Source organism: Neolamprologus multifasciatus, chromosome 10, assembly GCF_963576455.1.
Source record: "Neolamprologus multifasciatus chromosome 10, fNeoMul1.2, whole genome shotgun sequence".
NCBI classification, from domain to species: domain Eukaryota; kingdom Metazoa; phylum Chordata; class Actinopteri; order Cichliformes; family Cichlidae; genus Neolamprologus; species Neolamprologus multifasciatus.
Genome location: NC_140448.1, coordinates 24,271,682 through 24,342,496, shown reverse-complemented (window position 1 = coordinate 24,342,496; position 70,815 = coordinate 24,271,682). Strand labels below are relative to the sequence as shown.

The following is a 70,815-nucleotide window of genomic DNA, read 5'->3' as shown; positions in this document are numbered from 1 at the left end:
ATCCACCACCTTTCTCACGATCATCTTCACCCCATGAGGGAAGATTTTGCTTTGAGCTCCAGAGTGAGGCCGATTGATGGTTTTCTTCCATAACTGTTGGCATGCTGCACCAACAGTTGTCATCTTGTCACCAAGTTTGTTGCTGATGGTCTCGGTTGAAGGTTGAAATGGAAGAAATTGATTGATTGCTTGAACAATCTTCGACATGTGCTGAAAGTAGCTGTTATAAATGCACTCTGAGCTCATTTAGCTACATAAAGAGGCTGCAGCTAATTTAAAGAAGGTTGTAGATTTCAGCTTAACCTTTATGACACTAGCGTTATAAGATTAGCTGACCAATACGACCAGTTAAATAGGCCAACTGAGTCACGAGTCTTTAAAGCGGATGCTGCGACAAAATGACACCCTGATATGTAAGGTCGCAGCAGATGGAGATAAGCAGAACTGATAACACACTGAGCAGTTCAGCTTTTTGTAGTTGCAATGGTTTTGCATTCAGATAGATATATGCCATCATGTAGTTGTCAGAAAGCCTCTATCTGGTGTATTTACAAAATGAATCTCCCGCAGGAGAAGACACATTTTTCAGGAAACCTTTCTGCAGAGAAACCTGCTGGCTTATTTAACTTGTTTCCTATAAGGCACATTAGTGCACCATCATCTGACAGCAAAAGGGTCAGCTGGGGTGTTTGTGCTCCTTGTGCCTGTGTGAGTAACTCCAGGTACTCTGGTTTCCTGCATTTTAAATTAAACGGTAATTCTAAATTTGATAATTTGAGTATAAATGCTTGTCTGTCAGAGAGACAAGCTTGTCTTGGCTGTACCCACATCCCCCTGTATGTTTTATGACTGTAGGGTAATTCCTAATGATCTTAATTGCCTTGATGTCTTAGACTGATGTCATGGAAGCATAGACATGGTACTGATGCCACAATTCCAGTCTCAGGTGCACGGACTTGCACCTGGTGGCGCCACCACTGACATATTTTGGCTTCATTTATTACAAAGTTTAGTCATTCCACAAGCAACACTCAGACAACTATTAACTGTTGTACAGACAAGTTAAACATCTACAACTCCACTGCATTAGCTGCTGCAACTAAAGAACAACTAACACTAATGTTTCTGTGTTAGTCTGTTTTGATTTCTCCAGCCGTACATCTGGTTTCCTCGTTTTTGTTTTGTGTTTTGCTTTGTATTGTCTCTTATATCAATCTGGATATTCCAGAAGTGTTCAGGTTAGCAGTGTGAAAAAATGTCTCACCAGACTTCTGTACTACGTTAGCTGAATAACACACAAATATCCTACCAAGCTGCTAGCAGTGGAGTAATGTAGCTGTCAGAATGTGACTGGGAATTTCTGATTATAATTCCTGCAGGAGAAATTCGGTTATGAGGGAATTTGAATTCAAAGCTCTTACTGTAAAACAACTTTAGACATCCCACTAAAATGAATGTGACGTACCTCCGGTTTTCTCAAAATGTTATTGTGTTTACTTTCAAAATAAATTGAAGTTGTTTAGATTTCAGTACTGTGTCCTTCTGGTTTTTGTTACAGACTTTGGAATCATCCAAGACAATACAAACACTCTGATCTGTGATGCCAAGAGACCATCAGTTTTTTCCCCCGATGACCGATACTGTGGCTTGTACTGAAACTCGAGGCTGACATCCTGCTATGAATAATGTGCTAATTAGATTTAGCCTCTGGTTGTTGCCGTAATCAAATCTATCCGGTGCTGCGGGCCGAGAGGCTGAAACTTAATCTCAAGTCCAAAATATGCACTCGGACTGTTTCTTCAGTCTGTTCCCTCTCGGCTTCTGGCATGCTGCACTTAATGCCCACTGCAAGTGTGTATGTGCAAGAATACTATACACGCGTATCTGTTATTGTGAGCGTATGGGGACTATTTGGGGAGGTTGGTTTATTAGTACAGAGTTTTATTCATGTGTACTGTGGAAAAATACTACTGTGTTGTACTTTGTTAGCCATGAATATGTTAATCAGTTCCCAATAAACTAATTTATATTGAACGTGAAAGAGTTTATCAGAGAACTTTGGAACTATACTAATGCTTAAAGGTGGACTCAAATTTTAATGTCATGGTTTAATAGACACAAAATATAAAGGTTACAACTATCAGCAACTATTTGTCTGTATCTCTGTCCAGCCCTCCTCCAAAGTTTCTTAAACTTTCTTCTATGGTCTTACGCTCAGCTCACATGCATGCGTTCCATTTCTCTAACCAGTTTCCATTTTTCTTTTACATTAGAACAAGTTGCTGTTATCACTCATTTATAAGTAGTTTCTCAGTCTTAAGCGAACACGCATTTCCTCTTCATTAAGGTAGTTTTAATCATCCTCGATAAAAATCTGCAGTCTCTTATTGGGGACTTTGAATTGTCCCCGTCCCCAACAGGCAGCAATAGAGAGTGACAGTTTACTTTGTACTTTCCTCTTCCTAGTCATTTGATAAAAGACAGACTTCTTTGTCAGACAGAGGTTTATGTTCTGCAGTGTTTCCTTTTACAGACTAGAGCAGTTCAGTGTGCAAGGCACAGTAATGCATCCAATAGTAATACATCCAGTATATATATAGTTTTTTTTTATTATAGCATAATTATTATTATCTTGGGTGAAGAGTGGAGTATACCAAAAGCAACGAAGAAGAAGAAGCAATGACTATAACTGAGTAGAGCTGGTTAGAGAGAGTATATCAGAGCAGAAAAACTAAGAAGTTAGTGGAGTAAAGAATAAATCACAGCCCTCTGCAAAGGCCTTCCCAGGCCTTCCACCTGTTCCTCGTGCACAGAGCTGCTTCCTGATCCGGATGTGGGAACGTGAGAATATGGATGACTCTGCAAGGAAAACAAGTTCAGTTTTTTTAATGTGTGGAGTCTCTCTTATTATTCTCCGGATGGGTTTTGTGGTGGAATGCAGCAGAGCTGAAATTATGAAAAGACTTGCTATGCCTCTAATATCCCAGAACAAAGAGTGTGCTCGCTTTTTGTGTTTTTGTTGGCTTGTATTTTCTTGTGTGTTTTGCTGTCAAATGCAGTTTTGGGCTTCCTGTTTCGAGGACATAAAGTAGACCTCATAAATTACCAGTTTCTGAAGAACAAATAAGTCTATAACAAAAATATATCAAACAATGCAGAGAAAAGGCAAAAATGATTATAATAAAAGGTTCTACATAAACTTTCTATGAACTATTCAATTTTTTGGGATGTAACTTTTGATATTGGTATGCGATGAGGGGCTGTTAGGAATGTCATCATCAGCTGCAATTAAATGTAAAAATACTGTAAGATATTATATGTCCAAAGCTGCACAGCTATCCATCAAAACATCCATCCTTATCAGGGTCACGCAGGGACTATAGCCCCTCCTGGACAATTTGCAGGACCATTTGGATTCACACCTATGGGCAATTTAGAATCACCAATTAACCCCACTAACTGCATGTCTTTGGTATGTGGGAGGAAACTGGAGTAGCCGGAGAGAACCCACACAAACAAAGGGGAGAACATGCAAACTCCACACAGCTGCTAACTGTGTTTTCCAGTTACAGCTATATAAGTTATATTTTTGAAGAAAGGTTTATGTGTAAAGAAAGATATTGCAGGGCTTTCAGACAAAGAGGGGTAGATAATGAGGGACAGAGAGCAGAGGGGTTGCTGTTTCTATTTTTTTTACTGGAACTGGGGAGGGTGAAGGGTTGAAGGTGGTGGTGGTGATGGTGGGAGGACCAGATTATGCAGAAAACCACTTCCAGAGGAAGTGTGTTTTAATGCTGACAGGGTTCCTGTGGAGGCTGTTATGCTAATCTGACCCCCTTGTTAAACACTGCAGAACGTCTCCTATGGAAGAGGGGAAATGCACTATGAAAACCTACAGCTGCGGCCCACAGAGAGAGAGGGGGGGGAGAGAGGACAGAGCACTGGAAGCACACAGGAAGCAAACACGGCGTGTTTTTATCCCTTCAGTGCCAATGCTTCTACACTCTTACCCACTCTGACCCATCCGAGGGGGGGTTACATCTTGTTTTCAGAGTGAATTGCATCCGCCCTCATAACACCCACACCGCTCATAGACACACACACACACACACACACACAAACATGCACACTTAACCACCACACCAGATTTTACAGCTGGATGAAGAGTATCAATGGGTGCAGTGAGTGAGCAGCCAGACAATGGACACCGCGTCCAGGCCAGCACGCCAGCCCAGGATTTCCTGGCTTAAACCACAAAAAAAATCAGACTTTTCCGGCTGCAGAAAAAAAAAAGAATGAAACTCTTGTATGTACCAGAAAAACGAGCATGTTGGGTAATCCCCACAATCCAGGGAAGTGGTGTTCCTATCTGCTTGGGGGGTTTAAATGGGCAGTTAGCGGGGCAGATATCGTAGTTTGTTTTTGACTGTCACTGTGAGTTACTGGATCGGTTTGCCTGCCCCAGCGCCGGTCAGATAGGGCCGTCTGACACAACAGGGCTTAAACAATCCAAACAGAGCTGAAATGAGCGGTGACTTCAAACTCAAGCGCCACCCCGACATCAAACGCTTTGAGTCTGACCCGATCCTCGCTTTCACTGTCGCATGAGCCTGCATGGAAGCTGTCAGGCCTCGTTAATGGAGGGACACCCACCGCCAGTCTGTCTGCCGTCCCAGCCGTCTGACTGTCTGGTACCAGTTTTCTGTGCACGCATCTTGTCCCTGAAGTTTCTGGAGGGCAAATGTCAGCATGAGGGAGGCTGGAGCGGGGATGAGGGGAAGGGACCAAGCGTAGATTATCAATTTGTCCCAGAACAGATTAGAGCACATTAGCCAGCAATGTCATCTTAAAATCTTAAAACCGTACTAGCGCATCTGTATGACTGGGTTTGGCATTTGAAGAATTTACTATGAGGTCATTTGCATTTGCACTTCATTGCACTAGTAAGATTACAAGCCGTTTTTGAGCATTTGATCAAGACTTAAGCTGCGCAGACACTTTGCCGATTAAGCCCGATTTTAGCCGTAGATGGGTCACCCCCCACTAACTTTAGAATCCGGTCAGTCTGTAAGATTAGTTGATGTTTGACTTGCATTTTAAGGATGACACGATTGTAAAAATGCGCTGATTGCCTTCCTCTTCAGGTGCTTCCAACTACATATTTTCCTCTGACAAAACTTATACTCACTGCTGCAATCACCTTTGTTTTCCTGTAAAGTCCTGTGAGCTCCTGATGAGCATGACATTGGGATTCCCTCATCCTTCCTGCCCTCTCATTCTCTCTCTCCCCAGCCCCTTATCCTTTACTTCCTTCTTGTCTTTGCAGGGGAAGATAAGCCTCTTATTGAGGGGGTTTAGGGAATTTGAGTGGCCCACAAACTGTTTACAACATACTGCTTTAAAAATAAGTTTGTGTCTGAGAAGGAAACAACAAATCTGCCAAAAGCCTGGAGGATTTTCTCTTTTCTTGTGTCTAAACTATAAAGAAATCCAAAGTTCTTTCCTCCAAAACCTGATACTGTTTTTTTTTTCACTTTTTTTAAAATAATGTTGCAGATAAAGGAAGGAGTGAGTAACCAAAGAACTGCTGAACCACATGACAGCTGACCGGTACTGGTAAAAGCTGAAAAGACCAGAGCAGCTTCTTCCTCCTAGAGTATAAATCCAAGCTTACAGGTGGCTCAGTCTCACCCCGGGGAGGTGAAAACTCTCCTCTGAGAATAAGGAGGCAGACAGGGGAGGTTTTTGTGCTGAAGGGAAACGAGAGAAGCCGCCGATTATCAGCACCAAAGGCAAAAAGATCCCTTCATTCCTAAAACCCTCAAACAAGGCTCTGAAGTCTACCATGCTCTTTTATCCTGATTTGAAACACAAAAGCGTCTCATGAATGTGACTCCGAGGGAGAGCTGGAGATGTGGAGAGGTATATTGTGGAAAAAAAAAAAAATCCTAATCTCACTCTTAATTTCTCAAAGTACAGTTGAGGGTTTTCCTTTTTCCCCCCCTACCCTCATAGAGACTTTTTGTTGAGTGATAACGGGAACTTCAGTGTTAAAGATAAATGCAGGAATTCATTTTGACTCGCTTGTTGTTCTGGGATGTGAAAACTCTTTCAGATGTAGTTTAATCGTCGAGTCCGCAGGTGATCAAACAAGTCTGACAATAAAAATAAGTCAAATCTGGCAGGAGGACGGAGAAAAATCAGACTCTAACCAACTTGAGTGAAAGCTGAGGTATCGAGTGGATGAAAAACAAAGTGGGACCAGTCAGTTCCCTGTGTTGTCAGCATATCTCTGGTCTGTGCAGGGCTCGCAAAATCGCTAGCCCGACGTCCCGGGGCTAGCCATTTTTCCAGTCGGGCTACCAAAATATATCTCTGCCCTGCCCGTCGGGCTATCATAGGAAGGAAAAATATATGTCAATGCTTTTGCATTCTTTCTGAAATGTAGCTGTGTAATTATGTCATTGGCATCGGTGAGCCACTGTCAATATGTGACATATTGAAATCGCGTTTGAATTTGCGCTTGTTTTTTGCTTTCACTTTGCAATCGCACGAACTGTGTATAGAGAGCGACAGTACTGATTGGTGAGTGACGATAATTTGCGCACCAATTCCTCTGACATCGTCTTATCAGTCGTTAGCTTACTATGCAAACATGACAAGTGAAATCTCCCGCAGCAAGCTTAAACATGTGAGAGGTTGATCGCGCAGAGAATTGCTGAGCGTTATGTGAGTGCCTGTGTAAAAGCAGCAGGATATATATTTTAGTTCTGCTGAGCCAAATAAGACAGGTCAGGGTGAAGAAGTGACAACCAAAGAAAAGCTTACCACAAAACGGAAAAGTTATGACAAATCAGACTATAAGGCAAAAAGAAAGTGCAGCTTTATGGTTTTATGGACAAAAGAATTTCTGTGGCTGCAATATGACGAGCTAAATAACCAGGGCTGCACAGAAGTCGTCCGCAGGTGCGCATTCGCTGTCAAAATAAAAAGAGCGCACAAGATAAGAAGTTGCAACGCGTGTTTGCGTACATAAGATTTTCTGGAGGAGGACAGACATTTGTTTAGAACTCTTAAAGATGTCGAAGAAGCAAGCTCCTTTAAGCAATTACTTTGGTGTTCCTTCACCTCCAAAGAAATGTCAGAAGGAGTCCAAACCACAAAAGAAGCGCGTATTCTCGGAAAAGTGGTTGCAGGAGGTGAGCTGGCTTTAAACAAATGATGAACGCACAGAGATGTGGTGCAGAATGTGCCGTGAAAATCCCACTCTAGCGGACAAAAATACTGCCTTTTATATGGACGCAAACGCGCGCTGCAACTTCTTATCTGGTGCGCGTCTTTTATTTTGACAGCGAATGCGCACATGCGGACCACTTATGTGCACCCATGTAAATAACATACTGTTCTGCCGGGTGTGTTGTTGGTTTTCCCTCGATTTCTGAGTCGACAAGCGCCTTTGTTACTGGGACCAGTCATTTTAAGAAAGGCCCCCCATTAGAACCCATGAGAAATGCAAGAAATGCATTATTGCTCAGTCTGCAATATCTTTCCCAGAACAAACACCAATTGCAAATAACATACTAAAAAGAAAACCTGAAAATCAGTTTAAAACAGCGTACTATGTTGCAAAGAGTGAACTACCACTGGCACAATTTAGCAGTCTTTGCAAACTTCAAAAAGCAAATGGCCTCGATCTTGGTTCCACTTGCCTCTTACCCGTGACTTCAGTGGAAATTTCAAATTCAGGATCTGACACAGACTGATTCATGTCCTACACAGTTCTTACAAGTTCATAGAAATTTCTGTTCAATTAGAACCAAGTATTTGAGTTGATGATTGTAATTTTTAGACAATGTTGTAATTTGTTTTTCAACAATTTTTTGATAAATGTTTTGTTTCCATTATACTTTAATGTATAATATTGTAACGGAAACAAAACAGGAAACAAAACATCAATCAAAAAATTGCTCTCTTTTTTATCCGGGCTACTTAAATTTATTTTGGGCTACCAAAAACTGAGGAGTCCCTGCCCGAAGGGCTACCAGGGATTTTTAAATTTTGCGAGCCCTGCTGTGTCGGTGTTAGCTCCTTTTTGTGAAGCCCCAGTGTTTTGGGTTAACTTCCTCGTGTTTTTGGAGTCTGGGTTTTCTTAGGAGTTTGTTATATTTTGGATATTTTGGAAGGCCGAGCTGGAGATTTTCAGATTTTCATTGGGAGTGAGTAGGGTGGACAGGTTTAGAATTAAATACATTAGAGTAACTGCTCATTGGGAGCAGTTAGAGAGACAAGCTGAGATGGTTTGGATGTGCAGAGGAGGGATAGTAGATATATTGGACAAATGATGTTGAAGATCGAGCTAGATAAAGATAAAATACAAAGGGTCCAAGGGTTAACTGTAGTGCTCACATGCTCACAGGGGACACTTTTACATAAACTATAAAAGATGGAGTCCACCTCAAAAATGAACCCAGTGTGCTAAACCTGTTTTCTTTCTATTACTAAGCCAGATTAATGGGTTAACAAGGTAAACTAAGCATAAAGTCACAGTTTTCAGTATCATGAAAGTGGCTCTTTTTTCACATCCTACTTCACCATGGCAACATATGTTGAAGACATAACCTGATCGGGACCACTGGGTTTCCATCCATTCATCCATCTTTTTAACCACTTAAATTAAAGGTCATGGGGAGTGTTGGATAGAAGGCATCCCAGCTGTCTTGAGGCGAATGGTGGGGTACAGCCTGGACATGCCACTTTTCAATCACTGGACCAAACATCCTGTAGCATATCATTACAGCTCAACTTCAAAAATTCAAAAACACTCCCGCGACTTTAAAATGACTGTTTACCTTTATCATTCTTTCCAAACTGTGTTTTTGAGTTCCTGAAAAGACTCTGCAGGTTTACTTGCACTAAGAATCCATTCATCTCTAATATGGGATATTCGATATCTGTGGTATCATAGGTATCCATTTATGTAAGGGGAAAAAAGCAAAACATCTGCATTTAAAGAACAAAGGTCACTCTATGGAGGGGAATGTTCACATTATGCACTAAGAAAAACAGATTTGAAAGAGGAGTAAAGGAGACCATCTACATCCACTGTGTTGAAGAGAAGAGGCGGCTTATGACACCACCTATCAGCCACCTACAATGCAGTCTTGTGATCAGTTCCCAGGTGCTTCAACCCCCCACTCATACCTTGCCTCAAGTGGTGATGGTAATGACCCATGCCCTTTTTCACACTTGGCTCATGTGATGACGCACATGATCAATACTGGGTCAACAACCCTCAGGACCACATCCAAGGGGACGACCCCCACTAGGGGTTAAATACCTGGGATTCTCCACCCTTTGTTTTTAGAACTGAAGACGCCCCTTGGATGAGACGGGAAACGTTTTCACAAACTTGAGTTGAGAACCTGCAGAAATCTCTGCATCTGTAAAGTTTTTCACAAAGGAGAACCTGCTTTGTTTGTTTTTTAGACATTATGTATTCACCAGATGACTTTAAAATCATTTTACATGACTACACATGAAGGACTGTGCAGTCCTTTTCATATATTTAAAAGTTCCAAATCTCCAAATTACATTTTCATGTGTTAGCTATAAACTGTGAAGTCCTGCTTTCACTTAAAAAAACATTTATTTAGATAGGAGGTTTTTTTTCTCTTATTTGAACAGTTTAAATACTTCTTCTACAAGACAAAACAACCTGTTTATGTTACTTTCCACAATCTAAGTCTTGTTGAACTGAGGATTTGATTCATAGGTGGCTTCTCCAGGTATTTCGCCAGCATTTAATCCCTCTTCCAGGAAAATATCTCCACCCACAGGTGAGGCAAAGATGCCTTGTGCAGTGAGCGGATGTCCGCAGACCATCAACCTGAAAGCGGGGAGGGAAGTGAACCATGGGTCTTTAAACACGCAGAGGTCAGACAAAACAAAGGTGTTGTATTCAGGTGAGGCTTCATTTCACCACAGCATGTTTAGGGCTTGACTAAACTCTGAGCTGCTGCCTCCTGAAAGAAAGCCATTGTACTGTGTGACTCGAGAAACCTGCCTGCCTCTCCTTGTGATTGTTTTCACTTTCATCTAGTACTAATCAGTAGGATGATAAAACATGCTGATTTTGAAAAGTTACAAACTGTATTTAACTGTAATATAAATTACCCTTCTTTAATACAAAACAGTCTGTATTTTAAGTTTGATCTACAAACTAAAGTGAAGTAAAGAAAAAAAAAAATTACTGTAAAATCCAGTTACAGTAAATTTACTATAAGTACAATTATATATATATATATATATATATATATATATACTGTAAAAAGATTTTAAAGTAAATTACTGGAATCCGCAAGTTGCTTAGGGTACAGAAATAATATCGGTATGCTGCAGGAAAGCATCCTTTGTTTTTTGTTGAACACTTTTTAATGGTGTTCTCTTTTTCACTCTTCATGCACTCACTCACAGGAATGGACATATATTTTCACGTATTTATCCTCAGAGCCTCACTGGTCATATTAACTGCCGTTCAGCCTCGCCTGGGATCTGCTTCACATTGAGAAGATCAAAGCCTGCAGTTGGGGGGAGAGCTGTAAGGCAGTAATATGTTTCCACAGGGGAGTCCTCTCTCTGGGAAAGTGCAATAGGTTAGAATATCAATGAGACGTGCCCGAGAGCGTAACCGCTCACCTGTTGTCTGACTGCGGCTTTGGCACTGTTTCTCTGCGGTCAGGAGGCCGCCTCAGTTTCCTCTTGACTTTGTCTGCCCCGTGTTTCCCGGCAAACAGTTTTGACACTGAATAAATCATGAAAACAGGGACTGAACTGACTGGAGTGGAGCAAAGTGTATCTTAGGGAAGGCAGATCATGTTATTAATGTCTACAAGAAGAAAGAGAAGCAGATAATTAAAAACAGTCCCCAACTATACACAGTCAGTTAGTACATAAAGTGGTGTCAATTATTTAATTAATTAACAATGTATTGGAAAATTTAAATTATTAAAACACACATTGTGTGAATAAAAGCAACTACAGTTAAACACTGATGTTTTTAAACTGCTTTTAAATTGACATTGACAAATAATGTTTTTTACAAATAAAAAACATTTTGGCTGTTGCTACATTTTGTAGCAAAAAGTGATAATAAAAAAAGATATCCACTGATGCTCGCTAACTTGGTTATTCAGATACATTAAGTAACTATACAGCTATATTGCACTGACACACATATTTGCTAATTACTGCTAACAAAGTCACTAAAGGTTAGTTAGAATTTTACTCGCTAAAACTAAAATACAAGCTTCCTAGACTAGAATCCTTTTTTATTTCGTATTTGTCAGATATTCCCAATGAGGGAACAAAAGCACAAATGTAGTGGTTCAGTGATTTTAGTTAGACGAGGTCAGACGAAGCAGACAGCTGCCAACCACAGCTGCTTTTGTCAGCATACTTAAGTCTTAACAAAATTCAAATCGGTGAGTTATTGTATGATGTACGGTTGCTATGGCATTTTTCTCCTTTACCACAAGTTCCAAAACATGTTTTAATACATTGGCATTTTAACACCATCAACCATGACACAAGTGGCTGTTAGAGGAGCTGCACTGTTTAGTCATTTTATTCAAATAAAATGTACCTATTTAACCTTTAAATCAAATATAGGTGATTTAAGCTGAGAGATGTCTATTAAACGCTTATTTTAGTAACAGTATCATTTTTGGGACCTGAACATCCTTTGAAAAGTTATAGTCTGCAGGCTAAAACTTTCAAACACACATTTTTACTTCAGATTTCAGAATTTACATATTCGGCATGTACATATTCAGCAGATAACTTCAATTCTGGCTATAAAAGGCTCTAAATCTAAGTCAGAAACCTCAACATCTGGTACAATGTAGCATGGCATGTCAGTGTTAATCATCAACCATCCTGTGGTGGACAGAAGTTAGTAAAACTCGTCTCTCCCTCCTAGAAACAGTCCTGACAAATCTGAGACAGGAAACAGAAAACGGAAACATTCAGTTGATCCAGCTGTTTTCTCCCTAGCTCCCCTTCCTCCTCCTCTATCTACATCTGTCTTACACCCTTCTCCCTCTCTCTACCCCACATATCAAGTATCCGGGGGAGAAGAAGTGGGCGAAGAGGAGGAGGAGGAGCAGGGGGTCGGGGTTCAAACAGGTGTCTGCTGACAGCCCCAGCAGCCTGTTGGATGCAGGTTTTACCTCGTGCTCCCAGCTGCTCTCTCATGCACACGCAAACTACCACCACCATTTGTCCATCTGTCACAAGAATTAGATCTAATCCACAGGAATTTTCTGATGCCATAGAGGGAGAGAGGGTTGGTGTGTGTGTGTGTGTGTTTGCATATATGTGTCTTCTTGTGGAGATATGAATCTGTTTACTGAGTCACCATATTGGAACAAAAAGAATGTTCCCATAATACCAATCACTGATTATTTACATAATGTCCTCTGAAAGGAGGAAAAGCTACTTTCTCTGTTTGTGTGCGAGTGTGTGTGGTTGAGAGAGAGAAAGTGTGTGTACTGTCAGGGGGGTTGTAACGCGACCACCCAGCCACCTGCAGTAGATGGCTGAGAAATCTCAAGAAAAAGAGGCCTGACTGTAAATAGAGATTTCTCACGTGATGTCATGCACACATTGAGAGTTGCCTCCCATATTTGACGGGATTCAACCAACGGGAAAATGTGTATTTTCCAGCTGGCCAGCGAGCGGTTGCCGAAAGTTTCTGGCTATCACTGAGTGAAATAAAGTCACAAAGAGGGTGCTGCACTACAAACCTTTCTTGTGATTGCTTTGGTTGCTGGAAGATTGCCACAGTCACCTGTAGTTTGACTGGAAGACGCCAACTTGTCTGCAAACACTTGCCAACCACCAGCCGAGCTGTAGTAAAACCTGAAAAAAAATGTGCCAGAAACCAGAAACAAGGAATATTTACCTTAAAAAAAAAGCCAACACATTTCAAAAAGGGGTAGCTTTTACTTTGAAGGCAAACTCCTTTGTGTCACGCACAGTTTCACTATGCTTAGAGAGCAGCTGGGGAATATTTGTTGACAAGTTGGCCTGTCCATGCAAACTACAGGAGACTGCAGCAGTCTGAAAGCAACCAAAACTCTTGCAAGGAACAATCAAAGTGGTCATGACTCAACCACAATGTAACCATCTGCAGGAAGAGGCCTTTAGCAAATTGATTTGCCCAGCAACTTCTATCAACCTCCAGCAACCACTTACCAGCTGGTTGGGGAATACACCATGATGTGGACAAGTTATTGTCACATGGCAAGCAGTCACATGTCTGCAAAACCTCAGCCAGCTTGAGTAATTTGGATGAACTGCCACTTTAAATAAAGCAGAAGGAGAGATGACACTGTATAATTTCCGTGAAGCCTAGACCAAGTCAGACTTTTAATGCATTTGAAAGCCTGATGCTTAGCCTTGTCCACCCTAGCTGTAAAACTCAGAAACCAGTCTTACTTGCTATCATCTATCGTCCACCTGGGCCTTACACAGAGTTTCTCTCTGATTTCTCAGACTTTTTATCTGATTTAGTGCTCAGCTCAGATAAAATAATTATTGTGGGTGATTTTAACATCCATGTAGATGCTAAAAATGACAGCCTCAACATGGCGTTTAATCTGGTATTAGACTCAATTGGCTTCTCTCAAAATGTAAAAGAACCCACCCATCACTTTAATCACACTCTAGGTCTTGTTTTAACATATGGCATAGAAACTGAACATTCAACAGTGTTTCCTGAAAACCCTCTCCTGTCTGATCATTTCCTGATAACATTTACAATAATTGACTACACCCCCATGTCATACTGTGTATGGTTGTGTGTGTGAGACAAATAAAATTTGAATTTGAATTTGAATACACATCAGTGGGGAGTAGACTTCATCAAAGTAGATGTATTTCTGAAAGCGCTGTAACTATGTTTAAGAATATAATCCACCCACTATTGTCATCTTCAATGCCCTGTACCAACACAGAGCAGAGCAGCTACCTGAACGCTACTCCAACAGAGGTTGATTATCTTGTTAATAATTTTACCTCCTCACTACGTACGACTCTGGATACTGTAGCTCCTGTGAAAAATAAGGCCTCAAATCAGAAGTACCTGACTCCGTGGTATAATTCTCAAACACGTAGCCTAAAGCAGATGACTCGTAAGCTGGAGAGGAAATGGCGTGTCACAAATTTAGAAGATCATCATTTAGCCTGGAGAAATAGTTTGCTGCTTTATAAGAAAGCCGTCCGCAAAGCCAGAACATCTTACTATTCGTCACTGATTGAAGAAAATAAGAACAACCCCAGGTTTCTCTTCAGCACTGTAGCCAGGCTGACAAAAAGTCAGAGTACTGTTGAGCCAACCATCCCTTTAACATTAACCAGCAATGACTTCATGAACTTCTTCACCTTCCTTAACCTTAACCTTCCTTTCATATCAAAAATTCTTGAAAGAGTAGTTGTCAAACAGCTAACAGATCATCTGCAGAGGAATGGCTTATTTGAAGAGTTTCAGTCAGGTTTCAGAGCTCATCACAGCACAGAAACAGCTTTAGTGAAAGTTACAAATGATCTTCTTATGGCCTCTGACAGTGGACTCATCTCTGTGCTTGTTCTGCTAGACCTCAGTGCAGCGTTCGATACCGTCGACCATAATATCCTATTAGACCAATTAGAACATGCTGTAGGTATCACAGGTATTGCACTGCAGTGGTTTGTATCATATCTATCTAATAGACTCCAATTTGTACATGTAAATGGAGAGTCCTCTTCACACACTAAGGTCAGTTATGGTGTTCCACAGGGTTCAGTGCTAGGACCAATTCTGTTTACATTATACATGCTTCCCCTAGGCAGTATCATTAGGAGACATAGCATACATTTTCACTGCTATGCAGATGACACACAGCTCTATCTGTCCATGAAGCCAGATTACACACACCAATTAGTTAAACTGCAGGAATGTCTTAAAGACATAAAGACCTGGATGGCTGATAACTTTCTGCTTCTTAATTCAGATAAAACTGAGGTCATTGTACTCGGCCCTTTAAATCTTAGAAATATGGTATCTAACCAGATTCTTACTCTGGATGGCATTACCTTGGCCTCCAGTAACACTGTGAGGAACCTTGGAGTCATTTTTGACCAGGACATGTCCTTCAACGAACATATTAAACAAATATGTAAGACTGCGTTCTTCCATTTGCGCAACATCTCTAAAATTAGAAATATCCTGTCTCAGAGTAACGCTGAAAAACTAGTTCATGCATTTATTACTTCCAGGCTGGACTACTGCAATTCATTATTATCAGGATGTCCTAAAAACTCCCTGAAAAGCCTTCAGTTAATCCAAAATGCTGCAGCAAGAGTACTGACAGGGACTAGAAAGAGAGAGCATATTTCTCCTGTTTTGGCTTCCCTTCATTGGCTTCCTGTTAAATCCAGAATTGAATTCAAAATCCTGCTCTTCACGTACAAGGTCTTAAATAATCAGGCCCCATCTTATCCTAATGACCTTGTAGTACCATATCACCCTATTAGAGCACTTCGCTCTCGCTCTGCAGGCCTACTTGTTGTTCCTAGAGTATTTAAAAGTAGAATGGGAGGGAGAGCCTTCAGTTTTCAGGCCCCTCTTCTATGGAACCAGCTTCCAGTTTGGATTTGGGAGACAGATACTATCTCTATGTAGCCCTCATTTACTCAATACCATTAAATAAATGGTCTTTGGGTTCTTTTTCTAGTGTACTCTCGTATGATATTCTTAAATTAACTTCTCTTTTGTTTCTGGGATCAATGAAGCTTATTCCTTAACAGTAGCACTACACGCGAAAATTAACACTAGTGTCTATAGTGCAGTAAATCATGTCATACACCATGTAAAGTAGAGCATTGCAACCCTCCTTTACTTTACCAAACAATGAAAACAAAACAATAAAATGGCAGATTTCAGTATTCAGGCAAACTAAAAAACACACACAGCAATTTACCCACTGTACACAGAATCGCCACATATACAGTGTAAACCACCAGTGATAAAACAATTATAGTCCCAAACTAAACCTAAAGCCGGCAGAGATAAACCCTACGTTGCAGGCCTGTATTGCTCCAGTATAAATCCAAAACGATCTCCCAAAGGAAGTTCTTCACTCAACAAGCAAAATATAAATAAATAAACTCAGTACCTTGTGAAACGTGCAATTCCCACCAGATTAATCCAGGCAACAAGTTGTCTTCAGCTCCTTAAGAAACACTCAAACACAGAAAAAGATGAGGAAGGTCCGTGATCTCCACGTGCTCCACAAGCTACCTGTTTTAGCTTCCCACGTTGCCAGAGGTACTCTGAGTGAGGCAGGCACTCAGAGTGACTATCTGGGGTGTGTCCGTCGTTATCCAGTTCGGTAACGATCCTCTGCAGCTTGTTACGTTCCACAACTTTAGCGAAACGGCAGTCTACAGTAGTCCTTATTAGCGAATGGCTGGGTTAGCCTCACTTTAACTCAATGCATGCACGGCCGTAGTAAACAAAACACACAGTCCAGCAGCTTCACGCCGAAACTTTACGTGTCATGTCACTAACTTACCGACACTGTGACTTATCTTTCCGAAAAGTCAAAACACACTTACTACTAGTACATAAAAACAAGCTAACTTCTCCAGATGCTCCGTGTAGCTCTCTTTTTTCTCTTTTTCCTTCTCCACCCTGTGTTACCTTCACAGACCATATCCCCGTAGGAAATTACAGTTGTCACAAACAATTCACAATAAAAGAAAGATAACTTATTTTAAACAATGCAAACATGTTTTTAATCATTTTACATGAACTTTTACCTTTGTAATATACAAGAAAATTTAAATAAATGAACTCTTTGATATTTATATTCTCAGACTTCACTTATCTTTTACTATTTATGCATCTTTTTAACCCAGGTTACATCTACTTTTAAGATTAGATTAAAACTTTCCTTTTTGGTAAAGCATATAGTTAGGGCTGGACCAGGTGACCCTGAATCCTCCCTTAGTTATGCTGCAATAGGTGTAGGCTGCCGTGGAATTCCCATGATGCATTGAGTCTTTCCTTTCCAGTCACCTTTCTCACTCACTATGTGTTAATAGACCTCTCTGCATTGAATCATATCTGTTATTAACCTCTGTCTCTCTTCCACAGCATGTCTTTATCCTGTTTTCCTTCTCTCACCCCAACTGGTCGCAGCAGATGGCCGCCCCTCCCTGAGCCTGGTTCTGCCGGAGGTTTCTTCCTGTTAAAAGGGAGTTTTTCCTTCCCACTGTCGCCAAAGTGCTTGCTCATAGGGGGTCATATGATTGATGGGTTTTTCACTGTAGCTAATATTGTACAATATACTGTACAATATAAAGCGCCTTGAGGCGACTGTTGTTGTGATTTGGAACTATATAAATAGCCTCCACAGACCATCTGCCACTGGTATACAAACAAACTGTTATTTAAGCAACACGTACAGAATATGGGGCATTTGAAGCTTTATCGGCACAGAAATTGGCAGCTTCATTTTTGGCTTACCAAAGAAAAAAACTCACACTGGGATCACAGCGAGGATAGAAGAACCTTCCAAAGAATCCACAACTCCAGAGAATAATCAGACAGCTTATCGAAAAGGCTACAAGCAGATGACGCGAGATGGCAGCTGGAGTCCCAGCAGTTGCATCAGCAGTGGTGCCAAAGTGATCAATTAATATTAATTTTTTAAATGAAAACAATAACTGAATAAACAAACAACCCTTTCTAAGCAGCCAAGACGCTCATGTTGCCCTTTTCTTTTCAAAATTTGCCTTTCCTGGTTCATTTTGGCCCATTCATGAAACATGTAGTCCAAGTATGTGCACTTTACAGCTGCACTGTCACAGTTATTAAGTCCTGCAGTATCAGCCTGAGTATGAGAAGGATCTGCTTACTGCATGAGCTGAATATGAAAAAAGGAAATCGTGATGAACAGCTGTTTTTATTTTGCTCTCCTTCGGGGGGACACAGTATTAGGTTTTAATGCACAATCGTGGCTTTAAACAGAATTAACAGCAACTGTGTTGTTGGGATAACTATAAAAAATATTCATGTGTGTGTGCAGGACCTCTTTTTGGCTCTTTTTTTTGGCGAATGAATTAGCCACACTTTTTGGTGTCTTATTGTTCAATGACATCGTGTTTACGCTTAAATATTTTATTTATAAAATATCAAACGTATTATTTCACACCTTTTACTTTTTCACTGTTACTTCTCGTCGTCGCTTCTATCAGTCACACTCAGACTCAACTGTGACGCCCTGACAACAGAGCAGATGATCTATAATCTATAATCTGTGCACGAGCAGCTGTCCTGAGGTATCAGGTGTTGAAATGTTACATAATCTGTTTTTTTTTCACATTAGGGGGACTCTGTACATCGTGGGTACTGGTCACCTCCTTAAATGAAACTGCCATGAGAAACAAAGTCCACCTAGCACAACCTAGCACAACCTATGTTAGTGGACAACATCATTGCTGACATTTATGCTTGTGCTGGTGCACTATGTGCTAATTACTGTGTGCTTATGTCCCAGTTTTTATATTCGTTGCCAGCTGGTAGAAAAAATAAAACACTGGGACTCTTTCTCTTCTGGGTCGTCGCTCTTTGTTGTGTTTGTGTCATTTTTCAGGGCCAAACATGTTTGTCTCTCAAACTTTTCTTCTTTGGATAGTTCTAACAATCTACCCCCGCCCAGGAATTTGCTGACATTTGTGAGTCCTTATATTGACGTTGTGGCGGACCACCAGGTGGCTCCACTCACACACAAGTTTAAGGGAAGTGTTGGGTTGGAGATTCTGGCACTTTTTGTATGTGGAGTTCTGGTGAATCCGTTAATAATGTTGGAGTGAGACACTGAGACCTCTCCTGTCGTCTTTACATACCTCCACAATGTTATGATTATTATTCCCTATATTATGACAGTGACTTTTTTATTTTATATTAAACTGCTGTGAAAAACAGCCAGAAATGCACAGGAACAAGAAAGTTTTCCAATCACAGCAGCTGTGAGCTGCGTCAGCATGATGTGTAGGTGCATTTGCATGTCAGGTTATGTCAAGTATGTTGCTGGAACAGAAGCATAACTCCAACTAAATGATACTGAGAAATTCAGTGAAAGCTGGTTTAAATCTGGAAAACCACACTGTGTTTGTAAAGGATTCATAAACAGTCACACATAGAGAGTTGGTAAAAGAGACAAAACACCAACACAGAGACACAAATATACACCTAGATACATGGATGAAGTGTTGAAATTACTACCAAGCAGACAAAACTTCACACACTACACCTGTGTCCCACAGCTTCTTCTTCAAGGCCAAGACCTAGATGTGGGTGCTTCCTGTCTGTCAGTAATAGATTGTCTCACTGACTGATGGCTGATGGGAAATATGCCTGGTGCATGCTGGGGAATGAGCTGCTGAAAGCCTGAGCCACCCACCTCCTTTGATTGGCTGTTTTCTTTCTGCAGTGTGCACGAACGACAGTGCAGCAATACAGGGGCAAAAAAAGAGTCCCACGTGACTGTGCACAAATATAACTTTTGCATATTGTAGAACAATATGCAAAAGTGTGTCTGGAGTGGCGGAAAGAGTTGCGCACTCTTAAATACTGTCAACTTTTAAACTTGTTATAGATAACCACTGGGTGATTGGTTGATGGTTAAGTTTAAATATCCATTTAAAGTTTGATCATTATTCTTTCTTATGAACATTTGATTTGAAAAATCGTCTCAAGGAAAAATCTGGCTCTTCATTTTCTAATGTCTGACTATGTTTACCAGCCACTGCATGGGAGGCCATCCTAACAGCTTCTTTAATGTAAGAGAAAGTTAGTAATAAACTAGAGGTGCATCTACACAAACAGTGTCTCAATGTCAAGCATATGTAACCTATTACTTTTTTACTATGGCTTCTAATCCCATATAAACTTATAACAGTCCCATTGGTCAAGAAGCTGAAAAACACCCATGGTGCTTGAGTTTGATGACAGCAACCAGAGCCAGTTGTTGCAAGACTGTTCAGTTTAACTCCAGGGTACCAAAAGTGTCTGAAACTAAACTATTTAAACCCACTTTAAGACAAAAACCTCAACCTTTATTTTATCTTTTGCAAAATGCGAACAATCGGTCAGACTTGTTATGAGAGAATAGTAACGATGTTTAGGTTTTGCCATGAAACGCCAACATTGTGCTAAAATCTGCTGATTGTTTGGCTGAGGATTCATGACTGAATCCAACAGGATCCCCAGAAAGAATACCTGAAGGAACATTTATGGATCATAAGAATTTTTATGTTTTTATATTTCATTAAGATGGTTTCAGGCATGGGGGCTGACTCAATGAAGTCCTATTAACATCCCATAAATGAGCGCTTATAATTTTTTCCATGTAAAACATCCTAAGCTATCTCCTACGCACTCACAAACTACAATAGCTGGATGTTAACTTTGCCTGGCTGCTGTGTGGTGCTGATCACCGTGCAGTGTTCTGAAAAAGATTAGTGAAAGTGAGAATTTAAATAACACTTCAAAATTTAGCTCATGGGTGGTAAAGCTCTCTGAAGCGCTGAGCAGATCTGCTAAAATTATGAGGGGAGTTGTCATTACAAGCTACTCCTTTTACATTCATTGTTAAATAATTGAGTGTCATTTTAGTGCATTAGCAAATTAGATATGTTAAAGAGGACTGGTACTTATATAGCACATCTCCACTCAATTTGAGCACTCAAAGCAGTTTTCATCCACAAGCCTCATTCACACATTGACACACACTTTCCAAGTCCTTTACCTAACACTCACACACACTCACTCACACACACAGATGCATCGTGATTCAGTATTTTGCCCAAAGATACTTCCCGAGCTGCAGAGATCGGGATCCAGGATCAAACCAGTGATCATATATTGGGTAGATGACCCGCTCTGCCTCCTGAGCCACAGCCATCTGGTTGAGATAATTCAATCAATTTTCTTAATGGATATAAAGACTAGGCTGAAAGCCTCACGCTTGAATTGATTAGAATGTTAAATACCAAGTGGAGCAACAACTGCAGAGATAATTATTTTATAGCCTCGGCAGTAATAGAGGAAAAGTACAATCTACCACCTTATCTAATAAGAATTCATCACCCTAATGCAATCCCGTTATGTGCAGTGCAGCTCCTGCACCTGTGCCTCAAAAAGAGGATTTTTTTTTCTTTTTTGTTCGTTGTTCAAACATTGAGATGCATTCGGCCTGTGGATGGCTCCATTTAAAAAATCTTCCGAAAGCTGTTACAGAGTGCAAGCCCGCAGTCTGCCTCATTCTGCTCTTTGACACTTTTTGGTCTCTTTGTGCTTCTTTTTGATCATTTTCTCTATTCTGCTCTTAGAAGTTTAGTGTTTAAAATGTGAAAAATGATTACAGCAACATAATATGCTCACAAAAACTCGCAAACAAGCTATGCAACAAGACACGTAAAGCCATGAAATACAACATTTCTGTCATAGAACAAACGGACTTTAATGAAGGGAACAATAATTTTAAAAAAAAGCTAATCTTTTTAGTTATGGTGCTTGGACCTTCCTAAAAAGCTCTACAGTGATGCTAAACATGCAGAGCAGCTCCTGCTTCACAGTGTCAGAGGGAGGGAAAAGGGGTCTGTTTTAAATATCTAGAGTTACATCAGGATTCTGGAGGTTTATACTCTTCCTTCCTGAGTGTGTAGTTCTGCGTGATTAAATAAAACAGAGTCAGACACTGATGTTTTCTTTTATATCTGAGATGTAAATCAGAAACCCCCATCCTGCAAACAGAGGAGGCAAAGATCCGATGGCACAAAACCTTCAGCAACTTTGCCAGATTGATTTTTCTTTTGATCCTTTGAGGACACGGCTTACACAGTACAGGAAATGGAACAAGACACCAGATTGGGGAAAAAAAGCCACGTACTGTACTTTCTCCCTCCATTTTAACCCAGAAACATGAGCTGCTTCTCACTGCATTATTTAAAAGACTGATAAAATTATCAGTAATCAAAAAGTTATTGCTTAAATGCAGTAATAACTAACAAATACAAAAAAGTCCACATAGATAAACATTAGCCTTTTCTGATTGGACACCTCTCTCAGTGACGCACAACCATATTTGCAGAAGAATAGATCTATTTAGTGATGTCACATTCATTTGTTTGGAGATAAATCATCGTTTGGATTAAAAGACTAGCCCACTTTTGCCAAGCAAGCTTTTGCCATTCTGGATATTGCAAAAATTTGATCTCTTATGTAAAATGAAAATTATACAGGAAACAGGAAAGAAACAGTAAAGTTTTGTTTTTAGACAATTAAATCCACCAAAGTCTACTTGAAATCTCATTTATGTCCTGATAATCAAATTACATTAGTCAGGTGTAATCAGAGTCTGTATATAAAAAATGGATGGACATCAATGCAGAAGTGACTTAAAACGTCAGCAGGGGTCACCGCTAATTTTACCAATTCTCCTGAGTAAAATGTTTTTGCGCTGTTAGACCAGCCGAGAGTTAAATGGGATCAAAAGGACCACTATGCAATCTTTAATTTAACTTACCTGCTAATAAACACAGAGTTGAGGGGAGCCATTGATGCTGCAGGTTACCAACAAGCTCAGCCAACTCATATCTTGAGTCTAAGTATATACCTTTACAGGTAAATGTTTTTGGTATAATAAATAAAGGAAACACAGAATTCCAATTAAACATTAATAGGATTTCCACAATGACTTTTCTCTACCACACTACTGATAGAGTTACCCTGACCATGAAAAATCAGGCTGCGTCTGGCTCTATATTATTGCAACCAGGCAAATTATGAAAATATTGTATTTTTTTTTTTTGTTTGTTGGATTGGAGATGATATGAAATGTCAAATGTGAGTTGGTCTTGATAACCACCCAAAGGTACACACACTTGCACCACTAATATACCAAAAACTACTACTAGTGTCATATTTTATATTCCCTCTGTCATCACATTCTGAAGCAGCATCAGAATAGTCATTTTGGGTCATGTAAAAACAAACCAAAGGGCGCTGTGTCCGCCCCTATCAGACTTACTTTGACATGCTGTACGGTGGTCTAATTGCATTCACCGCACTGTTCTTCTTTGACGCTTCCATAACTGGAGCAACATGCAGGGAATTTCTGTTCTTTTATTCTCATCGCTAAACAGAAGACAGTTTTATGATACAATGAGCACTCTATTTGAAGCGTGCTGATGCTGAACTCCTAATCCAATGCATCTGTTTCTCTCTAAAGCAGAAGCAACATCTGGATGCAACATATGCTGCACTTAAAATGCAAATCAGTAGAAACCCGCATTGTGTTTACATACAGACAATGATGACATTTAGAGCTCCAAGGCAGCTAAAGTGTCTCTCAAACACAATCTGGCAACCAGAGCATTTTTAGGGCAAGTAGACAAATTTAACTGACAATAAAACACAATTTATTCAGCATTGTCTGTTGGCGGATGCTGTAAAAAAAAAAAAAGATACAGATGCCATATATAAACCAGACTGGGAGCATTTTAAACTGACATTCCTCTTTTAATTGAATTACAATGCTGGTGAAACCCATTCAGCCTGCAGCGGACCAAGACAAATCATCTTGTCTGGCAGCTCTTAGACATTATCCCGATGTCACCCTGTGTGCTCCACATACTGTATGCGAGACACTCATACGTACTGTACAAACAGCTGCAGTGCTGCACTATGAATGCCTTTCTGAGCATCACATTTATGCTGGTAAAAGTGATACAAATGCACAAAAGGGGAGAAGGTGATGCTTCTTGTTTCTGCATTGTTCAGACACTGAGCAGCAGAATTGCATGTAATAAATTATTTGATATTTATTACATTAATAAGCGATTAATAGAAGATTAGTAAGACTTGTGATACTCATCAACTTAGGCCATGCGCAACTTTGTTTGTTTGTTATAGTTGTATAGTTTCCTTAGGCTTTCTGTAACTTCCAGAGTGCAAACCTTTATATTTCAAATGTCTGTCTGAAAGGGCTTTGGAGACATGCAGTGCATGATTTTTGTCTTTGTAGAAGCATTAATTTACATTTATTTTACTGCAGGAAAATGTTTAAATTCGTGCCAATCTGACCTCCTTTGCATCAGGACCAGGTGAAAAATAAAACAGCATGCAGGTGTTTGTTCAAAATGTGTCAGTGAAGTGTCCTTTCTTTGGGATATATTCATGGCAGGTCTCACATGACATAGCTGTACAAACCTGTCCTTTTTTTGACTGGGTTGAAGTGTGAAAAATCTGGATTTAAACCCAAATAAAATAATTATTTTGGGTTGTTTGGTTATAGTTTTATAGATTCTGTCAAACAATATGCAAATCTACAGGCTGCATATTCAGAATTTGTTAGTTTGTGCTTCTGCAGAAACAGGAGATTGCATAAAACTCCTGCGGTGATGTCAAATTAGAATTGAAAAGAAATAAAACAAGTTGCAGTTGCAAGGAAAACATTCATGTTTGTTTTTAATTTCAAGTATTTTTCTGGAACCACTAGCATTTTTCCTTCTTTTTTATGCAAAAGTGTCTCATCTCATTCTGACCCAGCACTAGCAAAGAGCTAGTGCGCCACCAGGTGGATGAAGTCTTGCATATAATCTTGTAGGAAGCTCACAAAGGTTGGGACACAATTTTCTCAAGTTATAAACGCTTGATCAGTTTTGAAGCACAGATTCTGTTTGACCTTTGGTTTTTTACCTTAAATGTTTCAGTTTTATTCTCTTTGTTTTTATTATAATCCTTAAAATAAATCCACCGATGTGTGAAAGCTAAACTTCTCCTTCCAAAGACAAATCTACTGTCTCAACAACCACACAAGTGTGAGAGAGGTCAAACTGCTCAAAACGCTCTGGATCACAGTTTCTGTGCAGACCAGTCAAGCTCTTTCACATCAAACTGGGAAATAATCCGCAATAAAAGTTCAGCGGGTGTCCCATTGTAAGTTATGGAAAGCTATGCATTGAGAAAGATAGATGATCTTCATCCAGTCTGTTCCACTGGATGGAACAGACTGGTGTTTTCCGCCTTTTTTTCCGCCTGGGTGGACCTTCATCACACCCCAAATGAAACCATGGGGACTTTATCCATGCTAAAGAGGAGAATGAAGCACATGATCAACCCCTGGAACAAACCTCGTATGTTTTCCTCAAGGCCCTGCATGTTTGGGTCCTGTCGTATCTTAAAGGCATCATATTATATTACCCACTAAAGTACTTTTCTCTCAGACTGGTTCAGTAGAAACCCAAAAAGATCTTTAACACCATCTCTATGTATAATTATGGCAGGTTTAGGTGACCCTGAACTAGTCCTTAATTTATAGGCTCAGGCTACTAGGGGACAGCTATGATGGACTGATGATTTCTTCACCTCTTTCCACTCCCCTTGTGTTCACATGTTACTGCTGTATGTCATTAACTGTAATGTATTCTGTTTTTCGGTTGGTTTTATCCTCTTTTAAGCTTGTGGTCTTTTTTCTGTTCTAGTGGCCCAGCTGAAAACTAAAGGGGGAAGGAGCATTTGCAGTCAGGGCTCGGAGGCTTGGGAAGAGCCCGTCTGTGGAAATCAGGTCAGTCGACTTGTTCGCTTCTACTCAACCTTGTTTCTGCCACTGAAAACAAACAAAACAACAATTTGTGCCAACCTAGAGTCAAAATTTAGGATTCCTATTTCAAAACTGTAACTTTTGGAAAAAATGACTTAAAAGTTGACTTAAAAAGAATATACTTTCAAATTTTGAGTCATACAAGTGTGGTGCTTTGTCAACATATATCACATTTGATCTGGGATCTGAAGGTCAAAGCCTTATCTTTAAAACTGCACCTAAACTTTCACTTTTGCAGTTCAAATGTGCCTTTCTTTCAAGATGACCCCAAAATGTGTGATATCTTTAAAGAAAGAATTGTCATGAGCTGCCTAGTTAAAGATATACTGTAGCCTATTACATAATAACTTATTCATGTCAGTATTTACAAATCAATACCCATTATCCATTACCTACTCCTACATATGTTTATATAATCAAAATAAACATAAGTCATGCTACCCTAAAGTAAATACTGGCCACAGAGTGAGCTGCCTTGGCAAAGGTTCGCGATCTCGGAGTGCTTCCTGTTACTACTGCTTTATTCTCTTGCCCTTGTAAAGCACTTTGTACTGTGGAATTTGAAAAGTGCTTTATAAGATAAAGACTTTCTTTTGACATTCATCTGTTAAACAGATTCATATAAACTGATTGAGTGTGTGGGTGCACATAACCACTACAGACCTTTTTCCCTTTAATGTTGCCGCTCTACTTCATAGATATAAACTACTAAACTGAGCCTGAATTAAACTCCTTCCTTCTTTTAGAGTGGATAACAGGGTGCGAGCCACACTGATGCTGCCGGTCTGTGAAGTCTCCAGACACTCGTCTCCCTTGTGATTTTGTTTTTCCCCTACCTCACCTCACACCTACATGCACATTTCTCCACTGAGCCGTGCCCTCACACATCACTGATTTTGCTTTTTAGAAGCAGATGCATTTAATCATTTTATTTCTTGACATTAATCTCCTTTGTGTTCCTCCTTCTTGAAAAGACTCATGAAACTGTGAGCTCTTTTAAAACATGTCTCTACTTTATACACACCTTTGCAGCATTTTTTTGTACCCTCAGCGATACACAACTTATCGAAAGCAAATCTTAATCACAAAAACACAGAACACTCAAACGATGAGGGTAAAAACAAAAAGCCCACTTTTGTTGTTTTCTTTTTTGCTTTTTAAATACAGGATGTACTGTACAGTATGCACAAGCCCTCTTGGTATAAATTACATCCAAACAAAATCTTTTTTTCCCTTTAGCCAAAAAGTTGAAGACATTCATTATTAAAATATTGAACCAATTCTTTATGAGGAAAAGCAGACTAATAAAACGTTATTGTCATTCTTATGTTGACATCACTTCCTAATTTGACATCACTCTTTTCTTCTCCGTGGTAAATACTGTGACCTCTGCTACTGACAGTAGTTACAGAGCTCAGAAAGCATCTATCAGTCTCTACAGAGTTTGGACACTTGGGATAATTAATAACCTCACACTCTTAAAGAAAAGGAGACTTTAACTCAACAGTACAAAAAAAGAAAATTATACTTTGTTTCAAAAGTCAGTAATGATGTTCAAACTTTGCATGATAACATTTGTATGCTTAAAGTCTAGAAAGATAATGTTTTATAAAACAATAATAATAATCAAATACTTTGAATACAATGGTTGTTGTTGTTGACACATTTGGATACCATTTGAAGTACTAAAATTATCTAATTGAGGCTCACCTACTCTTGTGTTTTTACAGTAAAAACTGCAGCTACCAAGACAAGGGGAATAAAAAAGAAAAACTGTGGACCACTTGAACAATAATATCAGCGTTGTCCAGGACATTAGAAACATCAGCTTTAGTCTGTTAAATCCTTGACATAAAGCCTCAGTTTGACTCAGTTACTGTGTCTTGAGACATGAAAAAGGCGCGTGTCTCAATAAATGCATTTACAGGAGCTACAAACCAAACCGAAGAGGTGACATGAGAAGTATGAAGCTGCTTTACTTTGTAGAGTTCACTGCTTGCATGTGGCTCAGGTATGAGGTGTTAATACTGGTTAGTTTAGGGATAAACATGGGATGACTGCTGCCCACCCTTAAGACAAAAATTTCAAAGCAGACTTTCCCCTGTTAGTGTTTGGTGTTTGTACACTAAGCCCGGATGTTGGACTACACTTCCTTTATCACGCACTGAAGGGTTAAATAACTTTCCATGAGTGAAATGCTTATTTTTTTTCCATTAAAAGAGAAATAAATAAAAACAAACAAAAAGAGAAAAAAAACCTTTTCGGTCAGAAACTCAAAATGTTGTTCCAGTATCCAAAGCTACATTACTCTGTTCCAGGGAAACACCTACTCAGAAGAGACTGACAGGAGCTGAAGGTTCATAGAGGTTGATTTTTTGTTAATACGTTAAAGGGGCTGGTTGTTGTGTGTCATTCCAAGTCCTGACTGAAACTTCTTTAGTCCATCCCAGTCCAGCCTCAAGTGTACTGGTACTCCTCTGTGTACGCCGTGTCCTCTGGAGCATACTGGTTATTTCCGCCTACGTAGTTGTCGTCACTGCCAAACTGCTCCTCCTCGGGCGGGTACTGGTCATCGGGGGCAGCATACTGGTTATCGCTGCTGTACGATTGATCTGCCGGGTGTTTGTTCTCTGTGATCTTCAGGCTCGATTTCTTCACTCTTTGAAATAAAAGAAAATTATTTTTAGGACATTTCTCTTTTTCCAGAGGATGTGTTGTCTACATGTTTTAGCTGTGCACCGTCAACTTGGGTCTCAAAAATGCACTTGTTCATGTGGGTGTTGGTGCTTTAGCTTAGTCGCTGCCACAGAGAAGACAGGATCCACAATATGTAAAGACCTTCTTTGTGGTCAAGTAAAGAATGGAGACTGTCCACTGTCTTCCATCTGTGGTTTGATGGTTTTGTATTTATTCTTATTTTTCAGTTTACTTTTAATTTCTGTTCCGGCTTTACTCTTTTCAGTTTTGTTACTATTGTTTCAAAGGGTCAGATGGCCAACCTCAACAGCTGGATCAGGCCGCTATGGCATCCACCCTCGACTGTCGCCTGACACACACTGCACCCTACCCCTACAGCGCCCCCTGTGGGTGGTGGGGCTTCAAAAGGACGGGCCAGGCCACCAGATGCTGCTCCCTCCCCTGGCTAAAGGGTGGAGGGGCTGGTAACCCTATCCCAGGCAGGGTTACACTGGTAAATTTGAAAGGAGCCAGCTGAGATGGATTGGGCATCTAACAAGGATGCCTCCTGGGTGAGGCTCTGGGGTAGACCAAGGCCAGCCGAGAGCTGGAGGAGGTGGCTGGGGAGAGGAAGGTCTGGGCTCTTCTGCTTAGGCTTCGTACCCCACAAACCAGATTAGAAGAAGAAAATGAATGGATGCTATTATTAGGCAAGAGGCAGGGTACACCCTGAAAGGGTGTCAGTCTATTTCAGGGTTAACACAGAGACATATCAGATCTGGTAAGTTCGAACCAGAAACATTCTTGTTGTGAGGCTGCAGCGCCAAGTTAGTTTTCTATATTAATATTAGTCTCACCGGTGCCCTGATTCTATATCTGAAATTCCAACGCAAAATACCACAATATATATCATTTTGTATAATATGTTTCTATACGCCTGGTTTCGGGCTCAGTTTCAGTGTCTGTAACTTTAACTCAAACTGGAACAGCTGCTTGCCTTCAGGTCTGTGTGTAACCCTGAGATGCAGCCAATGGGAGCTACTCAGCTCTTTTAGTATATACTGCCACACTTAACTGCTATGGCTCCAGCTCCATGGTGTGTTAACTTTCTCTTTGAGCAATAACTTTAATTTTACATACAGCCCAGTTCTCAGCAGTCTTTGTTTTTAAGTGAGTGTAGGGTTTGTCTGATGTCACAGCAGAACAAAGTGGACTAGTTAGTGTTATGGTTCCCTGTAGTTTCTGGGCTGTGCTAAAAAAATAAATAAATTTTAAAAATCAATCAATCAGCATTTCATTGTCATCTTGTTTTCTGACAACAGGAACAGAAAATGTGTATGTGATAAAAGATTTATTGTGAATTCGGCTATATCAAAATGCAGAATGAGTGAGAGTAGAGAGTAGGAGAGAAGCAAACATGTACGCAGCCGACAGAAAAGTAGCTACACATCTATGTTATGTTCTGTTTGCTCGTTTGAGGACTCTGTGGACTCTTTCTGGTAACCATATGGTGCCAAAAAGTTCTGTTTTCAAAACAAAACAAACCCCAATGTTGTACTTACTGATTCTTATGCTTGGCTCCGCTGATATGTGACTGATACTGCTCCACAGAGTTCAGTTCAATGTTGCAGATGGTGCATGGATAGCCATTTATTGTGGAAGCTGTAGATCAATGAAAAGTAGGGAATAATTTCAAACAATGTGCTCTTATTGCATATTGAAAGTTAAGTTGTTGTTTTTTTTAAAAAAAAAACAAAACAGAACTGCACAAACTCATGCTTCTGCAGTCGGACCTGGTGCTGTGGATGGCCCGTACGTCTCCATCAGTTTAAGCTTTGTCATCTGTTTTCTATGCTTCTTGCCTACATAGTGCTGCTGGGCCATGAGCGGGTTGTTGAACGAGGCCTGACATATGGAGCAGAAACGGTCTGGATTGTTGTTGTTTCCTGTCACTGGAGTGCCGCTTGAATCATCTGCAGGTTTCTTCTTTAGTTGAGGAGTTGGCGCTATTTGGGAGTTTACTGCAGAAGAAGACATAGAATTTAAAAAAGACTTCATAAAAGGGTAACATAAAGGATACACACAGGAAATAAAACCAAAAGCTAAATACCTAGAGCTTGAGGTCCAACTGCTTTCAACCTCAGGTTCTTGGCGTGAACTTTGCCCTGATAGTGAGACTCAGCCACTACTGGAGCAGAGAAGGTCATGTTACATACATGACACACCTTAAACCGGTCTGTGTCTCCATTGTTACAGTCCTGCACAGGAACATAAATCAATCAAATTTTACTGCAAAAAAAAGTCTCAACCTTCAGTAGATTGTCAGCAAGTTTAATTTCCACAACTTGTATGACTTAATAATTGATCTCTGAATAAAAGATCCACCTATCTACCCATCAACCCTTATACAGATTCAGGTTGTAGAGGCAGCAATTTAGGCAGAGATACTCAGATTCTGTACCCCAATCTCTATAGAGTGTCCTGTCCTGGGCCTCCTACCGGTGGGACATGGCTGTAACTATTCCCCCAGTTCATGAGAACATCCTAGTCTAGTCCTAGTTTAGGCATCCTGATGGTGAATGAAGCAATCGTGAAATAATTCTCAGTGTGTTCCACGACTGCTGGGGAGCATTTCAGGATAAACTATTTAGACTGTGTTAAATTCATCTGAATAATTTCATCACGATTTTTGAAAACCTGACAGCCCCGGCTAGCTGATGTGAGCAAGTTTTATATAAACTGAAGAGCTGGCAGATATGACTGGAACATTCACTGATGGTCTTAAAATACACAAACCTCCCGCTGAAAAAGTGCAAGACACACTGGGAGAGCCAACTGCTCAAGATCAAAGATATCGCTAAAACTACTTTGTTTCAGGTTTATAGTTGGCGAGGTAATAGTGACTCATAAAACGTTTTCTTCGTGCTGGTTTGAGTTCTCTACTTTTTACTCACGCTGTCAGACGTTAAGGGCTTCAGCTTTTTGAGTGCTGGCTCTTTTTCATTTTGGATGGAAAGATAGCGCCGCACTTTGTTGGCATGCTTCTTGCTCTGAAAGGACAAGCACAATGTTTATTCCACAGTGGACACAAACATTCACTGCACATTTCTAACACATTTATGTCTCCAAACTTTAACATATCAATATTTCAACTAAAATATAACTGTATTTAATATAACCATTTCAGTGTTGCATTTATGGATCGACATCAATCTACTACTGCTAATTGACTACACAATAAACACCAAACACTGCAACTACACAACTACACGGTTTTAGATGTAAGTATTTCCTTCTTTTCTTCAGTTTGGTTCTTTGCAATGAGAGCCAGCAATCACAAATGAACGTATAAATCAAACAATGTCCAACCATTTTACTTAAACTAAATATTAGTATTTGAAAAGCTGTTTACATCTGCAGGTTTGTCAAAATTTATAATAACTTAGAATTGTCTCCTCTTCATCATCCACTTTACAGCAGGGAAAAAAACAGAAGTGCATCACAGTAAACATCTGGTCAACAGTGTGGCCAAAGGTCCACTTACTCTCAGCTGGTTGAACATCCCTTCTGCCCTCTTTTGCTATATTTGTGATTTACTGGACAGCCTTATGATGATGTGCTATTACAGCTTAAATAAACCTTTAATGTAGTGCCAAGTCTATTCAATAATAACACCTTAAAAGTGATAAGTGTGCACTTTTTCTCTCGTTCCTGAAAACTGTAGCACCATCTAATGAAAGCTAAGTCCCCTGACACCAACACAGCAGCAGACCGTGGGCTCACTGACCTGATAATGAGTCAACTTCTGAGATTCAGAAATTAGGACAGCACTGCAGACTTTACACTGGGAGTCAGAAAACAGGTCGCCATGCTCCTTTATCATCTTATTTACTGCAAAGGAGGGGAAAGGGAGAGAGAGAAACTTCAAATCAGGTTACATCATCTGGGAAAATGCAATTATAACACAACGTGAAGAGGCTATTTGTGGCAGCAGTTCAAACAACATATCTGCTCGAGCTACTCCTTTTACTTACCAAGGATGTAAGAGCTCAAATGCACTATTTTGTGTTGGTTTCATTTAATAGTGTTATGGAAAATACAAACAATTTTCTGGATTAACCATTATCTTGCCAATGGGTTTACGGCAAAAGTAAAATATATATGTATAATTTTTTTTTTTTTTTTAAACAGGTGGTGTATTATCCTGACAGGCAGCCGAATTGGTTGGTTACAGCTCTGTAGGAGGATGGCATGACATGTCACGTCATCTTTACACATGTAGGAGCACAGTGTATTTTTAAGCATTTACAATCTGAATGTGTCACATTAGAGGATTCAGAATCCTGTTAAAGTCACAGCTTTTTGTTATTCAGACTTGGGCGTCTTGTTATGCAAACACTCCTCACAGCTTTGAACATGACAGGACCTCAACAGAAGACGCTGCAATGCTCATGTGGAATTTGGAACCAAAATGGAAAAAGGATCAGAAGGGGGAAAAAAAACTGCAGTTTTTTTTATTATCATTTCATAGCCAAACTGTGGAAAGGTTTTAGGAATTACAAAGCCCAGTCTTTTTCGAGGCATCAAAATTAAATGGACAATTGAATCTGTGGTTGGATCGCAGTAACAATTTCCATTTAGGCTGCAAAAAGTGTGCAGTGGGAATATAAGTCGCCCAATCAACGATTTGATGTATTCCGAGACTGAAAGAACACACTGGAGAAAAAAATCGGTATGTCCAGCAAAGAAAACACACTGGATGGTCGTGGCATCGTTTCCAAAGTAGAGGGGGGGAGGGGGGCAAACAAAACAGACTCTCCAAGACTAACATAAAGAGTATGTACACTAAAGTCTTCACCCTGGATAACTATCTGGAAATACATCGAATCGGATATTTACACGCATAAATTTAAAACAAATACTTTTAGATAATTCATACACTTGCGGTTATGACACTGTCCTGAGCTGAAATCTCACATGTATCTTGCTTGCATTACTAAACACACAAGCAAGACCAGCAGAAGTGCAATCCGCAAGGCGTGAAAGACGCATTTCAGCTGATGCCAAGCCAAAGATGCCTCCCTCTGTCCATATTAGTAACCATTCAGGCGAAATGTTTCACAGTCACTGAAAAGCAACATCGGATGCAGACGTGCTCTTGTCGACCTTGGAGCCGAAACGGCTACAGCTAGCATAGCACATTTTAGCAACTCGATGCGCTTATTGCTTAAGTACCGGCTAACGTTAGCTTTGCGAAGGTAACAACAGCGCCGGTATTTTAAGCTATAACAGGGAGGGCTTTTACACAGTGCAACCGCGCCTTTTTCTTCTAAAACACACGTTAAACTGTTAAATAAACAGGACATACTCTCTGCTGGTCCCGAAGGTAAGTAAGGAAAATCGTCGGTCTGCATCGCGACGGCCATAGATTCTACTCACAGCCAGCGGCGTCCTACTACGCATGCGCAACTCGCAGGCAGAGGAAAAGGACTTCCCACTGTGGTCTGTTCTCTAACAGGCAGCCAGCACAGACAGTTTTCAGTGCATTTGAGCCTGTTTCTTAGCGGTCACACTCAGTTTGGACTTGCGTATATCCGTACTGGAGTACCACTTGTAGAAATACCTTTTATTCACATCTCATGTGGGAATATTTCTCCGGTAGCATACAGACCAGGCAGTTGTCTGAACAATGGAGAATGATTTGTTACAAATGACAAGCCATTCGATGCTTTTTCAGGCCATTAAAAAATAAATTAAAATTTTCCGTATGTAGTGTTCTTTTTTTGTGTGTTTGGAGTTTTGAGGGTGATGAGTTCATCGGCTTCGTAGTGAAGGTTTCCGTAGTGTAGTGGTTATCACGTTCGCCTAACACGCGAAAGGTCCCCGGTTCGAAACCGGGCGGAAACATGTGAGCTTTTTTTGTGTGTGGTGTATCGTTTCTACGCAAGAGGATTAGGGCTCCAGGGAAAAGAAGGAGTGGAAATGTCTTTTTTTTGTCTTACCAGAATTGTGAGATTAAAGTCAGAATTCTGACTTTTTCTCTCAGTATTCTTCTCAGAATACCAAAAGTCAGAATTTTGACTGTGAACCGACAGTTCTGACTTTAATTTGAGAATTCTGAATTCTGACGTTTTTCTCAGAATTTTGGAAAAGAAAAAAATAAGGTGCCCACCTTTTTTTCCCCAGTGGACCTAATCCTCTTCTGTAACGACTTGTATGACTTGAATGACTTTCCGGTTCGAAAATGTCTATATAACATGTATTTTGGACTGTATTTTTGCAACAGCAGGCCTGTAACTTCATAAAAGTGAGTATTTATTTGCCTGTCGCCAAATCATGTGTGTGATATCATGGTAAAATGACAGAGCTGCGACACAGCGAGTTTCCGTAGTGTAGTGGTTATCACGTTCGCCTCACACGCGAAAGGTCCCCGGTTCGAAACCGGGCGGAAACATTATTACCTTTTCTTTATAATTATTCTTCACATTATCAATAAAGCGCAAAGCACAACAGCCACCTGACAATATATTAGGTACATATTGCCTTCAGATGTATGAAGGCGCTGGAAAGGTGCGTTTGGACTTTGCAAGAGAGCACCAAACATGACATTGAAAGGCGGAAAAAAGTTGTATTCTTTGATGAGAAAAAAAACAACCTTCATGATGGTTTCCAACGTTACTGGCATGACAAGCAGATCCCACCTCAGATGTTTTCTACACGCCACAGTGGAGAGGGCACCATATAGTCTGGGGTGCTTTTTCCTTTAGTAGAACAACTGAGCCTCAAGAGGTGCAGGGGCGTAAAACGGCCGTTGGCTGTGTCCAGATGTTGCACAGAGCATCCCTCATGACTGAGGCCCCTCGCCTGTGTGGTAACGACTGGGTTTTTAAACAGGACAATTCTACAGTACACAAGGGATGTCTTTGAAGTGAATAACATCACTCTTTTGGACCATCCTACGTGTTCCCCTGATCTAAATCCAATTGAGAACCTTTGGGGGTGGATGGCAAGGGACGTTTACAAAACTGGACAACAGTTCCAGACAGTAGATACCCCATCTTTAACACGAATTGTGTTCCCACTCACGTCATGGGAACGCAGATACTCAGGCTATCACAGCACATCACAGTTCGCAGTCACACGTGTTTCTGCTGAATCCGAGTAAGCCACTAGGTGGAGACAAATAACTATTAACCAAACACTCAACGGAGACCGAAGGAGAGTTGCTGTGGCAGTATACTGGATAATAGAAATGCTTTTGGAAGTTTCTGTTGCATAATATCTTCTGCAGCATAGTGCAACTTTACGAGGATATAAAGAGTTTTTATAGTGAGGTGATTATTATGGCCACCTACTATGATATGCAGTGTATTAACAGAGCGATAACTAAGGCAAATCTGCGCAGTCCGTGTGTGAGACGAGATGAACAATGGAAAATGAATACAGCAGACAGGGTATGACTATATAATATACAATATTAGACTGATTAATTTTCTTTAAACGTTATTCATTTTCTCTAAATAACCCTTCATGTGCGCTAAGCTGGTTTCCGTAGTGTAGTGGTTATCACGTTCGCCTAACACGCGAAAGGTCCCCGGTTCGAAACCGGGCGGAAACATATTTATTTGGTTTACTTGAAAGAATTACAGTAAAGTTTCAGTCTTAATAAGTATTCCATGACGGGAAATGGTAGAAAAGATGTTGTATAATTATTAGCCCCTAAGATAAGGCTTTGAGTTTTCACAAGATTGTTGGACACCTAAGGTATCAATCTGGTAACTCTCCTAACAAAAACTTGTCTCAACCCCTCACTGAAGTCAGGCCAGTTTCTTCCACCTCTTATTCTCTTCCTCTTTTCAATTTCCAAAGTCATCCTACAGACTGCCATCCGATGCTGCCTAGATACATTCTCACCCATCTCTTTCACATTGCACCTTCTGCATAAGATATCCTCCTGTGTACACCTTCAATCACTCTTCTGTGTCACCCCATGTTCCTTCTTCTTCATAAAGGGCATGTTCACCACAGTAATTTCCATCCTTTCTGCAAAATACAACTGGCTCAGCTTGACTTCTCCACTGAAGGAAGAGCGTTCACCCCTTCAGAGATCAAGACCTCAAGACCCTCACAGCCCCCCTCCCAGACCCCTGCAGTTTGCATACAGAGCCAACAAGTCTGTAGATGATGCTATCAACATGGCTCTACACTTCATCCTGCAGCATCTGGACTCCCCGGGAACCTACGCCAGGAACCTGTTTGTGCCTATTTGTTTCAAAACCATCCTTCCAGACCATCTCCAAGGCAAGCTTTCCCAGATGAACGTGCCTGATCCCATCTGCCGGTGGATCATTGACTTCCTGACAGACAGGAAGCAGCATGTGAGGCTGAGGAAGAAAGTCTCGGACTCCCGGACCATCAGCACTGGCTCCCCCCGGGTCTGTGTTCTTTCTCCTCTGATCTTCTCCCTGTACACCAACTGCTGCACCTCCAACCACCAGTCTGTCAAGCTAATTAAGTTTGCAGATGACACCACTGTTATCGGACTCATCTCAGACGGGGATGAGTCTGTCTACAGGAGGGAGGTTGAACGTCTGGTGTCCTGGTGCAGCCACAACAACCTGGTGCTGAACGCCCAGAAGACAGTGGAGATTACTGTGGACTTTAGGAAGCACACAGCCCCACTCTCCCCTATCATCCTGACTGACACCCTCATCACCACTGTGGACTCATTCCGCTTCCTGGGTACCACCATCACCTCCGTCATAAAGAAGGCCCAGCAGAGGATGTACTTCCTGAGGCAGCTGAAGAAATGCAACCTGCCAACATGGACGATGATGCAATTCTATTCTACAATCATCAAGTCCATCCTCATCTCCTCCATCACCATGTGGTAAGCTGGAGCCACCATCAGGGACAAACAGAGACTGCAACGTGTTGTGTGTTCTGCTGAGAAGGTGATTGGCTGCAGACTCCCATCTCTGCAGGACCTGTACACCTCCAGGACACTGGGGCATGCAGCTCGGATCACAGTGACCCTTCTCACCCTGGACACAGTCTGTTTGACCTGCTCCCTTCAAGCAGGAGGTTTTGGTCCATTCGGACCAGAACCTCTCGCCATAAGAACAGTTTCTTCTCCTCTGCTGTTGGACTAATGAACAATAACCATATGACTCTTCCCACCACAAACACACAACCCTATACTGTGTTCTCTGCATCTGTTCCATTTTTGCACTGATCATTACCTGCGTACATGTACAGTGGGGCAAAAAAGTATTTAGTCAGCCACCGATTGTGCAAGTTCCCCCACTTAAAATGATGACAGAGGTCAGTAATTTGCACCAGAGGTACACTTCAACTGTGAGATACAGAATGTGAAAAAAAAAATCCATGAATTCACATGGTAGGATTTGTAAAGAACTTATTCGTAAATCAGGGTGGAAAATAAGTATTTGGTCAATAACAAAAATACAACTCAATACTTTGTAACATAACCTTTGTTGGCAATAACAGAGGTCAAACGTTTACTATAGGTCTTTACCAGGTTTGCACACACAGTAGCTGGTATTTTGGCCCATTCCTCCATGCAGATCTTCTCAAGAGCAGTGATGTTTTGGGGTTGTCGCCGAGCAACACGGACTTTCAACTCCCGCCACAGATTTTCTATGGGGTTGAGGTCTGGAGACTGGCTAGGCCACTCCAGGACTTTCAAATGCTTCTTACGGAGCCACTCCTTTGTTGCCCGGGCGGTGTGTTTTGGATCATTGTCATGTTGGAAGACCCAGCCTCGTTTCATCTTCAAAGTTCTCACTGATGGAAGGAGGTTTTGGCTCAAAATCTCACGATACTTGGCCCCATTCATTCTGTCCTTAACGAGGATCAGTCGTCCTGTCCCCTTGGCAGAAAAACAGCCCCATAGCATGATGTTTCCACCCCCATGCTTCACAGTAGGTATGGTGTTCTTGGGATGCAACTCAGTATTCTTCTTCCTCCAAACACGACGAGTTGAGTTTATACCAAAAAGTTCTGCTTTGGTTTCATCTGACCACATGACATTCTCCCAATCCTCTGCTGTATCATCCATGTGCTCTCTGGCAAACTTCAGACGGGCCTGGACATGCACTGGCTTCAGCAGCGGAACACGTCTGGCACTGCGGGATTTGATTCCCTGCCGTTGTAGTGTGTTACTGATGGTGACCTTTGTTACTTTGGTCCCAGCTCTCTGCAGGTCATTCACCAGGTCCCCCCGTGTGGTTCTGGGATCTTTGCTCACCGTTCTCATGATCATTTTGACCCCACGGGATGAGATCTTGCGTGGAGCCCCAGATCGAGGGAGATTATCAGTGGTCTTGTATGTCTTCCATTTTCTGATGATTGCTCCCACAGTTGATTTTTTCACACCAAGCTGCTTGCCTATTGTAGAGTCACTCTTCCCAGTCTGGTGCAGGTCTACAATTCTTTTCCTGGTGTCCTTCGAAAGCTCTTTGGTCTTGGCCATGGCGGAGTTTGGAGTCTGACTGGTTGAGGCTGTGGACAGGTGTCTTTTATACAGATGATGAGGTCAAACAGGTGCCATTCATACAGGTAACGAGTGGGGGACAGAAAAGCTTCTTACAGAAGACGTTACAGGTCTGTGAGAGCCAGGGATTTTCCTTGTTTGAGGTGACCAAATACTTATTTTCCACCCTGATTTACGAATAAATTCTTTACAAATCCTACCATGTGAATTCATGGATTTTTTTTTCACATTCTGTCTCTCACAGTTGAAGTGTACCTCTGGTGCAAATTACTGACCTCTGTCATCATTTTAAGTGGGGGAACTTGCACAATCGGTGGCTGACTAAATACTTTTTTGCCCCACTGTATATATCAATCTGTGTGCCTGGCGGGACTGTCGATCGAGGACGCTGAAGATGTTTACCTATTCGGAACCATGATAACGGGGTTCTTGCTGATCGGAGCTGGCATGGCCCTGACTTATCGGAGAAATAACAGAGCGGAACCGGCTGTTCAAACCCCCCCAAAGCTGCCCGCTGGAATCGAAGCGACGGGACGAGTCGCGACCTCTCACAACGAACGCAGCATGGTTAACACCTTGGAGACACTTACGGCTTCTGTGAAGGCTCAAAACAACACCATTGAGCGTATGGTGGGATACATCAGAGAGGGCCCTGCTCAAAATGAGAACCTTGAGCGAAAGCTGGATCACATCACAGAACGGATCACTGCAGTTGTGAGGTCTCAGAATCAAAAGAATGATAACACCACGGATCAGAAGTTTGATACCATCATGGGGAGGCTCGCGGCTCTCCAACGGGAGATAGAGAGACCAGTTTCAGAGTGTTAAAAAGATCAGCTTTGAAAATTCTCAATAAATCAACAAATTCGGAATCAAATGCAGACACCACCACGGCGCCAGCTGCACAGGCCCAAGGCTGAAGCCGGACAAACACTACCTGATAACGACTGTGTGATGACTATTCTCCCCATCCCTGCAAGGCCACCTGGATTGGCTGGAGGACTGTTTACTTAGCCTGATAGGGCGAAGGACACTGTCTCAGCTGAACTATGGACACGCACACACACACACTTACACTGATAAGCACTCACTCATCTCCCCTTCCCTTTCCAACGCGATGCTTGTTACCTCCTGGGAACACGAGGCGGGTCTGGGCCCGCGCTGGCGAGTCGGCGCAGTGGCAGGATGTCTGCTGTGTTGCCTGGGATTACTCCTCATCCCCTACCCATCCCTGTGGCCTTATGTCTTCATAATGTTGTGCTGTGAACATTCATGTGCTTTTTTTGTGCAGAGGAGTTTTTTTTGTTTCCTGTTCTCGTGCTGTCCTACCATGGAAGCACAGCATGAGTAGGGGTCTCTTTTTTTCCTCTTGTACCTTCCCATTGTGTGTACATTTCAGTGTTTTTTTCCGTAACTGCCGATCTCCGACTTGTAACCCCCAATGTAATGTCTGTGTTATATGTGTAAGGTCGGGGGGGGGGGGGTGTCTCATTTTACTGCAGGGCAACCTGTATGTGACAAATAAATTCTGATTCTGATTCTGCTTAGCACTTTTAATTTTTATTTTTATGAGTTATTTAAGTGTTTGTCTTACAGTATGTTTTGCACTAAGTACTGCAGCAATTTCCTAATGTTGTAAACCTGCCCAACATTTGGCAATAAAACCCTTTCTGATTCTGAGCGATTCAAAGGTAATAAATCAAAAGCTAAAAATTGCATTTCTGGTTGATAGAAAAAAAATTATGTTTTCCTTTTTTTCTGTGATGCAAAAGTCAATTCTGCTTTTTAAAAATGTATTTTTATTGGGAGATCTGTCTTCCTCTCCCTCTCTAGATCTCTCTCTTCAAGAACAGAAGCCACAAGAAGATTAAATGGAGCATAAATAGAGTAGTGGTTTTCATGTTTGCCTGACATGTGAAAGGTCAAAGTTGAAACACACTTTTCCTTTTCTTCACGCTGGGATTAAACGGTGCGGGTTTCCCAGAGCTCAAGCAACGCGTTCAAACTTGATCATGCACACGATATACCAACACCCACAGATGTAATGCCTGAGTAACGTAATACATTAAGATTCTTTATTACAGGATGGTTTCTATTTACACTCCGGACACTTTTTTTTATCTGCACCCTGCTAGCTGAACCTCCTCTTGCATTCAGAACTGCATTAATTAACCAGACTTGTAAGGCGAACATGATACCACACTACAGACACTGGTGGAGTGTCACTCTGGGGTCAGTTTCTGCCACAGACATGGGTTATAGTTAGACTGGTTTTGATGTTGTAATGTTTTTTTAGCAGTCCTTTAAGCACAGTTTGAAGATAAAAGACATTTTATGAAAATTTGGCCTTATTTGACCTTGAAAGAGGGGTCAGAGGTCAAATGTGACATGATATTAAAAATCTTTATTGGGTACTTTCTATAAGTGTTTACATACAGAATAATGAGACACAATACCAAAAACATAACCTTCTTGGCAAAGAAGGCAAAACCAAAAGAAAACATGGTTTGAGGAATTTTTTGTTTGTTTTATTTGTTTGGGTTTTTTGTTGCTGGGATTTTTTTTTCAAGCATCTGCTAAATACCTAAATAATGATATCAGATATTGACATGAGGCTTAGCTTTCCCACTCCCATCTCCCCATACTCACACTCCAGACACTGAACCAGTCCCACTGATATCCTAAGAAGCAGGTGAGTTTATTTATGTCAAAAAATGTGTCTAATTGCAGGAGGATGCTTGGGAATTTAATATGTTTTTCTACACACTATTTATTTTGTAGTACTAATACATTATCACTAAAACTCACATAAAGAGAGAATTTTTGGAGAAGTATGTATTGCTGGCTATCACTGTTGTACACTGTATCAGACTGTTGCAGGTGATGAGAGTAAAATCAGATTAAAAACTAAACAGAATATAAAAAAAAACACAATGTTTTCTGGCCTGGCATGGTTTTTGGTATTAAAGTAGTTTTTTCAAGGCGCCCCAAATCCCTGGTTGTACCACTGGCTGTTCACAGTTCAAATCATCCCAAACCGGTTTCTTGAACATGCATGCCTCCGCAGTAACCAGATCTGAGCCAATTAGTTAGTTTCGCATCAGTGACATGCAGCCAGTAATCCTGCAGCAGCTGTGTGATATCAGGTCAATATGGACCCACATTTCTGAGAAGTGTATTCAGTGCCTTGTTGAATCTGTGCCACAAAGAATTAAGGCAGTTCTGAAGGCAAGAGGAGGTCCAACAAGCAGGGTGCAGATAAGAAAAATGGCCCGTGTGTGTGTAAACAGCATCCTGTAATAATCAATCCTAATGTGTTACATTCCCCAAGCATTACATCTGTGGCCCCTGGCATATTGTGTGTGATACGATTGGGAGTCTTCTGACACACACACCAAACGGGAGGAAGTGCATTTCAAAGCAGACTTATAGTGACATTTTTGCAGACTCCTTCATGGGAACTGAAAACTGCAAAACAGTGTTGCGGGCTGTTTTCAAGTTTGAACGTGTTGAAGTGCTTGAGCTCTGGGAAACCCGCACAGTCTAATCCCAGAGTAAAGAAAAGTGAAATTGTGTTTCCACTTTGACCTTTCACAAATCAGGCAAATGTGAAAAACACTAATACACAGTGGGAACAATTGTAAATCTCAACACTGAAACAAAGTTTACAATATTTATGCACTGCATTCTCGCTGTACATGTGAAGCCATGTTTGAAGAAGAAAAAAAAAAACATGTTTCCGCCCGGTTTCGAACCGGGGACCTTTCGCGTGTTAGGCGAACGTGATAACCACTACACTACGGAAACTGCGCATGCGTCACCAAAGGGTCAATTGGAATACAAATGCAGCACATGTAAAGAAACAAGTGAATATGATGCACGTTTTAATTGTACAATATTATATTATATTAATGATATGCAAAATTGTCATATGTTCTAAAATAAATATGATTTGTGACAGCATCCGAAGAAGAAAATGATTAAAAATGTCATGTGTTCTAAAATATAAGAATAGAAGTCGCAAAAATGTTCTCCCAACAGTGACAGATAATATTTTATTGAAAATTAGTCAAAAGAATCTAGTCTTGGCTGTTTGTGTGAATCTGTATCTCAAAATCCGGTTGCTGTCTGCATGGATCTCAATATGAATGTCAATACAATGCCCATCACAAGAAAGCATAAGGATATGAAATGAAATTAGTACAGTTCTTGCATCTATTTAGTGGTTGCCTGCATCCACACATCCCTCACTATGATTAATAAATCAATCTGCGCTTCAACAGCGATCCCACTAATCAACAGCCACTTCAGTCAATCGTGGATGGCTGCTCATGAATAACTCACATTATTTTCCCATGATACTTAATAGTGTATTAGTAGAGGAATTTAAGCAGTTCAGAAGCCTCATTGTTCATGAAGATTGTTAGTTCACTGTAGTGATCTGAAACCAGACTTTCTTGTGTAAGGTGAACATGATACCACACTATAGCACAGTTTAAAGATAGAAGACATTTTATGAATATTTTAACCTTATTTGACCTTTAAGGAGAGGTCAGACATCAAATGTGACAGGATATTTAAAATCTTTATGAGGTGCTCTAAGTAATAAGGATTTTTGCCCATTTTTAACCAACAAATCATTAAGTTGACCATGAAAACCTTGTTGGATGTAAGCCAAATTTTAATAGGTTGTTAACATGACCCCACTCCAAACTCTTGGAGTTTGGAGTGGGGTCATGTGCGAAGGCCAGTACAGAATTGGGGAAGTGAAGCCTGGTTACGCGTCCCCACTGAGATGGGGACGCGTAACCAGGGTAAAAGTCCTTATACAGAAAAGGAGAAGCAGCTTGCTAACCCATATAGGACCTCGCCTGACCGATAGAAAGAGGTGTGCCGTGACCATGCCTGACCCCAAACAATTCACATAATGACTGAAACTAGGACCACTGAAAGAACTATGGGCTGGGAGGTCAGTTAATATGCCAATTTTTGTGATACGCTACATCCAGATGAACAGAATCAACTTTTGGGGATACTTTCACATAAGACTTTAGACTTACGTGAAAGAAGCACAGTTCTATATATAATCCTGTGTAATAATAATAGGTTCATCTTTCAGGAAGTTGGCTACAGTGAACTGCTTGCAGACTGACTGGTTTTCTGATTGAAGGAGAATCCATGTATTTGTTTTGTTCGAACTGTTTGAGGCAAATAAATACTTAAAGACTAGATTGAGGCTGTGTCCCTCTTTTATCTCAAAAGAATCACATTCAGACTTTTAGCCTTTCTTTCAGCATGATATCATAAAAAATCTTGTTTGGTTGTTTTCTCTGGGAAAATCATTCAGTTTAATTTAACTGCACCGCAACTCCACCACACCCCACCCCACCCGCACCCTCGCAAGTTGACAACCACTAAAGCAACTTGTTTACTTTTCACCTCGTTTTTGGCATGATGTCAACAGGAACTTTCTTAGTTGTTTTTTCCAACTGAAGGGCGTTGGTAAGTTTTCCATGGAAACGTACACCACCAATAAAGCTGCTGCATCTTCACATACAGTTGAGATTGGTTTAATAAGAAGATCTCTTTATCTATGAAGAAAACTAATATTGATCCCCGATGCCCTTTTCCTGAGCTGATCATGTGAGCTGTAACTTAGTGTAAAAATACTGCAATTTTACTGCTCAGAGCCATTTCAGTAGAAGAAGGGACTGAGAAGGTCAGTGTCCGTATGCCTGCAAAGAAATAAGAGAATGTGAAACAAAGAGAAGTTGGTGGCTTTTTATTTGTCACCCCCCATCAGGAAGACAAGCAGGTTCTAACATATGACGTGCCAGAGAGATCAAGTGATTGTAAAAGCAATAACAATGTGTCAATCAATGGACCACAGTCAGCCAACTTGTCTTGTTCTGGAGAACACAGCTTGGCCAACTATAGTCTAACTGAGCCAAATATGGCTTGCACTCATTTTGGGGTGGACTTTCTTGGGCTGTTTAGAGCTGCCAGTGAAGAATGCGCTTTGTATTTTAATCCATTTATTCTAAAGCTGCAAGATTGCTAAATAAATTAGACTTCACAATTTCCAGAGAAATTACGGTGGGAATGTTGCTTCTGCCAGACTTGATCTGTGGCTTGCTGCTGAAAAGAGGAGGCAAACAGGCTGGCGAAACAAAGCTGAATAGAGACAGCAGTTGATACTTTTATTGTCAGAGGTTCAATTAAATTAAAAAGAAAAAAAGAATAGACATTTAATTTGAAAATCTGATACATTAAAGCATCTCCACTGGCAGAACACTTTTATCTTTAAAATTAGACGTTTCTGGGAATTGTGTTCATGAATGTCTCATATCGGGATATGAGATTTTGGTCATATTGCACAGCCTTATCTGAAGGGTTGGGTGTTTGAGTTCTGTTTTCATCCACATTCTTTGTTTGTCAGAGTACTGTAGTTCTGCTGGCTCGGTGTGGGTCATGATTTAGTTGAAACCGGACTGTGTTTAACACATTAAGCATTAGAAAAAGGCATTACAGTCACGATACAAAGAAAGTGCACTCTCCTGAGTGAGAATGTATAATGTATAGAATAACAGTGGAAGACAATGCTGAAAACTACTTTCGCTCATTTGTCCTTGTCGTTGTATGATGTCTTTGAGTTCAGTGATCTAGCTATAGTTCACTTTTTGGAGAAAGGACCCTTTGACCCCTCCCGAGCGGTTTCCGTAGTGTAGTGGTTATCACGTTCGCCTCACACGCGAAAGGTCCCCGGTTCGAAACCGGGCGGAAACACTTTTATATTACATTTCAGTATAATCGCAACTAGTATATCCATTGTTATACCAATACATACAAAAGTCTTACGTGAAAATGTCCCCGAAAATTCATTCTGTTCATCTGGACGTAGCGTATCATTTGTAGACACGTTTCCTCACTCATCCAAGCGACTTCTTCATTAATTATTAATGATCAAGGCACTGACCTCCCAGCCCATTGTTCCTTCAGTGGTGCTAGTTTCACTCATTATGCAAATATACTGTTTATAAGATTTTGGAAACCTGCTGAGACTGAAGAAATAACGTTGATGAGTGACGAAACGTATCTCCCACTGAAAACGCTACGTCCAGATGAACAGAATCAACTTTTGGGGATTTACTTACCTGGATCACTGAGCATTAGGGGTGGGTTTTTATAATCGATTTATCGATTAAAATCGATTCTGGCTTGGATTACATAAAATCGATTCATTAAAATCCTGAATCGATTTTTTAATATAAATTTATTTTGCCCGAAATGCCAGAATCTCAGGTGAAATCTCACAAAATTTCAACAACCACCAAACAGCTAAAACAGTAAATGAGAGCAGGAACACGGATTCTGCACAAAGACTTAAACACACAGCGCAGCCCGCGGATCAGAATCAGTTAGATGTCGAATTTCTCACAGTCGGGGCGGAAAGCCGACAGCCCGCTGATTCTGATCTGTCGGCGGGTCTGCGCTTTGTGTTCACCTCCTTTATGCGCTGATTCTAAAGCTGTTAGTTTGATGTCTCTCCATATTGACCGAACCAGCAGAAAAAGAAGATCCAAACTACGCTTCACAAAAACATCGTCATGTATTCACTCTTACTTTTACTGTTTTGCTTCGACCACGATGCACAGCTCTCTCTCTCTCCCCCTCTCTCTCTCTGTACGGTTTTCTGCATTATTCGCTTGCTTGTTACGCACAAGTCTACCGTTGTTTACAGCGCTATCGGCCGACTTTTTTTTTCTGTTTTATATACTTCCGAAAAGAAAACCTAATTTCTGCCGTTCAATGCTGAACAAATGTAAACTTTTTAAAATTATGCAAAATGCAAAATGCTTAGCCGTGTCTCTAATAAAACCGCTGTAACTTCAGAGGTAATGTTCATGTGTTGATTAATGGTTTTCTTTCGTTTTTGATGTACTGCAGAATATTTTTATAAAATCCCAGGCCAGGAAAAGTCACCTTCATGTGTTTCTGTGTTTTATCTTCAGCTACTTTGACACAAAGGCATCTGCTGTGACGCTCACACCTTTGATAAAGTCTTGCGTGTGTCAGCTTCCTTTTTATAGATACAAAAATATGTAAATGTACTGATCTGAATTATAATATTTCTGACTGTCAAAATTTCCCATATTCAAATCGAAGCGAATCGAATCGAATTAAATCGAATCGTGGATCGAATCGATTCTGGACCTTGTGAATCGGAATTGAATCGATTCTAAAAATCAGTGACGATACCCAGCCCTACTGAGCATGCATCAAGATGTGACGTGCAAGTACTATGAGTTACGTAATCACAATCAAAATATGTACTGTATATGTGTTATATACTACATATGTGACTGTCACTCCACAGAAAAAACAGTTTCTGCTGAATTTTCGTCAGTAGAAACTGGGCACAATAATAATGAACATCAGCTGAACCTGCAAACACATAAATTCAGCGATATTATTTTATTTAAATTATGACAATTTCAGTGTAATGTGTTTGTGTTCAGAGGGGATTCAGTCAAACTTAACTGCAGCTTACCGTGCCAGTTTATCAGACGGTCTGTGCCACTCAAACTGTGTGCGTTGTGTAACTGCAAAATATCGCACAGCGACTCCCGCACTTCTGAGTCTTCTAATGCTCTGGGGATGAAACCCATCGCGACATCGTTTCTGTAGTGTAGTGGTTATCACGTTCGCCTCACACGCGAAAGGTCCCCGGTTCGAAACCGGGCGAAAACAGTTTTGGTCCGGGGTGAAAGAAATGTCTTGCCGATGGGCATCTGCAAAGGTCACTCAGGTTAATTGAAAGGAGCAACTTAACAAGGAAGATTTACTCAGAAGAAAAGCTGACCACAGAATCTGGGATCCACAGTTAAAGCCGGATAGAGATTGATTACTCAAAAAAATGTTCATTTTCATCGCTGACACTATTACCCAATCAAATCACGTAACGCCAACGCCCCCCTCCCCCTCCCTTCGCTCTACTCTCATGCAGCTTGATGAAGACGTTTAGAGCCATGACAGAAAAAAAAAAAAACCTAAAAATAAATGCAGAAAAATGTGTGAATTTAACCGAAATGTTAGCTGCTGGGGTAAAATAGATGGATTCAAGTACAATGAATGAGTCACCATTAACAGCGTTAATTGTAGCTTTTAATTGTCACGTGCTGCACTGCTGCAGTGCATAAGCAATCATGATGGGCCACCTGGACCAAAAATGCCAGGGCCGATTTTGTGTCCAGGTCCAGCCCTCCCTGCATGCCTTTTAATTTTTTGGCAAAAAAATATTTCTCCCTATTTTGGGGGAGCTTTAGGGTCCCTAATAATATATCAATCATAAAATTTGACACCCTGCCCCCCCCCCCCCCCAAAACAGATATTGGTTTGTTGCTTCAAGGCAACACTGTGCGACAAGGTAGTAAAATGCCCCAGAAAGTGCAGTTATTCTATAATAAGTTGTATTAGTACAACAAGGATGAACAAATAAATAAACAACAAATAAACAATGTAAACATTTCACAGAACAATAAAACACCAAAATACATCCAACATTTGACCCTAACACCATGCATGTGTGCGTGCATGTGTGCGCACACACACATGCGTTGTGTTTCCATCACTTTTGGGGACATTACATTAACTTACATTCATTTCCTGGAGACTTATCCTGACTCTACCCATCACAGGTCCCTGCCTGAACCTTACCCTAACCCAGACTCAAGCCTTCACCCTAAAATTGAATGATTTACCTTGCAATTAGTCCCCATAAAGTAGGCAAGACCTCACAATGGGAGTGTGTAAACAAATTTGTGTCCCCACAACAATAAGTAGTACGTACACACACACACACACACACACACACAGAGCAAAATTCGTATGGTCCAGATCTGGCCCACACAATGTGCTTACACATGGCCCACATACCGCAAAGAATGACGGCCCTTTGGTGGCCCAGACCTGGTTTGCCAGAGGTGGCCCACACATGGGCCAGCACAAGGCCAGTTTCAGACACACTGGTGGTCCTGTGCTGGCACATGTGTGGATTACTTCTGGCAAACCTGATCTGGGCCACCAAAGGGCCGTCATTCATTGCGGTATGTGGGCCATCTGTAGGTGGTGTGCAGCCACGGGCCAGTTGTAGACACACTGCTGGCTCTGTGCTGGCCCAGAACGGTTTCAGCTCTAGCCCCAGATGTCAGCCTAATGTGTACCTTAATCAAACCATGCAATAACAACATGTGCCAGAACATGCAAAAGTAATATGCCGAAACGCTGTTCAGACAGTGAATGGACTGATTTTTATATAGCGCTTTTCTACTCTCCCAGATTACTCAAACTGCTCTATACAACATGCCACTTTTGCTTAACTGAGTGCTTCCTAACTACATTCATACACATTCACACTCTTGACATGCAGACTGGCTCCTCCAGTCTGCATGCCAACCGCTAACCTTCCGATCAGTTTGTAACCTGCTCTACCACCTGAGATATGGCATGCCATCGCATAAACAGTGGCGTCATTGCCAGACCTGGCACACATACACTCTGCCAAGTCAGAAGTGCCAGCTTGATGCCAGATCTGGGCCAGACCTGTTTTCTGTAGGCCTGGGCCACATAAACCAAGCCACAATCAAGCCAGATATGGCATGCCACCAGATAGACAGTGCCATCTATGCCAGGCCTGATGACATACGTCTTATCATGCCAGAAGTCGGCCAGCAGTACCAACTTGATACCAGATCCTGGCCAGACCTGCTTGCTATGTGGGCACTAGCACATACAGTTACTTTACCAACTGACCCCTGAGCTCCTAAGTGTCCCGCAAACCTCATTCATCAAGCTCACTGTCCTCACTTTCTGAGGACAGAAAGTAAATGGTAAATGGCCTGTATTTGTATAGCGCTTTTACTAGTCCTGCCTAGGGATTTTTGGTTATCCTATACATATTATATGTAAATGTATTGTATATAGGCCATTTAGATTGTTAATTTTTCCTAAAGGTTAACCCTCTACAGCATAGGTGTCAAACTCTGGCCCGCGGGCCAAATTTGGCCTGCAGCCTAATTACATTTGGCCCGCGGGCCAGAGTTTGACACCTATGCTGTAGAGGGTTAACCTTTTAAGACCTACCATAGAATCAACTCCGCCAGAGCTTATATTATATTTTTACATGCTGTAGTACCATTTTTGGGAGCATTTCAAGTTGCAGTTCTACCGGGATTTAAAAATAGTTACGCAAAACGGAACATGCCCGCTCCGACTAGCTTTAACTAGTCGGAGCGTTAAACTAACTAGCGTTAAACTAGCGTTAATCAGCTTTCCCAGCAGGCTGCAGTAGTTTAATATAAAAGCACACTGACTTGTCTCTGTTCAGATGTGGATATCACACAGCACACATCTGACTGTCTTCTTACTGAAGAGCAGAAATGGCATTAAATGGGAAAACTGCAGTAGTGACCGGAGCAGCGCTGGGGATAGGAAAAGCAATAACTGAGATACTTCTGCAAAATGCTGCTAAGGTAAAGTTGAACACCAGTATATCTTTGTAGAGGGGAAAAAAAAGAAGCTAGAAATGATTTTACATAAGTGCTAACCAGTTTTCTGTTTAGCATTTTATCCCGTTAAAGATTATATCAAAGTTTCACATATCTTTTGTGGTTATCTACATTGTCTTGTTTTCTTTTTGTGGCACAGAAATTAACAAAACTACTTAAAATGTAATATTCAAGTTGAACAGTATTTGACTGCACTCCTTATTTTTATTTTGAAACTTCAAAGAAAATTATTAATACAGTTCACATAGTCTCTGAAACTGAACATATGCTATAAAAAAGGCCAAATGTTTGTTTTTCACTGAGTTGGTCCTTGGATGGCACTTATTTTTCAGAACTCGGTGCTTCGGTCAATCGTTAAACACTGGACCAATGTACTTCAACCATCTGAACCCCAAGCTGCAGTGGGTCAGGGTGGAAATTTTAAATGCTGAATGAACATTAACTATTAAAAAATTAATCTGTAAACTATAAACAATTCCAAATGTAGCAAGCCACAGGCGTTTATCTCTGCTCGCCTTCACCTGTTCAGGTAACCCTTTTGGATATAAATGAAACTGCAGGGAAGACTTTAAAGGAAGCCCTCAACAAACAGTATGGAGAAGAGAGATCGCTGTTCTTCAAGTGCAATGTTGAGTCTGAGGAGCAGATCAAAGGTAAAGTATACACAAAGAAAACAGTGGTGATTTTTTTTGGAAACATCACTGTGTTTAACAACATAACTATTAGAAAAACACATTACAGTCATGATACAAAGAAATGACAGCCCAAAATTATTTAAATTTAATGTCAGGTGTCCAACGGCACACAAAGTATTCTATTTTTTCATTACCAACTTCGGCACACTGTAAACCCAAAGATGTTAGCACAACTTAAAGAAATTGTTTAGTCATTACATTCAAAAAATATTCAGTAACTGGTACTTAAAGTTTTCAGTCATGTCTCCCATGGGAATAAGTTGACATAACTTAAAACGACTGAGTATAAAGTTTTCCTGTCTATACAGCCACCAAGCATGCAGTGGTCGGCTTCACTCGAGCCATGGCTGTAAGGATATGATAAGTTATAATGATTAAACAAAGTAATTCATAGAAACTTGACTTTATTTTGGTTTTGTATTTTAAGATGCGCCTCAGTCGTATGCGTTTCTTTTACTAGGCTGCCTCGTCCGCCTCAGGCTACGGTTTATGCTTCAATGCAGTTTGCCCAAGCTTTGTCAAAACTGACCTCTTTGCCTCCCATATGGACAATTTGGGACAATTCTCCCACCTGCTTTATTCTACTCAAAATCCTGCAGTCGAAAGGGCAATGAAGTAAGTGACTTTTTAGTGTGTTAATTATTTTTTCCCTAAAGTTTCAATTCCGTATGGACTGTATGGCTACTGCTTTCCCCCTCCTCTGAATGTCTTCCAACATCTGTCCTCAGCACTCTTCATCCATGTATCAATTACTTAAATCCCATCTGAGAGAAGGAGGCTTTTTAACATCTGACATATAGTCCCTTGGAAAAAGTACTTGTCTTTTCCTGATTTCTTTTTTGCATCTTTGTCACACTTGTTGTTTCAGATCATTGAACTAATTTAAATGTTAGAAACTGACAACACAAGTAAATGTAAAATGCCTGTTTTTAAAAGATATCTTTTTTGTTAAGGGGAAAAAGCTATCCAGACCTGCATGAAATTGGATGACTTGCTGTAGCTGATGGATCCATGAAGTCTGCTCTTAGAAAATCTTTAAATGTCATCAGTTCATGCCTTTAAGCTCAAGAACTCTTGATCATGCATATGATTCAAACCACAACTGAAAGTTCACCTCTGTTTGGTTCAAAAAATAAAAATTAAGGTTTTGGAGGGACCGAGTCAAAGTCCAGTCTTAAATCAGATAAAGATGCTTATTGTCATTGTGTTTAGAGGGCAATTACTTTAGGTTGGGATAGCTTTTTTTGCCTTGATAAATGATTCATTTAAAAATTGTATTTTGAATATACTTGAGTTATCTTTGTCTAATATTTAAATTTGATGATCTGAAACATGTAAAGAAGAAATCGGGAAAGGAGCACATACTTTTTACAGCAGTGTGTAAAAACAGCCAGTGGGTGTCATGGCAAAGGAGGTTATAACTCATGTTTTTCATTCAATTCAAAGGCGCAAGGATGATTAATTTGGCTCAAACTATTCTTCTTCTTGCGTCTTCTGTTCAAGTATGAAACAGGAAACACTATAAAGGAGTCGAGAAACTGAGACGCGACAAAAGAGGATCGATCGGTTAAAATTTGGGAACCTGTTTATTTACCTGTAAATTTACAGTCTCGAAGCACAGGTCGAGGGGGCGGTGTCGCAGCAATTTTTCACACCAGTCTATTAATTAATGAAAGACCAAGACAGACTTTTAATTCATTTGAAAGCCTGATGCTTAACATTGTCCACCCCAGCTGTGAAACTCAGAAACCAGTCTTACTTGTTATCATCTATCGTCCACCTGGGCCTTACACAGAGTTTCTGTCTGATTTCTCAGACTTTATATCTAATTTAGTTCTGAGCTCAGATAAAATAATTATTGTGGGTGATTTTAACATCCATGTTGATGCTAAAAATGACAGCCTCAACATGGCATTTAATCTGTTGTTAGACTCAATTGGTTTCTCTCAAAATGTAAAAGAACCCACCCACCACTTTAATCACACTCTAGATCTTGTTTTAACATATGGCATAGAAACTGAACATTTAACAGTGTTTCCTGAAAACCCTCTCCTGTCTGATCATTTCTTGATAACATTTACATTTACAATAATTGATTACGCAGCAGTGGAGAGTGGACTTTATCAAAGTAGATGTCTTTCTGAAAGCGCTGTAACTAACTTTAAGAATATAATCCAGCCACTGTTATCATCGTCAATGCCCTGTACCAACACAGAGCAGAGCAGCTATCTGAACGCTACCCCAACAGAGGTCGATTATCTTGTTAATAATTTCACCTCCTCACTACGTACGACTCTGGATACTGTAGCTCCAGTGAAAACTAAGGTCTCTAATCAGAAGTACCTGACCCCGTGGTATAATTCTCAAACACGTACCCTAAAGCAGATGACTCGTAATCTGGAGAGGAAATGGCTTGTCACAAATTTAGAGGATCATCACTTAGCCTGGAGAAATAGTTTGTTGCTTTATAAGAAAGCCCTCCGCAAAGCCAGAACAGCTTACTACTCATCACTGATTGAAGAAAATAAGAACAACCCCAGGTTTCTCTTCAGCACTGTAGCCAGGCTGACAAAAAGTCAGAGCTCTTTTGAGCCAACCATCCCTTTAACGTTAACTAGTGATGACTTCATGAACTTCTTCACAAATAAAATTTTTATCATTAGAGAAAAAATTACCAATAATCATCCCACAGATGTAATATTATCTACAGCTACTCTTAGTACCATTGATGTTAAGTTAGACTCTTTTTCTCCAATCGATCTTTCTGAGTTAACTTCAATAATTACTTCCTCCAAACCATCAACGTGTCTTTTAGACCCCATTCCTACAAAACTGCTCAAAGAAGTCCTGCCATTGATTAATTCTTCGATCTTATATATGATCAACCTATCTCTAATAATCGGCTATGTACCACAGGCCTTCAAGCTGGCTGTAGTTAAACCTTTACTCAAAAAGCCATCTCTAGACCCAGCAGTCTTAGCTAATTATAGACCAATCTCCAACCTTCCTTTCATATCAAAAATCCTTGAAAGAGTAGTTGTCAAACAGCTAACAGATCATCTGCAGAGGAATGGTTTATTTGAAGAGTTTCAGTCAGGTTTCAGAGCTCATCACAGCACAGAAACAGCTTTAGTGAAAGTTACAAATGATCTTCTTATGGCCTCTGACAGTGGACTCATCTCTGTGCTTGTCCTTCTTGACCTTAGTGCAGCGTTCGATACTGTTGACCATAATATCCTATTAGACCAATTAGAACATGCTGTAGGTATTACAGGTATTGCACTGCAGTGGTTTGTATCATATCTATCTAATAGACTCCAATTTGTGCATGTAAATGGAGAGTCCTCTTCACACACTGAGGTTAATTATGGAGTTCCACAGGGTTCAGTGCTAGGACCAATTCTGTTTACATTATACATGCTTCCCCTAGGCAGTATCATTAGGAGACATAGCATACATTTTCACTGCTATGCAGATGACACACAGCTCTATCTGTCCATGAAGCCAGATAACACACACCAATTAGTTAAACTGCAGGAATGTCTTAAAGACATAAAGACCTGGATGGCCACTAACTTTCTGCTTCTTAACTCAGATAAAACTGAGGTCATTGTACTCGGTGCTGAAAAGCTTAGAAATATGGTATCTAAGCAGATTCTTACTCTGGATGGCATTACCTTGGCCTCCAGTAACACTGTGAGGAACCTTGGAGTCATTTTTGACCAGGATATGTCCTTCAACGCACATATTAAACAAATATGTAAGACTGCGTTCTTCCATTTGCGCAACATCTCTAAAATTAGAAATATCCTGTCTCAGAGTGACGCTGAAAAACTAGTTCATGCATTTATTACTTCCAGGCTGGACTACTGCAATTCATTATTATCAGGATGTCCAAAAAACTCACTGAAAAGCCTTCAGTTAATCCAAAATGCTGCAGCAAGAGTACTGACAGGGACTAGAAAGAGAGAGCATATTTCTCCTGTTTTGGCTTCCCTTCATTGGCTTCCTGTTAAATCCAGAATTGAATTCAAAATCCTGCTCCTCACATACAAGGTCTTAAATAATCAGGCCCCATCTTATCTTAATGACCTTGTGGTACCATATCACCCTATTAGAGCACTTCGCTCTCGCTCTGCAGGCCTACTTGTTGTTCCTAGAGTATTTAAAAGTAGAATGGGAGGGAGAGCCTTCAGTTTTCAGGCCCCTCTTCTGTGGAACCAGCTTCCAGTTTGGATTCGGGAGACAGACACTATCTCTACTTTTAAGATTAGGCTTAAAACTTTCCTTTTTGCTAAAGCATATAGTTAGGGCTGGACCAGGTGACCCTGAATCCTCCCTTAGTTATGCTGCAATAGATGTAGGCTGCCGGGGGATTCCCATGATGCATTGAGTTTTTCCTTTCCAGTCACCTTTCTCGCTCTCTATGTATTAACAGACCTCTCTGTGTTGAATCATATCTGTTATTAACCTCTGTCTCTCTTCCACAGCATGTCTTTTATCCTGTCTTCCTTCTCTCACCCCAACCGGTCGCAGCAGATGGCCGCCCCTCCCTGAGCCTGGTTCTGCCGGAGGTTTCTTCCTGTTAAAAGGGAGTTTTTCCTTCCCACTGTCGCCAAAGTGCTTGCTCATAGGGGGTCATATGATTGTTGGGTTTTTCTCTGTATCTATGAAGCGCCTTGAGGCGACTTTTGTTGTGATTTGGCGCTATATAAATAAAATGAATTGAAATTTAAGAAAAATGTTAATAAGCGCTTCCATACTAACTTGCACTGACGAAAGAAAAGTATCTAACAAAGCAACAAAAACATGATTTGCTCTGCTTGCTATAGTGTGCCCTACATGTTATAAGGAAACACAAAAAAGTCCACTATATTAATTAGAAATATGATTGTTACTGAAAAATGTTTAAAATTAGAAAATGAAACGTGAAATCCTCTGTGCTGCTTTATTGTGGGGCTAAACGTCACCTGTGATATGGTAAATGTTAAGAAATTTAGTGCAAAACATAACAGTTGTGTCCCACCTAAACAAATTGGTTAATTCTGTTAAACTATGGCTGACTGATCAGAAATGTGTCTTACCTGGTTTGCAGTTCTCTGTCCCAGTAAACACTAAATTGTCCAAATTACACAGACAACTTTCACATAAAGTAGTTAAACATGTTGGAAGCTGAGAAACTACTATGGGAACTATCTTGACTTTAAAAGTCTTTACTTTTGATTCTAACCACTCTTCTTCTACTGTCCTGTCTTTCTTACATCTTTCTCCATCTCAGAGTGAAGTTATCTCACACACTCTGCTTGGGAAATATAGCTGCTGTTCCTTTAGCTAACTGTTGTAAAGACCCACCTTTTAGCACATCCCAGCACACCCACTCACTTCACCAGATGCACCTTGTTTAGTTCTCTCACCTTTGATTGGGTGTGGTGCTTGTCCTTAATTGCACTCACCTGTCACACATTATATAAGGACTGCATTTACTTTTGGCTCACTCTTTCTTCACTCCCACACGGGGCGGCAGCAGAGGTGAGGTTCTGTTTAGGTTTTGTATTTTATGTATTGTTTAAGGTAATGAGTAACTTAAATCTCTGTTTTCTTTCAGCATTGGCAGTCCATGTGTGTCTTTCCTTCCTTCCTACTTTGCTTCATTGATTTGAGAATTATTGACTGGAGAATAAAATGAGAACCCCGTGAATGATTAGATGACTGCTTATTCTTATTCTAATCGGATGAGCCCATGATGCTGATTACTCAACCCTGAGCCTTCCGTCCTTCATAATACTAACAGACACGCTGCACGACAAACTCCACAAAAGCTTGTGTGTTTACTGATAGTTGATGAGCTGATAGAACATTTCATGTGAAATTATCTGCCAGCTTAAATGAAATGTATTCCTTTTATCCTCATTCCTCTTCAGTAATGCTAGCTAGATGCTAAGTACAGTGATCACAGCATATGGCCATCTGCCCCAAAGAGCCCATTCCAGATTGTTCCAAGTCTGTTTTGAAATTGTAAGGATCAAGGACTGGTTAAAGACTTCATTTACGTGAAAAGGGAAAGACTATTTCTGACCCAAAAATGGGCCTAAGGGTAGATCTTTCACCATGTTAGTCAGTGATGCTAGTTTCAGTCAATATGCAAATGTCCGCTTTATACGGATGGGGAAACCTAAAATGTGATGAAACATTTCTCCCACTGAAAATGCTACATCCAGATGAACAGAATTAAGTTTTTGGGTAAACCTAAGACTATTCAGTTTTATCCCTAATTGCCGTGACCCCCTTTGTTCTTGGCTCTTTCTCTTCCATACACTGTAGTTCAGGCTCAGGTGGGCAGGGCAGGAGTGCCAGATATGAGTGCATCCTCCCTTTTGCTGTGGCAAATAGATGTTACACAAGCACTGCTGCACTTTCTGAGAATGAACCAGATTCATAAATGTGTAATCTGGCAAAGCAGGTGCAGTTTTGGTCTCCTAGATAACCTTTTTCTACTTTCGTCAGATTTCCAGTTGGTTACAGCAGTTTAAATAAAGACACAAGAAATTATGCTTGAAGGTTTTTTGTTTTGTTTTTTTTTTATTCACATATCTGCTACATACTTAAGGAATGATATCCGATGTCGACATGATGGTTTCAAGGTTTATCTGTGCTACTTAGTGATGGAAAAGGGACGTAACCTTTCATTTCTGTGCGCACCATGAAGGCCTCTCCATTTTTGGTCTCATCTGTCACCAGCTCAAGGATGCACTCTGCTACCTCAGGTGTACTGAATCAAAAAGGTACAGTGACATCAGTGAATATGCATGTACGCATTATTATATCAAGTTATACAGATGGAGCAGAGAAACAAAATGTCGATGTTGTAAGGTTTATGACTGCTTTAACAAGAAACAGAAGAAAATTACTCACTTTAACACCCTAAACTTTTTCATAAGCTGGTCGGCTACACCCTTCAGGTGGGCAAATTGTCCCAGTTTGTGTTTGATTGCCGTAAAAAGTTCGGTTTCAACAAAAGCTGGACAAAGAGCGTTGACCCGTATTCCATAGTTTGATGCTGCAGAGGCAGCCTAGTAAAAAAAAATTAAAATAAAAAAAAATTCACATAATTAGCCTTCTTGGTTTAAGTAAAGCATAGCACAGACATAAACATTAAGTTACTGTTTGTTTCTAATCGGAGGCATTAAAATGCAGGTTATATTTATTTCTCAAGTGTTCGGAGACCAATAGATGAGGACTATTTGGGCATTTTAAATTGAAAAAACAGCAGTAGGTTGGAGTTACACAGAGTGCATGTACATATTGATTCATAACTCTGCACTGAATGAACATGAGCAGCAGATTTTTGGACAACCCATTGTTTTTGTCTCTAATACACCAACACAGTAGAGTTTAAACACAGCCTCCCACTTTCAGAGGCTCAAAAGTAGTAGGATAGAGTAACATTATTTTAAGTCTGAGGCTTGTTTTTAATACTTGAGTGAGAATCCACTGCAGTTAGTGACTACCGTATTTTCCGCACTATAAGGCGCACTTAAAATCCTCAAAAATCAACGGTGCGCCTTATGTGTAAATTATGGTTGTGCTAATGACCTCGAAACGATTTAACTGGCTTCTGGCGAACCCCAAGACATGTTGAGCGGGTGATTTAGCCATTTAAAGCAGCTGTGTTGGATCAAGGACACATCTAAAACCTGCAGGAAACCGTCCCCTGAGGCCTGGAGTTTGACACCTGTTGCAGTAGACACACTGGCATCTTCATTAATATCACACTCAACTGACTGCATTTTGTCTTCCCATTGCACTGATGGGTGGACAGTTCTCAGGTGCCTGTGCATGATATCCTTTTCATGCACACTCTACACACTGCCTATGTATTGTCAATAAAATTGAAATGGTTCCAGATTTTGCTTCTTTTCTTGGTGTCACTCATTTTCACTACTATAACTTTCTAATATGACAATGTTGAGCAGGAGGGAGAGGGAGAGAAAGAGAGCCAAGGGCAACAACAAAAGACAACATAAATTACACATAATTTTGTGCATGATTTTATATTGTTGTTGATAATATAAAATTATCAACAAAACAACCCGAAGAGCCGGTTGGGAGCCGAAAGAGCGAGTTCTCTAAAAAGAGCCAGAATTCCCATCGCTGTAATGTTGGCCTCCTTCACTTGTGTCAACATATAATTGGATGTCACATTGAGAGTTTGCAAGAAATGTTAAAATCCACTTTGTTGGTGTATAGAAGAAAAGCTCTTATTGTCCATAGAGCTACAGATCAGATACTACACGACCATAGCATCTTTCAAAAACTGACATTTCTGGTCACTTTAATAATAAATGCATAACTGTGTTCTATCAGATGAATGACTCAACAACATAGCTCTAAGCCTTTCTGTACGGGGGGGGGGGGGGGGGGGGGGTAGTAGTATCTTGAGGAAGGATTTCAAAATAAAATAATGACACTGCCTTGACAATTCCTGGTACGACTAATTTGCAATGACACTTTCTTTTTTGTGTGGCTAGTCACTTATATGGTGATGGATGTCTTCATTTAGCTTATGCTTATTCTAATGAAGTACCGTCTGGCAGCACACCAACACACCAGTGTACAACTGGTTTTACATATCACTAAATCACCCAGTCTTCATAATATTACAGGAACACTAACATAAAATAGCTGTTATAAATGATTTCATTGCACATATCATAAATCTAATTTAATCTAATGTATTTTATTAAACTGGTATTAGACCTACTGAACCAAGGCACTGCCATTTAATTCAATGGAAGAGAATAGCTTTATTGCCACTGAAAGCAGAACAAATAACAACAAATTAAGAGTGCAGCTTCTAATATCAGTTGTGTGTGTTTTATTCGATATCTTTGTTATCCAACAGAAAAAACAGTAATCATGCATAACTACTTTGCATTGTTGTTTGCTAAGACACATTGTTGTTTGCTAAGACGCAGGGCAAGTTGGTACTTGCCCTGCAAAAATGTAGCTTTGCAAGTACTACCAGTAAAGATTAACTTGTAACTTTATCATCAGACCTGCAGCTTCTTAATGACTAAAGGAGCATTCACACATGCTGTCATGGTCCTGGGTGCTGGACCTTGATTTTTTTGCTAAATTTTAAATTCTTGTTTATTATTTGATGCTGTTTCATTCTTAGTTTGTTTGTTGTTTATATCTAATTTTCAGCACCGTTTGTAGTTTGCATCCCCGAGTTAGTTGGACTTGACTAGTTCCAGCTGTTTCTTGTTACCCAGCTGTTTCAACTCATCAGTTATGCTCAGTTCTAAATAGTTATGTCCTTTTATTACATTTTTGCTAAGTTGCACTGTGTTCTGCCTGCTTTATGTGTTTCTTAGGTTTTGGTTCTAGTTTTTCTGAACTTTTGTAGGACTTTTTGTTTTGGGGATTTTGTGTGTGCGTGTACAAGTATATGTCTCACCACTTCTCATTTAATTCTGCCAGATGATGCATATGAGTTGTGTCCATGTGTACTTGAAGGCTGTTTAACTATCAACTATGCTGCGACAGAAACAACCACAACGCACAAGGCTAGCTACCCTTCTCTAACTTAGATCATAAGAAACAGTGATTATTCACCACACCGATCAAATTTTTGATCAACTCCACCATTTTCGCACAATGACAGGCCACACCAAGAAACACCCTGCACTTTCAGATGTTTTCATAATGTGATTACTTAATACAAAAAACGAAGGCAAAACTTGCATCACGCATGCATGTTCATAGAGACTGCTAGCTAGCATATCACAAGGCAAACAAATATCGTTTTGATGTTCTTGAACAATATCATGGGGAGTTCTTTCTTACCGCAATGGCTCGAGTAAATCCGATCACTCCGTGCTTGGTAGCCGTATAGACAGGACAGGTAAGCAAAGGGAGCAGACCTGTAGGACGGGTTGTATCAATCATTGTAAAAGATTAAAGTTTAAACCCGAATTGCATGACTTCTAACACTCTTGTCTGTGATCTCTCCAAGTTTTCATTAAACAGTATTTACCTGCCATAGATGCTATGTTGACGATGACCCCTCCTCGACCTCCATTCGTCTTGCGCATGTGCTCCAGCGCCAGGTAAGTCCCCCTAATAACACCTGCCTACAACACAAACTTTATATTTGGCGAAAATCTTTCAACTGTCTATGAACACTTGCCTGCATATAAAATGTTGTGAAATGAATAACAGGAATATTATTGTGACATTATTATGTCAGACCAATAACTGTCCTACATGTCGCTCTGAAATCTTCAGCAATCCCATTTGAGACAGAGCAAATCTAACACGTCTGTTGTGCTTTCAGCTTCTTACGAGGTTTACGGAGATCATATCCTGCCACTTCTCCTCATTCAAGATGCCGGCATTGTTGCACAAGATGTCGATTGCTCCAAAGGCTTCTGCAGCTTTCTGAAAGGCAGCTGAGAGAGTTTACAAGAATCACTTAACTTTGCAAGAGTCACTTTACAACTATGCTGACCTTTCCCATCCACCTTTATAGGGTTAGGCTTATTCATTAACTGGCAACCCTGAGACATATTTTGAGATTAGAACAGGTTTTATGGAAAAGTGGCATGGGAAATGTCATGATAAAGACATGCAGTTTTTTTTTGTTTTTTTACACGTAAACATTCTGTTCTAAACAATGCTGGGAAATATTAAATGTTCCTGTATCTTCCAACACAAAATAATCTGACTCAAATGTTCCTCTGAGCTCTGATGAAACAAACAAGCCCAATTTAGCTGTTGTTGGATTAAAATCTTGCTGTGCTTTTCTTCTCTCCCTTGTACCCACAGTTTTTCCAGATCTCACTGACCTCGTTCTACTCTCCCTTTTCACTGCATTTCATTGAATGTGGATTTCCAGCCGCAATCAAATGCCACTGGCATGACTCAAGACAAAATTTCCCCAAATTTTGGAAACTTCCTTTCATCTGGTGAACATCTGCCACCTGGAACACATACTACGAAATCACAGCGCGTTTGATCAGTTTCATGTGTTTCGACAGTTGTTTACTTCAGGACGAGCCGGTGACCCGTTTACTTTAGCATTTCCAGCTGTTTCTCCCTTTTCGGTACCTCCACCATTAACAATTTGATTTTCCAAGTTTGTGTGCTTTACCTTTGAACTCCTCATCTGATTCAACATTGCAGCTCAGGAACAGGGCTCGGTCTGCTCCATACTCTTTATTCAAGTCTTTAACTAGATTCTCTCCTTCAACTTTATTCACGTCCAGGACGGCAACCTATTGACAGGAAGGTTCAAGGACCAAGGTTCAAGGTTTACATGCATAGTTATACAAGTATAACACACAGTGAAATGTAACCTGACACGTTCCTCGACATGTGCAAAAGTTAAGAGAGCGAACATTATATATAATACATACATTAGGTGAATGTGCAGTAGTAGCATGTATTCAGCAAGCAGGTGAATTCTGTACATTAAGTGAATTAAATAAGAATAGACAATCTGACTATTTTACAAAATAGACAATATGAATGTATTTAAAATTAAAGGAATTTGAAATGTACATTGTGCCGGTGGGCACAATGAAGGAGAGATCAGTTGTCAGTTTGTTAGGTACACAACTAGGCTACATTAGTTTTGCCTTAAGAAGCTGCACTTGAAATATGTTGTTACATAATAAAGGCCTTATCACATCAGTTCTTCAAATAAGTTATCATGTGTGTCACCTCTGCATGTGTCTTATTTTATTTTCTCCATAAAACTCAATATTTTGCCCACTTTTCATCCACACACAACCTTTACCAACTAAAAATACATAAACCACAACCACATAACAAATGCAGCCCTGACACAAAAACAGACACGGCAGGTAGATTTCCACATTTAATCTAAGATAAAGATTAAGATTAAACATGGCAGCTTTGCAAGGTGTTTATGTTTTTAAGTAAAGGGCACACCTACATGTTCAGACACCCATTAAATATACAGGCTCTTGGGGACTCCATCGCCAGCTGCTCTCTGCCCCACAGACTGATTAAAAACTTCTTGGCTGTGGGGCATGAACAACTAAAACACAATATAAAAGAAAACAGCAACAAAAAAAATGAAGAAAAAAAAAAACAACTTAATTTAATAAAAAGAGAGACGTGTGCAACAAGTGAATTTCCACATTTAGTCATGGATTACATGCTGCTAGTCAAGTGTTACCAGTTAATGTGTCACAATTTGGCACAAATTGTTGCTTCGACCGTCGAAGTTTTGTAGTTGTTATTTTTTCAACTAAAGGGTGCCGGTAAATGTAAATTAATATTTTCTACACCACTGTTTAAAACAAGCGCACACATATAATCTCTCTCTCTCTCACACACACACACACACACACACAGAAGAAAGAAATCCAAGTCCGAGCTTAATCTTTACCTTAGCACCGTTTTTCAGAAGAATCTCCGTTACCGCTTTCCCTATTCCCATCGCCGCTCCTGTCACTATCGCAGTTTTACCGTCCAGAGCCATTTCAGCTGTTTATTAAGAAGAGCCAGGAGGTGGTCAGCTTCTTTACACACGCAAAGAACTGAGAGAATGTTAAATAGAGAGAAATTGGTCGCTATTTTAATCTGCCCATCTGTCGCCGCCCACCAGGAAGACGCACGGTGCTTCAAACGTATGGCAACCGTGCAGAGGTTGAGTGAGAGACTGGAGGTGGTCAGAGTGAGTAACTGGTAACTGCACAGTTAATGACCAGCCCATTCATCCCAACTGTGCAAAAACTCTTCTCGCGGTCATTTTTCGATGGTGCGTGCAGCAGGGGCGTAACGAGGGGGGGGGAGGTCGGGGTTATACTGGAGAGTACAGTTATATTACAACCCCCAATGCCACTGGATAAAACACATGGATAGGACCAGTGATTAGTCATGTTACCAGACCACTGTGCGTGGTGTCATTACACTCTCAGGAGACAATTTAATGGAAGTATATTTTAAGTACTGTATGGCTTCATAATGCTTGAAGGGGTATTAGGGCCACATTAAGAAAAACAAATATTACTGACCATTTTGAGACCAATGTTGGTCAAGTTACTTGAAAAAGGTAATCAGTAACTAATTACTGATTACTTCCTGAAAAAAGTAATCCTGTTACTTTACTCTTTACTTATTTTTGAAAGCAATTAGTTACTTAGTTACTTTTTAAAACATAAATTACACCCTAAATAGGTAATAAAGCAATAGAACTTTCAACCCAATTCGACTTTTTCTGCATAATCCATCATATAAAATGTAATCAAATGAAAAAGTCTCTTTTTAAAACTTGTTTTATTAGTTTTAATCTTTTAACTTTATGCATCAAGCAAAGATTAAATTATATGCAACATTCTCTGACTGGAAGAAATTTGTTTAACATTTAAACCTATTTTCTGCATATTCGAGCATATAAAATATTTTTTTGTGTTTACACTCACTCTGTCAAATAGATGCACGTAAAACACAGCAGAAAATAAATAAAATCAAAGCGGTCCTGTTGCTCTATTTTCACCTGTATAGCAGGAGTGGAGCAGGCGGAGGTTTGCCCTGGTGCAGGTGTGTCGCAGCGGTCAGTGTAAGGATATGGCAGTTTCTCTGTGAATTTCACATTCAGTGGCAGCATATTTGGTGCTTGCTCGGAAGTTTAGGGGTTTTTTCGCTGTAAAAAGAAGTTTTCTTCCCACGCAGTGAGCAGCGGACGCTAATGTTTTTGTCACTTTTTACAGAATCAAACTCAAAGTAAGGTCAGTACTTCCACGCTTTAAAGGCTACACGCTCATACTCTCTCCCGCACTCGTTATAGTATCCATTGTTGATCTGCACACAGCAGCCATGAACATCGCACTCGTTTACATCATTGTTACGAGATACTCTGGCCAAAAAAAAAAAAAAAAATCACGGTTTTAGTAACGCAGTAACGCAGCGTGCTTACGGGAAAGTAACAGTAATCTAATTACCTTTTTTGCAATAGTAATCCATTACTTTACTCGTTACTTGAAAAAAGTAATCAGATTACAAGTAACGCATTACTGCCCATCTATGTTTGAGACTAAAGTCAAAATTTCAAGAATAAAGTTGTAATTCTAAGCAGCTGTATCCTCTACAAAACGCCTGGTATAGATGACTGAATTAAACAAACTGATCAGCTGTCCTGTGATAACCTCGGCTCTGTTCACTACGCGCCATTTCATTTTGTACAAATCCACTCTTTGGAGTTAGTGTTTTTCCGTTTGACCAGATGCAGCTTTCCGCACCATCTTTTCAACGTCCTTATACGGATCACCACACTGTGTTAATGTGCTAAAAGAGAAAAAAAAATGTGCTCAGAGAGAAACCATTTACTTCCTTGTTACTAAAACCGATTCTGAAGTACAAGTTCACTAAGTCGGAGGATATACCTACCATAGCAGTTTGTCTTGAAACAAAAAACTAATCAATCAACTAATCACCAATATAACTGAATAATACACATGGATAGGGCCAGTGATTAGTCATGTTACCAGAATACTGCGCCTTGTGTCATTGCACTCTCAGGGGACAATTAAATGTAAGTATATTTTGAGTATTGCACATCCATCCACTGCAGTAACCCCTTACAAACAAGGAGTAAACATGAGCAGATTGATCCAAATATCAATAGTATCGATGCCAACGCTGGTGTTGGTGTCTGATTGATACTAACCTGATAGGATCGATACCTCAAACATGCATTGTGATAAATGTTTTTCTGGTAAGTGTCACATCTGTTTGATTTTAAGCCTGTAACACATTTAAACAAAAGAAAGTTGATTCCGAGACGGGCACATTTACAAAAAACTGCAGTTTCAAAGTACATGAAAACCTGAAACCTGTTTTGTTGCATTAAGTAGAAAATTAACGTTCTGAATTTCTAAATTGATGATAATTTGTCTCATAAATCGTGACACACTATATTTTAAAATCAGCGATATACTAAGTAATTAAAGCTGTAGCATTAGTGGTACAGAGTACTTCTTAAGCCGACCCCTTAAGCAGCTGAAAGACAGTTCTCAATACCATCAAAAAGTTTTAATTATTTAGTAACTCACTGATTTTTAAACAAATCTACAAATTCAATGAAGTGTTGTTATGGATAAATCTGCCCAGCAACAATGTGACATGAATGATTAATGTATACTCTTACTTTGAAACTGAAACTTTTGTACCATTAGTAATAGCAAGTGTTTAAGTACATCTTTGTTTTAGGCTCTTGCACATGTAATACCAATTGTATGAAGGCTCGGGGGCTCATCAGTTCTCTACATTGTGCTGATTTTCGATCAAATACTCTGATTTTGTGACTGCTTCTTTCAGTCCTTTCTCATTTCATTCGTAGCCTTTAGTCACATTACTCCACCTTGCCGTGTAACCTTTTAGGTAAAACCATTGTCTAGACATACTTGAGTGCAGACTAGCTTCCCCTTTTTTTTTTTTTTTAAAACATCTTTGTTTTGGTAACTTCCCTTTCACAGCTGACTGTGGGTGATAATTCTTAAGACAGACCCGTGTGTATCTATGAGAGATCTGACTGCAGTGCCTTCAAACAATTGGTGTGATATTTTGCAGTGACAATGCATTTTCCCTTGTGGTTTGTCATTTCGGGTATTGGCAGAGGAAGTCGATTTCTGTTCACATAGTTTATTCTATGCCGGTACAGTAACTGACTACATCCCTGTCAGGCGCGAGTTTGTTTAAATAGGGGAAGAAAAAAAGTTACATCTTTGCGGTGTGTGGTGCCTGCAGGGCTATTTCTTGCTCTGAGCTATAGTATTCAGATGCAGTCAATATTTGAGCCATATATTTGTTCTTGCTAGTGTGAGGCCAAGCGTTGCCATATGAAACTCACAGTCATAAAGACTCCTTAGGTTTGAGTTCCCCCTTTAGGGCTCTACACTTCTGGACTCAATATTCAGCATGTGGATAAAACTAAAAGCAATTTTAATATTTGGTCACCTTCTCCAAGCAAGCATTCCTATACAAGCTTCTGTCGATAAAACACTGCATTGAGACATTTCAGCCAGGACCTGGAAATGTTTTGGAAACCTGAATAAAATCTTGCTTCTGTGTGGTGATCAATGTTGATCAGTATGAATACATCTGCTACCTTTATTGCAACACTACAAGTTTAGCAGCTCCTCCTACAGTCAAATGGTTTAAGTGTCAGTCTTGTGCAATAACAATACTGAAGTTTGCCAGTGGCAGGATGTTGCAGATCAAACACCCACACAGATATATTTTAATCTTTTATTGCAGTACATTTCATATGTTCTGCAGAAGTTGAAACTCTTTCCTGAAAGACTGAAATATTGTCATGAGCTAATCAGTGGGCGATGCTGGAAAAGTTACATATTTCTTCTCTTTTGGGAGAACTAGGAGAGCTTCTCCATTTTTGGTCTCATCTGTCACGAGCTCAAGGAAGCCCTTGACTACTTCTGCAAGCCTGCATCAAGAGATACAGTTACCATGAATATTCATGTCCACTGCAAAATACTTTTGAAAACATAATGCAATGTGTACAGACATTTTAAGGCTTTGTACAATTTTAGAGACTCACGTTAACACCCCAAGTTTTTCTATCAGTTCCTGGTTGGCATCTGCCAAGTTGGAGAATTGTCCCAGTTTGGACTTGATAGAGGAGAAGAGGTCTGTTTGAACGAACCCTGGGCAGAGGGCATTCATCCGTATACCATAGCCTGATGCAACTGAGGCAGCCTAGTAAGAAAAAGGTTATTTACATTTTGTGTAGCTCTCGATTCAATAAGGTGCTGAAAAATGGTCACAGGAGAAAGCTGGTGATCGAGTCCACTCGAACACCAAAGGGAAACTGAGCTTTGTGACCTGCATGTTCTCCTGCTAGCAGCAACCATCAGATGATTGCTACACTAGTCAGAGGCATGACATGAATAGCAACAGTAATCAGGTGTGTCAGGATATCCTCCACCCTGTTATTCCACCAGCAGGATTAACTGACGTTACAAAGCAGGATGATCCATGCAATTTCTAGTTTCAGTTCTTCAATACCATGTGCTTCAGTGTATGGTGCCAGTCCATTCCCTTGTGCATACTTTTGTTGCAACAAGTGCTTTGTGGAATTACTGTTGCCATTGTGTTAGTCTGGTCATTCTGACCTAGCATTACGCTCACAACTGATGCTTGCCGATTTTTTTTCCCCCAGACCATTTTATGTAAACTCTAAAGTGTGCTGGAAAAACCTAGTAGATCAGTTTCTGAAGTACTCAGACCCACCATGCCTGGTTTAAAATCACTTCAATCATCTTTTTGATGTCTCTTTGAACCTCAAGTCATATTGACCCAATCAACTTTTACTGGCTGATTAGACAATGTGTCAATGAGCAGTTGAACATGCAAGTTATAGCAGTGGCACAGTTGCCCTAATAGCCAATGAGCCCAACATGCAGCTTACATTGACTCTCCAGACAGTACAAACAAATTGAAACTGATTTTTCCTGAAATTGTGTCAGTTTCCTTACCGCAAATGCTTGAGTAAACCCAACCACTCCATGCTTAGTGGCTGTATACACAGGGCAGCAAGACAGAACGCCAATACCTGTAGGATGGGTTGCAGTTCAAGTTCAACTCAAGTTTTCCTTTAGCAGTCCTGATAGTTCAGGCTGTTCATGATTTCAAATGAAGTGACTACTACTGAAGTGGTCTGTTTAGACACAAACACATCATTTTGTTTACCTGCCATGGATGCCACATTGATGATGACCCCTCCACGACCCCCAGTCAGCTTGTTCATGTGCTCGATAACCAGGTAAGACCCCCTAATACAGCCACCCTACGACAAAAGGCATCCAAGACATTTGCAATCTCTTGCATATCTGATGTTGAGTAGCTCAATGTGAGTGTTTCTTACAAGGTTGATGGCAATAGTTTTCTCCCACATTATCTCATTGAAGATGCCAGCATTGTTGACCAGGATGTCAATTCCACCAAAGGTTTCTACAGTTTTCTGAAAGGCAGCTTGAGACACCACAGGAATAACAGTCCTTTCAAAAGGAAGTGACAAAATTCAAGCCAACAATAAAAAGACAGATTCATCTCTAGCCGTTTATTGGGAACTACAAGAACTGCTGCAGCATTCCCAATTCATGAAGCAACTTTAAGATGACTACAGAAGCATGCCAACTACAACTACCTCTGGAATCTGATCAGCTTTATTAGCAGCAGCTACATTAGCAAAACCCCTGTGCTCTGGTAAAGTTCTGGTGGCTCATTGACTCCCACATGAGCAGCAAGTAATGTCTCATGGTCTGGAGCTCCAGCTGCTGATAACTGCTCATACTGTGACTCAAGGTGGTGAGGTCGAGAAAAATTCACTGACTGGAACAAACTAAATCTACAAGTATTTAAAGGAAAGCAGAACACACACACCTTTGCCGCCACCATTTACATTTTGTTGTGTATGCATGTTACCTTTGATCTCCTCTTCTGATTCTACGTTGCACAGCAGGAACAGGGCTCGGTCTGGTCCGTGCTCTTTGTTCAGGGTTTCAACTAAACTCTGTCCTGCAGTTTCATTCATGTCCAGGATGGCCACCTATATGTGCAGGACAACACATTTGGCATTTTGTTTTTGGTCACATCCTGCAGTGAAATGTTTTGATTTACCCCCCCCGTAATGAATGGTTTTAGCCACAGACACACTAAAAGAGGAGGTCAGGAACCTGTTTCTTTTCCATCCCTCAGTGAGAATGAAAATTTTGTTTTAATTCATCAGACAGAGCCTTCCTTGGTCCATTCTTGCAAATACAACCCTAAAAATAAGTTAAATGTCATTGCTTAGAGTTTAACAATAAGTGTTACCATTTTTAGTGAAAGAGCTATAATAAATGATATTAAATAGATAGCAAGTTTCCCCTCCAACATCCACCTTCCAACACCACAAATACAGTCATTTGGTGGGCAACCAACTTCATACCAGGGGGATAAACTGAAGACAGCTTAATAAAAGGATGCAATTCAAATCAGACTCATTCATACCGACTTAACCTGTATCCGCTTTCAAACTCCAAATAGGCCAAGCAGTAGTCTACTATGAGTATTTGATTTTAACTCATCTATGACTAGTAAAACTAACAAACTTATCCACTCCTGCAGTTACATGCTCATATTCATCATCACAAATTTACTCATTTATTGCAGGAAAAAAAAAGTATTCAACCTCAGCACTTCAAAATGTGAAGCACAAGAATATCTGATCTCAAACACTACCTTGGCACCATTTTGCAGAAGAAGTTCAGCTATTGATTTTCCTATTCCCATCGCAGCTCCGGTCACTACTGCAGTTTTACCATTGAGAGCCATTTCAGCTGTTTCACAAGAAAAGACTAGATTTGCAAGGAAATGAGAAAATGTTAAGCAGAGAGAAGTTGTGTGCTTTTATATGTCGCTGGTCATCAGGAAGCCATACAATTTCCAGCTGGAATACAGGCAGAGGCAATCAGAGTAAGTGAGTGCACCTGTAGGAGGTGTGGCTCTGCTCACTGAAACTTGGCCCAACTCAATAAAACATCATTTGCCCTCATTTATTGAATGTTTTCTTTGCAAGCAATAGCAACTGTTTCTCAGACTTACTGAAGTGGAAA

General features: G+C 40.4%; 4 protein-coding genes, 6 non-coding genes and 1 pseudogene across 11 annotated transcripts; 6 read left to right on the top strand and 5 right to left on the bottom strand.

Annotated features, from left to right (window-relative positions):
- Positions 1–26,606: 26,606 nt before the first annotated feature.
- Positions 26,607–33,886, bottom strand: znf346 (zinc finger protein 346). 2 transcript variants are annotated; one of them, XM_085175444.1, is made up of 7 exons: positions 33,757–33,886; positions 32,176–32,279; positions 31,343–31,438; positions 30,499–30,646; positions 30,182–30,409; positions 29,951–30,050; positions 26,607–28,371 (listed from the first exon to the last, which is right to left on the bottom strand). In XM_085175444.1, exons 1-7 carry the CDS (start codon positions 33,812–33,814, stop codon positions 28,170–28,172), a joined length of 936 nt encoding a protein of 311 aa, XP_085031570.1. In that variant the 5' UTR covers positions 33,815–33,886; the 3' UTR covers positions 26,607–28,169. The 2 variants fall into 2 exon arrangements, with proteins under 2 accessions (XP_085031570.1, XP_085031571.1); XM_085175445.1 differs by having other exon boundaries at positions 33,828–33,846.
- Positions 33,887–34,222: 336 nt separating this feature from the next.
- Positions 34,223–34,295, top strand: trnav-aac (transfer RNA valine (anticodon AAC)). Its single transcript has one exon. It is a non-coding gene; the product is annotated as a tRNA-Val (tRNA).
- A 474-nt stretch (positions 34,296–34,769) lies between these two features.
- On the top strand, positions 34,770–34,842 carry trnav-cac (transfer RNA valine (anticodon CAC)). Its single transcript has one exon. It is a non-coding gene; the product is annotated as a tRNA-Val (tRNA).
- A 127-nt stretch (positions 34,843–34,969) lies between these two features.
- On the bottom strand, positions 34,970–37,627 carry LOC146510294 (uncharacterized; annotated as a pseudogene).
- Positions 35,934–36,006, top strand: trnav-aac (transfer RNA valine (anticodon AAC)). Its single transcript has one exon. It is a non-coding gene; the product is annotated as a tRNA-Val (tRNA).
- Positions 37,628–42,638: 5,011 nt separating the features above from the next.
- On the bottom strand, positions 42,639–42,711 carry trnav-aac (transfer RNA valine (anticodon AAC)). The gene has a single exon. It is a non-coding gene; the product is annotated as a tRNA-Val (tRNA).
- Positions 42,712–45,617: 2,906 nt separating this feature from the next.
- Positions 45,618–45,690, top strand: trnav-cac (transfer RNA valine (anticodon CAC)). Its single transcript has one exon. It is a non-coding gene; the product is annotated as a tRNA-Val (tRNA).
- Positions 45,691–47,582: 1,892 nt separating this feature from the next.
- trnav-cac (transfer RNA valine (anticodon CAC)) lies at positions 47,583–47,655 on the top strand. The gene has a single exon. It is a non-coding gene; the product is annotated as a tRNA-Val (tRNA).
- A 2,655-nt stretch (positions 47,656–50,310) lies between these two features.
- LOC146510290 (15-hydroxyprostaglandin dehydrogenase [NAD(+)]-like) lies at positions 50,311–52,771 on the top strand. Its single transcript, XM_085175504.1, has 3 exons — positions 50,311–50,435; positions 51,001–51,174; positions 51,627–52,771. The coding sequence occupies exons 1-3, from the start codon at positions 50,343–50,345 to the stop codon at positions 51,783–51,785; spliced, it is 426 nt and encodes a 141-aa protein (XP_085031630.1). The 5' UTR covers positions 50,311–50,342; the 3' UTR covers positions 51,786–52,771.
- A 3,019-nt stretch (positions 52,772–55,790) lies between these two features.
- On the bottom strand, positions 55,791–63,867 carry LOC146510289 (15-hydroxyprostaglandin dehydrogenase [NAD(+)]-like). Its single transcript, XM_085175399.1, has 7 exons — positions 63,588–63,867; positions 62,322–62,445; positions 61,514–61,620; positions 61,206–61,302; positions 61,016–61,092; positions 58,079–58,236; positions 55,791–57,935 (listed from the first exon to the last, which is right to left on the bottom strand). The coding sequence occupies exons 1-7, from the start codon at positions 63,678–63,680 to the stop codon at positions 57,803–57,805; spliced, it is 789 nt and encodes a 262-aa protein (XP_085031525.1). The 5' UTR covers positions 63,681–63,867; the 3' UTR covers positions 55,791–57,802.
- A 3,566-nt stretch (positions 63,868–67,433) lies between these two features.
- LOC146510288 (15-hydroxyprostaglandin dehydrogenase [NAD(+)]-like) lies at positions 67,434–70,599 on the bottom strand. Its single transcript, XM_085174101.1, has 7 exons — positions 70,442–70,599; positions 69,644–69,767; positions 69,084–69,190; positions 68,909–69,005; positions 68,695–68,771; positions 67,758–67,915; positions 67,434–67,643 (listed from the first exon to the last, which is right to left on the bottom strand). The coding sequence occupies exons 1-7, from the start codon at positions 70,532–70,534 to the stop codon at positions 67,520–67,522; spliced, it is 780 nt and encodes a 259-aa protein (XP_085030227.1). The 5' UTR covers positions 70,535–70,599; the 3' UTR covers positions 67,434–67,519.
- Positions 70,600–70,815: the final 216 nt, after the last annotated feature.

Excerpts from the sequence above, each read along its gene's own strand:
- znf346 (XM_085175444.1), bottom strand. The coding sequence starts at position 33,814 with ATGGCCGTCGCGATGCAGACCGACGATTTTCCTTACTTACCTTCGGGA. Across the intron at positions 32,280-33,756 it reads ACCTTCGGGACCAGCAGAGA|TAAATAAGATGATAAAGGAG; the intron begins GTATGTCCTGTT and ends CCTCCTTTGCAG. Across the intron at positions 30,647-31,342 it reads AGCCCTTAACGTCTGACAGC|GACTGTAACAATGGAGACAC; the intron begins GTGAGTAAAAAG and ends GTTCCTGTGCAG.
- LOC146510288 (XM_085174101.1), bottom strand. The coding sequence starts at position 70,534 with ATGGCTCTCAATGGTAAAACTGCAGTAGTGACCGGAGCTGCGATGGGA. Across the intron at positions 69,191-69,643 it reads ATCAGAAGAGGAGATCAAAG|CTGCCTTTCAGAAAACTGTA; the intron begins GTAACATGCATA and ends TGGTGTCTCAAG. Across the intron at positions 69,006-69,083 it reads AAACTATTGCCATCAACCTT|GGTGGCTGTATTAGGGGGTC; the intron begins GTAAGAAACACT and ends CTTTTGTCGTAG.
- LOC146510289 (XM_085175399.1), bottom strand. The coding sequence starts at position 63,680 with ATGGCTCTGGACGGTAAAACTGCGATAGTGACAGGAGCGGCGATGGGA. Across the intron at positions 61,303-61,513 it reads ATATGATCTCCGTAAACCTC|GCAGGTGTTATTAGGGGGAC; the intron begins GTAAGAAGCTGA and ends TTTGTGTTGTAG. Across the intron at positions 58,237-61,015 it reads GATTTACTCGAGCCATTGCG|GCTGCCTCTGCAGCATCAAA; the intron begins GTAAGAAAGAAC and ends TTTTTTTACTAG.
- LOC146510290 (XM_085175504.1), top strand. The coding sequence starts at position 50,343 with ATGGCATTAAATGGGAAAACTGCAGTAGTGACCGGAGCAGCGCTGGGG. Across the intron at positions 50,436-51,000 it reads TTCTGCAAAATGCTGCTAAG|GTAACCCTTTTGGATATAAA; the intron begins GTAAAGTTGAAC and ends TCACCTGTTCAG. Across the intron at positions 51,175-51,626 it reads TTTTTTTTGGAAACATCACT|GCTGCCTCGTCCGCCTCAGG; the intron begins GTGTTTAACAAC and ends TTCTTTTACTAG.